Source organism: Phragmites australis, chromosome 2 (genome assembly GCF_958298935.1).
Source record: "Phragmites australis chromosome 2, lpPhrAust1.1, whole genome shotgun sequence".
Classification (NCBI taxonomy): Eukaryota; Viridiplantae; Streptophyta; class Magnoliopsida; order Poales; family Poaceae; genus Phragmites; species Phragmites australis.
Genome location: NC_084922.1, coordinates 7,492,195 through 7,547,046, shown reverse-complemented (window position 1 = coordinate 7,547,046; position 54,852 = coordinate 7,492,195). Strand labels below are relative to the sequence as shown.

General features: G+C 43.6%; 6 protein-coding genes and 1 pseudogene across 14 annotated transcripts; 3 read left to right on the top strand and 4 right to left on the bottom strand.

Moving 5' to 3' along the window:
• Positions 1-5,066: 5,066 nt before the first annotated feature.
• Positions 5,067-9,243, top strand: LOC133897279 (uncharacterized). 9 transcript variants are annotated; one of them, XR_009905894.1, is made up of 10 exons: positions 5,067-5,262; positions 5,378-5,595; positions 5,980-6,349; positions 6,498-6,531; positions 6,770-6,994; positions 7,146-7,235; positions 7,698-7,763; positions 7,845-7,936; positions 8,013-8,173; positions 8,798-9,243. XR_009905894.1 is itself a non-coding variant. In XM_062337995.1 (10 exons), exons 3-10 carry the CDS (start codon positions 6,012-6,014, stop codon positions 8,907-8,909), a joined length of 1,005 nt encoding a protein of 334 aa, XP_062193979.1. In that variant the 5' UTR covers positions 5,070-5,262; positions 5,385-5,486; positions 5,980-6,011; the 3' UTR covers positions 8,910-9,243. The 9 variants fall into 9 exon arrangements, 8 of the variants coding, with proteins under 8 accessions (XP_062193979.1, XP_062193970.1, XP_062193950.1 ...); XM_062337995.1 differs by having other exon boundaries at positions 5,070-5,262; positions 5,385-5,486; positions 8,013-8,060; XM_062337986.1 differs by having other exon boundaries at positions 5,070-5,262; positions 5,385-5,491; positions 8,013-8,060.
• A 15,530-nt stretch (positions 9,244-24,773) lies between these two features.
• LOC133897270 (protein NSP-INTERACTING KINASE 3-like) lies at positions 24,774-29,929 on the top strand. Its single transcript, XM_062337934.1, has 11 exons — positions 24,774-25,276; positions 25,636-25,768; positions 25,860-25,931; positions 26,035-26,178; positions 26,274-26,345; positions 26,439-26,498; positions 26,636-26,733; positions 26,857-27,006; positions 27,745-28,086; positions 28,719-29,110; positions 29,296-29,929. Exons 1-11 carry the CDS (start codon positions 25,171-25,173, stop codon positions 29,614-29,616), a joined length of 1,890 nt encoding a protein of 629 aa, XP_062193918.1. The 5' UTR covers positions 24,774-25,170; the 3' UTR covers positions 29,617-29,929.
• A 1,362-nt stretch (positions 29,930-31,291) lies between these two features.
• Positions 31,292-31,904, top strand: LOC133909814 (uncharacterized). Its single transcript, XM_062352363.1, has one exon. It carries the CDS (start codon positions 31,418-31,420, stop codon positions 31,751-31,753), a length of 336 nt encoding a protein of 111 aa, XP_062208347.1. The 5' UTR covers positions 31,292-31,417; the 3' UTR covers positions 31,754-31,904.
• Positions 31,905-33,323: 1,419 nt separating this feature from the next.
• Positions 33,324-34,042, bottom strand: LOC133897262 (putative cytochrome c oxidase subunit 5C-4). Its single transcript, XM_062337921.1, has 2 exons — positions 33,881-34,042; positions 33,324-33,769 (listed from the first exon to the last, which is right to left on the bottom strand). Exon 2 carries the CDS (start codon positions 33,716-33,718, stop codon positions 33,482-33,484), a length of 237 nt encoding a protein of 78 aa, XP_062193905.1. The 5' UTR covers positions 33,719-33,769; positions 33,881-34,042; the 3' UTR covers positions 33,324-33,481.
• Positions 34,043-34,184: 142 nt separating this feature from the next.
• Positions 34,185-36,377, bottom strand: LOC133897246 (pentatricopeptide repeat-containing protein At1g66345, mitochondrial). Its single transcript, XM_062337898.1, has 2 exons — positions 34,417-36,377; positions 34,185-34,269 (listed from the first exon to the last, which is right to left on the bottom strand). The coding sequence occupies exon 1, from the start codon at positions 36,233-36,235 to the stop codon at positions 34,478-34,480; it is 1,758 nt and encodes a 585-aa protein (XP_062193882.1). The 5' UTR covers positions 36,236-36,377; the 3' UTR covers positions 34,185-34,269; positions 34,417-34,477.
• Positions 36,378-36,845: 468 nt separating this feature from the next.
• On the bottom strand, positions 36,846-43,000 carry LOC133897254 (universal stress protein PHOS32-like). The gene is made up of 4 exons (XM_062337909.1): positions 42,731-43,000; positions 42,403-42,512; positions 42,164-42,282; positions 36,846-37,192 (listed from the first exon to the last, which is right to left on the bottom strand). Exons 1-4 carry the CDS (start codon positions 42,903-42,905, stop codon positions 37,114-37,116), a joined length of 483 nt encoding a protein of 160 aa, XP_062193893.1. The 5' UTR covers positions 42,906-43,000; the 3' UTR covers positions 36,846-37,113.
• An 883-nt stretch (positions 43,001-43,883) lies between these two features.
• On the bottom strand, positions 43,884-48,704 carry LOC133897236 (uncharacterized; annotated as a pseudogene).
• Positions 48,705-54,852: the final 6,148 nt, after the last annotated feature.

Below are 54,852 nucleotides of genomic sequence, written 5' to 3'. Positions count from 1 at the left end.
TTCCGGTGTCCCCAGCGACTGAACCAGGCCGAGCAGCTCGTCGGTCTCGAGGCTGCACTGCGGCCCCATGTCGTCGGCATCAAGCGGTGGCGGTGTATGGAAGAAGCTCTTGGCAGGGTTGCTCGCGGCAGGGCGCTTGCCTAGAACTGACGAGGAGGTCGGGCCGGTCCTTGCAGTGTCGTTGCTGCTGCTGCTCGTGTTCTGTGAGCTCAAGTACAATGGCGGCTGATGCTCTCTTCCTGGTTGGTTGCAGTGGTACTGAGGCAGTCGTTGGTGCTGGAAGTGGTTCCAGTTGTTACCATTTGTTTGAGGTGCAACAGGGTAAAACTGCAACAATCATATAAGCAAAGGGTTCGTAACTTCATATATATATATTTTACAAAACAAACTGAATAATTTTAGGTGTTTCTCAAGTATCTTACACTGGATAACCGGTGAGGTAGCTGGTAGTCTGCTGTCCTTGAATTTGATCCACCTGACTTACTTCCTCCAAGTGACGACCTCAAGTTCTTAGAGGGGCTGCCATTGGCCCTAGGAGTCCCTAATCAATTGAAACCAATACAAATACTTCTATATATTTAACGAGAAGGTCTAATATACAAACAGAACCTGCAAGTCATTGAGCAATGTGCATATGACACTTGATTTTGGTAGAATATAACACATGAATCGATTGCAAACAAAAACTACTCTTTCTGAAAAAAAAAAGGAAACATAATTGGTTACTGAAGTTAAAGAGTACCTTGCTTATAAGTTGAACTCAAAGAACCTGAAGTTTTTAGGGTAGTTGATGAAAGCATTGGTAAGTACATGTACCCCTGAGTTTGTCCCTCTTCAGCCACAATTCCAGTATATATGCTATGGTTTTGAGGCAGGGAACTTGAGCCACCAATGGATATAGGGCGAAAGGCAAAATGATCATAGTTTTCATCACTTGTCTTTGTGTCATTTATGCTAGAATTACCAATTGGATGGCTTGAGGAAGCTGACTCTTTCATGTTGAGATGCTTTCTGTTGTGTTGGTTTGACAAGTGCGGTGGTGTCCTCCGGATCATTGCTTCAACATTTCTTGTCTGTAAAAAGTATAACACATCTATCGTGTTTAGATGGAAATGCTTGGAAATCCCATAAATAGCATAAATGTCACTTACGGTTGGCATTGGATGAAAATAATTCAGTAATGTTAACTTTGTGCTTATGCCAGTGTGATTTTGCCGCTTCATTCGCATATCATCCCAAACTTGCTTTTTGTGTGTATGCTACTGGCATTTGTGCATTTGTTTGTGTGCCAGTGTGCCACTGACTATTGGCATACACATAACTTCAAGTGCATACACATAAATAACGAGTTTATGATAACAGATGGGCAAAACAACAAACACGAATGTCATACACACGTACAATAAGACCTAAAGCACACATTGAATAACTGACTGATCTATATCGTATCAAGTTCAGTCATCACAATGTACTTCGAACAAAGTTTGAGGTTGCCAACTTGGCGTGCTACAAAAACGTCCATATGATTGCTGCTAAATTGTTAAGATCCGATGAGGGAACATGGCCATCTCCTAAGCGCAAAGGGAAATAAGATGATAGATGATCTTTTTGGGGAAATCGTAAAAAAAAAAACCTACAACCCAGTGGAATTTCATTAATTCCCATACATATATTTTTGGGTTTTCGCATCCCAGCCAAGAACTTAGGCTATGTTTGTTTTTTCCGTAGATTGTCACAGTATAAATTCTGTAGAGAAGCTTCTTCTCACTAAATTATGGATTATATTATTTCGTAGTATAACTTGGCTTGTGGATTAGTATAGTTTATTTTTTCTTTTATTTTTTGAAGCTAGAATACATAATCAGAATAAAAACAAACAGCGCCTTAGCCCCAAATCTCCAAAATGAGAACTCTAATACAAGGCGAAAATCCAAACAAAACACTCACAAATCCCTAATCCGCCTCCACACCCTCCGCCTCTGCCCCAGCGCGACACCATTTGCCGGCGCAAATCCAAGAGCAGCCCGAAAGCCACGCAAGAAAAGAATGGAAGAACCGTAAAACACAAGGTTCGTAACTTTCTTTAATCTCCCACAAACAAGCTTGCACTGTGCAACTAGGAATTTCTAAGCGTATAAGTACTCATTGTCTATAAAAATAAATTCTTTTGTTAGTATTACGAGTGAAAGAACGAAATATAATATGAATACAACCGCGAAATGATAGCCATAGATCATAGAAAACGAAAAAGGCTTTGTAAATGAGTACCTGCGAACGCTTCAAGTGATTCCTCTATCACCATGTTGTCAATACCACTCTTCTCGAGGAAAAATGTGCTTTCACGCTCCCAATATATGGTCCAACTTGGTGCCAATAGGTGTTTTTATTCTTTGTGGACAGGGTGAGCATAGAGAACCTCAAGTCCTCAACCTCATGCAAAATTTAGCAGATGGTTATGCTTGCAATGGAAATATGTTGGATGCCGAGTTTTGGAATGGTACAATGACTCTATTTGATGGGTATTCTGGTGTTTCCATTGCTATTCTGACAATGCCAAGAAATATAGAAACAATTTATTTGCGTCCAACAAAGCGGCATTCTATTTCACATTTCGTGATGGATAGCAGTACCTTTGAACCTTTTGGTTTGTGATGGGAAAATATCAGAAATGCTAGATTTTTAACGACAGATTTAGGGGTGGACATCTGTCAGACTTTTTACCATAGGATTTGCTCCAAGATTGGTGCGGCCTTCTTCTCCGGCAATGTTTAGAGTTAGGGTTTAGGATTTTAGGAATTTGGTGCCACCCAACTATAGATGGATGGCCGGGGAGGTTACCAGCTCGACAGTGGTGGCGAGTGGCTGGTGGGACAGCGAGGCAGCGGGGGGTGCCGCCCACTGCAGTGGTGAAGGACGGCTGATTGGGAGGGGCTGGTGGCAGTGGCGTCGAGCTTTGTAGGGGTTATAGAAGCGGTAGTACGAACCGCTAGAGCCGGTCAGAGTGGCTGCGGAGCGAGGCACAGGATGGCCAATGCCAGGGAGGACTACGTGGAGGCCAAGAAGAGAGAGTCAACAGTGAAGGTGGTCATTGGCGGGGAGCACCAGCACCGAGAACAGTGATGGCGAGGCGAGGAGGAGGGGGTACATTAGGAGGGGGTGGCGGCGGGCATGGATAGATGGGAGTGGGTGGCAGAGAAGTGACGGCAGCATATAATGGGTCGGGGTCAAGAAGGAGGGGTGGGTTAGGGTTATTTGTGGAGGGGAAGATCTGGATCGTTGTATATCATCTAGTAGTGGAAAAATTCGATAGATTTTGAGGGTTTAAATCTGTTCAGACAACTAGAAGAACCTGAAAAATATTTGGCGTGGAAATAATTAAAGGTATTATAATTTTTACCATATATATGGGACAGGAAATAGGAAAAGTGTAGTAGTTTTTTTTTAATTGGGAAAGTGTAGTAAATTTTGCCATACTAGGTTATATGAGATTTTAAGGTTCGAATCCAAAAGAATGTGACGATTAGTAGTATAAATCTAGTGTATATGATTGTCTTACCTGTATACGAATTCCTAGGGGTCTCTAGATACTCGGATTGTATTTAGGAAAGGAATCACTGTACATATAAAATCTCTTGCAGGTGTCAGATATCTCTTAAATAAGAAAGTTTAGAATCCTATTTGGAGAGGAGTCCTGATACTATACAGCAACCTCCTCCCTATATATGGAGATGGGGGGATACTACCGAGAGGGATCCAAGACATACGCACAAAAGGCCAAGTGAATCGACATCGGCAACTCGCCAAACAACATGCAAGGAGCATTCGATTAGTTGTGGATTCTATCTAGACTAGCCACGATCCTCTTATAATCTGTCTCAAGAAACAATACAAGAACATAATAAGGTTATTATCTTTCAGAAGACCTGAAACTATATAATCTTTATCTTTGATATTTGATTGGTAAGAGGGAGCATCCCCTATTTTCATCACGTATTCATAAGATTGAAGGTTAAGATTGAAGGTTTACTGATCATTACATAATCCAAGTGTGGAATGGAAGGTTCAGATAGACATTATCTTGATCCAACTAGCATTCACAATAGCATTTTATTTGTAAATTTTGTAGTAACATTATACATCTCTTTTGATGGGTAGATAAGACATGGCTATATACTTCTAAGTCAACTCTCCTGCAGTCTGCAGATAAGAAATGGTACAGACATTCTCAAACTCATGACAAAATCATAGGTGGATTGGATGCATATTTTCGATCCGACGACTGCAAGCGTTCGAGACACGCGTCCGGCAGATAAAACGGACGTTCGCGAGGTGGCAAATGTGAGGAAAAGCACTCAGATTTGCTTGCTCGTCTGTTTTGTTTATCTATAATTAAGGCTGTCCACGTTTTGTGTATTTGCCATTGATTCATGGAAAAGGCCTATGATTTGTTCGAACAGAGCGTCCTAATTTCCAGCGTGGACCGTGGACGGCTCCCCGTAGAGAATTGCAGTAGTCAAGCAGATACAAGGTGCCAGTTTGGTGTTTACCTGAGGTTGCAAAGGCAAATCGGTACAAGCAAATGAGAACAAGGCATGACTTGGGAGGCCGAGTGGTTAGTGGAGGGGTTATATCTTCTTTACGTAAGATTAAAAACTCAGTTTTACTCTTATTCTCTTATCAAGTTAAAAAAAAAATTAATAGGAGATGATATACGTGTCGTGAGCAAGATATGTGTGATGATTTTGTTAATTTTTAAGTTTAATATTTTCGATCTTCTTGTAAATGTGTGAGTGGGTATGATAATATGGATGTGTATGTTCATCTATTATATTAAATTTCTTAAAAATAATCGATACAGGCAAATGAATTTTAATTTTTTTTAAAGCAAATGACCGCATGAGCAGCGAATTATCCATCAAGCATTCGAGCGGTCCAAGTCGGAGCATTGGAATTGGATCCATCTCATTTTCGTCACGTTTGACGTCCCCATGCCACCTGTCCCGTGGGGCACCGGCAATCGAGCAGAGCAACCTGTGGCTCCCGCCCCACTCGTGGTTGGTGTCTCGTTTTGTTCACTTCTTCGCTTCCTCACCCGCGTTCTCCTGTGGCTGCGCGAGAGCGAGAGAGTGTGGCGGGGAGGGAGGGAGGGAGGCGAGAGACGCGAGGCTTCCCGAGCGATCCGGATAAGCAGCCGGCACGAGTCCGTCGGCGCCTTGACTCGGAGAATCTTGCGAGGAACAGGCAGAGATCTGTCCGCATATTGTAATTCACGATCTACCCGCCCCCGATTCTGCCCAACATTTTCTGATTCTGCGTCCTTGTTTACTGCGAAATATACTGATGCGCACATGTCTCCTCCTCCGATCTCAATCTCGAGGCTGTAGCTTCAGTATAATCGGCGGAGGAAGAGATATATCATAAACGAGGTGGAAGGAACCGGGAGGAAGCTTGGAGAAGGGAGAAGAGCACGGCAAGCAGGCCAAAGGGTGTGGTTCGTGGCTTCTTTTTGCTTGGTTAAGTTTCTCTTCCTATCCGGCCGGGACGCCCCGCACCCGCCGTGCTTGAGTTGATCCTGTCGCGACGAATCAGTCGCTGGTAAATTAGCTTCGTTGCGCTCTTCATCTGCGCTGGAGATATGTTTCTTGATGCCCTCTGCTTTGATTGTTCTTTCCTTTTGTGTGTGCGTGTGGATGCATAGAAGAACAAAGGTCGTGTCTTCACCTTTTGTATGGGGTACCAGTTGCAGGATAGAGTCTGATTAGTGTATTAGTTTCTCTCGCTTTCTTTCCCTGATTCTTTTGCCTTTTCTTGCTCTATTTGGCAATTAAGGTATTCTGTATTGATCTCTCTCTTTGCCGGCAAGGAAAGGAGAAATTGCTTCCTTTTGTTCTAGCATGGACACTCGCAAGTATGGTATCCAATTTACAGAGGGGGAACCAGTGGTTGAACTAATATAATGTGTTGCCGATATTGCTGTAGGGTCGACCAATTCAGCATTGCAATAATCAGCCATGGCCGTAGGCACGACTGATCCGGAGTACTGGCTCAGCTGGAGGTTCTTGCTGTGCTCGGTCTGGGTCTACTCCTGCATGGCCATGGCGTGCTTCTTGATTTGGAAGTATGAGCGGCCCAGTTCACCGAGCGGCAACGACGATGGAGACAGAGAGGAGGCGCGGCCCCGGGTCGGGCCTGGAGTTGTGTTTCTTGAAGATTGCTGGAAGCCGTGCGTTGAGGAGATCCACCCTGGTTGGCTCCTGGCTTTTCGCCTTGTGGCATTCTTCGTTCTGGCTTCACTGCTTGTGGTCGATATCGCCACTGATGGATGGAGTATCTTCCTATACTACACGCAGTAAGCAGTCTTCATCCTTGTTGATCACGATTCCTGATTTTACCTATCACAATTCAGAGAATTTATCATTTTTGCCCTACTGAATAATTCTTACTGAAGTAATGTTCAGAATATTGTTTGATTTTTTATTGTTCTGTACATTTGACAGGTGGACTTTCTCGCTTGTCACCTTGTATTTTGGGGTATGTAGTTTGCTAATGGAGAATTTATTTGTACCCTTTTTGGTATTTGTCACTTTATAATTTAGTAGCTGAGACTAACATCACATTTTATTGCACGCTTGCCATCATTGGTAAAAAGGCTAATATGAATTTTCTTTTGAGGAATAATCTGAAACACACTGTAGTGTAGATATGCATGCTCACGCCTTTTCACAAGTACTTACCAGTGAATGTCTCTTAACACCTTCTTCATCTTTAGCTTGGCTCGTTGCTTTCAATTTACGGTTGCTATCAGCATGCTTACAAGACCGGTGGGGATAGATACGATCTGATAAGATCTGGTGCAGATCATGGAACTTATGTCATAGCTCCAACAGGGGAAAGTGCATATGACCGAACAATCAAAAGTCCTGGTTACAGTAAAACACATGGTGACCAAGAAATTGCTGGATTTTGGGGTTACCTTTTCCAGATCATGTTTCAGGTAACTCATCATAAGCATGTATCATCGCTTCATATTTTAGCACAGAGTAGACATGGTTTTGATGAGTCAAAAGTAATAAGGAATTAGGAAAGTTGACTGACAGCAGGGCTCTATTTGTTAATCCACTCAAATTCTTTATTCTTATTTTCAGACAAATGCAGGTGCTGTGATGATTACGGATATGGTGTTCTGGTTTATTTTGTACCCTTTTCTTGCCCATAATGAGTATGATATGAATTTTGTGAGTATCCCCTTTCGAGATTTCGGGCACCGTATTTTGATCTAAGATCAAAAAAGTTATTGTATAAATCAGAAGAAAAGATAGTATAACCTTTATTAGGGAAATAAAACTACTTTGAGACTTCAGAAGAAAATTGAAAACAATATGTTCGTGCCGCTTGTTTGGTGACCCATATTGCGCAGACATATCATTAACTTTTATTGTACACTTCACTGTTATATTGTATCATTATCTTTTGTAGAGGAGTAGTGTAGGAGTGATTAGGTACTGCTTTCAGCATTCACATCAGTTGTGGTCTGGTTCTTTTGAAGAATGGCAAAATCAATTATTTAAGTACTTGCTACTCATACTTATCTAGCCATACTACACCCAAAAGAAACATTTCTTTGCTGAGGCTAGTTATTTGTGTTCTTGGCTATTTTTATGTTTCTTTCTTAAAGTTCTTAACAATGCAAACCACAGATTCTGATTGGGACACATTCAATCAACGTTGTCTTCATAATTGGTGATGCTGCTCTAAATAGCTTGGTAAATATCTCGTGCCAGAATATTGATCCGTACCATGATCAACTGATCTATATATTGACAATTTAATAATCTACAATGCAGCATTTCCCCTGGTTTAGGATAGCATATTTCCTGCTGTGGACAGGCATTTTTGTTAATGTTCAGTGGATCATCCATGCTAACGTGTCGATTTGGTAATGCTTATTACCTTCTTTTTCTTGCTAATGAAGTGGAATCTTTTGATGTGTTTATGTGGTTCGTTTTATTCAGGTGGCCTTACCCATTTCTAGATTTGACATTCCCTGGAGCACCTGTATGGTAAAGCTCTTTTTGATGAAGTACTTTTGTTGTGCTAAATATTATTCTTCTGTGTGCAGCTACTGCAATAGCCAGTACGATATAGAATCCAGACACTAGATGAAAGTAGAACCGTGAGATACACTTAGCTCTGCAAATCTTATCACCACATTTCTTCATGCCGTCCGTTTCAGATCCAATGAAAAAATACACATAATGAAAGGCACTTGATAAATTATACATTTCATGCACGAACATACCCCCACAACAACCACTAGCACCTGTTTCATATAATTTCCATAACCATTCATAACATTAATCGGATGGTAAATTTAAAGAGAATTTCCGCAACACAGCGTGGCTTCAGTGCTAGTCGTTGGTGATGTGGATGCACACGCATTGTTTAAGAACGTCTGGAATGAACTATCTCTGAAGTCAGATTGTTATCTGTTGCTGGATTTTCTTTTACGTTTGCCTTAGCCCTTAGTCATTTATAGGGTTTAGGACTGCTTTTCAGGGCAATGTAGGCCTAAATCGTAAGGGTACATGAACATATGAGAAGATAGTGTAAAAGAAACATCAGCAGAGCAATTTGAATATTTGATGCTTAATCTGGTGATCTGGTGAGCAGTTTAGGTTGTTGCACGCATTGGCACTTGAGTTGTCGAGGAACTAAGTGCTTGATTATATCATTCCAGTATTGTTTCAAGTTGTTCTGCTGCAAACTGCGATTTTGATAAACTACACACTCGTGGCAGGTATTTGGTGGTGGCATTGCTGCACTTCCCTTGTTATGCTTTATTCACCCTGGTCCTGAGGCTCAAACAATTTGTGTTGGAAAGTTGGTTTCCTCTCACTTATGTCAAGTAAACAAGATCTCAAGAAGACAATAGTGGTAATCCATTTTCCCTATACCACATACTGCAAGATTGAGTGGAGAACTGCAGATATATATGACTCTGTACACCTGGGAACATATTACTCAGTACATCTGGGAGTCGCATCATTCAGAAGTAGACTACACCTGTCTCTTGCTGGGTTTCCATCAAGATGAACATGTAAATTGCCAGAGCATATTCCAAATTTTTTTAGATCAACAGCTTCTTTAAACCAGCTGTTGTCTCTAGCATCATTCATTTTCTCCTTGGAGAAATGTGTACAGCCCATTGTATTATTATTCTCCAGCCATTTCCTGCCTGTTGCATGATTTGCCGCCTGTTGTCAGTCTCAGTCTGTGTGTCATCAAGTGATGAGCATCAGCAGAATTTGTCAGTCTCAGTCTGTGTGTGTCATCAAGTGATGAGCATCAGCAGAATGGGCTCGATAATTCTGGGCCTCTTCAGTGTAGGTGCTGGTCCAGCCTCCAATGGAGCCGCCCACAGTAAGAACCGAAGGCCCCACTCAGGAATCCAGGTGGGCCATGGTCCAGCCTCGTGCGGGCCCACCAAAAGCGTGTCGGTGGGAGAAGAAACATTAAGAAATGGAGAGGTACGAAAACGCTGAGCACCTTTGTACTGCGGACTGGCAGGCTGCAGAGTCACGTGCGCACAGCGAGGCAGTCGCCAAGGCAGCCGCAGCTCTCCCCTCCCCTCCCCTCCCGACGAACGCGGTGCGTGCCACGGTCTCCGAAGCGAAGCCGGTGAGAGTGGCGAGCAAACAGCGACGTCACTCACTCACTCGTCGCTAGCGCTGGAGCCTTGCGCCCTGCTCCTGTCCTGTCTTGAGAAAGACTCACAAAAGCGTTTGGATTTTAAAAATCGCTCACCGACTGTTACTGAAAACTCACGGTTATTACAATAATCGGGACAACAAGAATTCGCTTAAAATTTACTCGATCAAATTTAAAATTTTGTAAGAATTCGAATCGAATCAACCGAACAGTAAACAGTCGGTTTGCTAAGTTACTAACCGTATTTAGCGATTTATCGAGCGGTTTTTTACATTTTGCGAATTATTGGTAACCGTTCGGTTTTAGCGATTTATTAAACGGTTTTCTAATTTTAATAAAGTTTAATAAAAAAACAAAAAATGACTTAATCTTGTAAAATAATAACTAATTCATCTGAACTTCAAATCAAGTGAAACAAATTTTGTTGGTTTCTTTGTAACATGATCTACATGATAAAAGTATTTATACTCATAAAAAGTTGAATATTTTCTGTGAGAAAATGTATTTTCTAAACCTAGTTAAATGTATAGTTTATTCTTTGCTAATACAAAAATCATGAAACCAATTTTTTTAGTCTTCTTATATAATTCTATGTCTTTTAAAAATACATTAACTCATTAAATAGTTATTGTTACATGCAGGATTGTGTAAATATGTTGTAACTAGATTAATTCATAACTAACCCATCACACCTACAAAATTAGTGAAACCACTTTTATTAGTTTACTATACTATATTTTATGTAGAAAAAATAATAGTAGATATGAAAAAGTTAATTACAGTACTGTTTCTTAACATATTAACTTTATGCTTGTGAACTTTGTAAAAATCATAGAGAAATTAATAAAATTCTAAATGAAGTGAAACTAATTTTAAAGATCCTCTTAAGATACTCTCTATACAAGAAAAATATATTTTTATATATTAATATTTTTCTTAACATAAGTTAATAAATGAGCTATATGCTTCGATTTTTTTTTCAAACTTCCTCCTTATAGAATATGATGCAAACGTCATTAGCTTTGAATTTATTTTTCACATAAGGTCTTAAAACTATCTCTAGTTTTTTTAGGATTTTTTATTTTTTATTTGAATATTTTGAATTTAAATTCGAAAACAGATCTTTTTTCTATTATTGATGCGGAGTGGTAAGCTTTACTGCGATTTTTGAATGGTAACCATCAATAAGTGAACTCTGCTCTTGAGCCGTAGAGGAGATCATCATATCTAGTGGCGAACCTTGGAAAAAATAATCCTGTGCCCTATTTATTAAGTTAGGGATCTAAGTATTTTACTTATTGAGCTAAGAGGTATTATATAGACGGTTGCATATGATAAATTACTAGAAAATAAATATTTAACCGGTGCTATATATGTCTGTAGTTATATAGCCTCCCTCTTAGAAGTTGATGAGTTTGTTAATCTCTACTGGTACGTGATACATGCATGTCATTGTTGCGTACATGTTGTGCCTCGGTGACCGTTCGTTCGTCTGTGCTGGCTGGCCTGGAATCCGCCGGGACCGAGGAGGATTACTGTTTGGTGCGCTCACATTCCCTCTCGGCATCCGCGTCGGCGTAGAATAATCGCGTGGTTTGGAGGCGAGCTCGCGGGGTTTTTTCACGCAACAATAGCGAGGTGACAAAAATGCTCGTCGGAGTTTGGGCCGTGGCATGCCGGTGCTGGGTGGATGCGCGAGATAGCTTCACCAGTTCCTTCACCGAGTTCGGACTTCGGAGTCCAGGCAGCTCTCTCTCTCTCTCTCTCTCTCTCTCGTGCTGCTGTAAAAACAGTCTTCTCAGATCCCATAAAATACTCGTCCTCCATGGCTCCCAGTCGTCAGTTCCGGATTTCAAATCCTGCAGAGCATGCCTTGTTGCTAGGTGTACGACGATCCTACTGCTTCGTTTTCAAACTGTCGTTAGAAACTTAGAATGATGATACGTTGATCAGTACCACCCTTCACCACGCATGCCACGGAAACGATGGCATGTATCCCCTGATCTGGATGGAGTACGTACGGCAGGCGGACCAGGCGTTGGCTGGCCTGTTTGGTTTGGAGAGAGCTCGAGAAAAAGAACAGTGGAACACGGATTAGTTTGGCAAAATTCGCCACAGGACACTAAACTTAACTGGCATTCGCTACTTCACACCAAACTTTTCACTAGTTTGCTGTTGAATTCCACGTTACCATAACGAATTTATTTACAATAGTCTGACGAGAAAAATCATTGCATAAATGATGGATCCCAAATCAGTGCCCGATCAGGGCCTAAACAAAATATTATTCAGTTGTTGTGTTTGTTATGCCACTTCCAGTCCAAATGTCTTAAAGTGATATTTATTTGTTTATTTGTTTGTTTATTTTTACCTCATATAGACACTAGTGAATAAATTATATCTCCAATGTAAAGTTTCTTTCACCTCTTAAAATATGTGCCCACATCCAAGTTTCAATTGATCCACATTTATTTGTTTGTTCATACCACACATGAACATGGTCACTGAGCACCTCAATATATTTAGTAGCTTATTTCTTATGTGGGATATTGTGTCTAGTTGATGTCTTGTAGAAGACATTGGTAGGGATGGTAATGGAGCGGATCGGGTTGAGCAAAAACCCACCCACAAGCAAACCTAAAATAGAAAATCCAACCCGCACCCGGGATGCTTATCGGGTGAAAATTTGCACCCGCGTCAGAGCCTGATAGGCACCCAAAACCTAGCGGGCGCCCACTGGGTCAGGCCATGGCAGTAAAGAAACACGAGGAAACTGACATGGAGGAAATAGGTTGAAGGGATCGGTGATGTGCTAAAATAGAGAGTGAATTAGAATATTTAAAACTATTCAGCTCTAAAAACTTCACAAGATAAATCTATATTAATTTCTATCTAAAAATACTCTAATTTTATCTACTTTGTCTACTCTAACATTTAAAAGGGATTGCAATCTATTTAGAAAAGTAAATTACAAGTAAATGTGGAAACGTAAATAAGGTAGAGAGAACAAACTCGGCATAAGAGAGTTTTATCTTGTGATATCAATGGTATAAATATCACCCCTAGTCTACGTTAGAGCTCCACCAAGGATATACTCCTGGTCGCTAAGACTCTTCTGATCACGGCTCTTGAGCCACCAAGGCAAGGCCTTAAGTAGATTGAGCCACCAAGGCAAGCCCTCAAGTAGATTGAGCTATCAAGCCACGAAGGCAAGGCATCACCATAAGCTTCTCTTCTGGTCATTTATCGTCGTCTTCACTTCGGTAACCGTTCACCACCAAGGCAAGGGTCTCCGCATTTCTGTACAAGCTAACGAACTAGCTGTTACCTAAACGGCTCAACTTTTTTGTATATACCGGATGATCCGGTGTAAACAGATTGTACTCACCGGACCATCCAACGTGTACATCCTCCACAAAATTATCATTGGAACCCCACTTAAAACCATTCTGAACATCGGATATTCCAGCGTTGCCATCAACTCTATCGCCGGACCATCCGACGTGTACACTCGAGCCAAACCATGCCACTTCTCTCTGTGCAAAATACTCTGGCATAGCTAATCTTCATCGCCGGACCATCTAGCGTGTTTAACCATGCCAAACAAACTGTTGACACATTCTCTGGAACAAATACTCCAACGTGTACCACTATGAGAACTGGACCATTCGGCGTGTAGCATCTTAAATCCCTTTCTCTGAAAATGCCCTAGCGTGCACCATCTTTATATCACTGGACCATCCGGTATGTTAAAACACATGGGGAAAAAGCTCTGGCGAGTACAAACTCATCTACGTCGGACCATCCAGTGTTAACAATTTTCCTAGGACTTCTCCAATTCAATCAATATTTGTCCTGGCTGCGGTGACTTCTTCATGTATTGCATTCACAAATTCTTGATAGAGGAGAGAGGAACACTTAAAGGTGGAACACCAAGTTATAACACCTCTCACAAGTACCACAAAGGCAGCCAAGTAACCCGTCCCACACAAGAAAGCCAAGGGATATTTATACCCTAACTCTAAAAAGCTAGCCGTTGGACACAAACTGTACATATTGGAACTTTCGATCCCCAAATCGGAACTTCCAATCCCATGAATCTCAACTGTTGAATCTAGACGAAACTAACTCTCAGATCTACTAAAAACCACACATTGAAACTTCTAATTAAATCAAAATCAAGAACCCGAGAACCTCAATGTCACATCCCAAATTCCATAATCGTGTGATTAAGCTTAATCATGTGTCATTAGTGTCATAATTACATTCAAGGGGAATTATTTTTGGCACATTAGAGCAATTCGTTTGGGTCAATTGGATGAGAGAAACTAATTTGAGAGAGAAAAGAATAGAAATCACATTGAAAATACCTCATTTCTCTAACATGTGGGCCCCACAAGTAGCCCCACCATCCCAACCACTCAAATGGGCAGTCCCACCTGCCCCCTCTCTCTCTCCTCCCTCACTCCCCATGCCCTACCCAGTAGCACAGCTGCAGCTGCAGCTCACCCCCTCTCACTCTCCCACTCAAGCTCTCTCACTCTCCCTTAGATTTCTCTCTCTAGGAGCAAGATCAAAGTATACATATGATATCTATGCATTCTCTAGCTCATGAGCTACTCATCTATCCATTTCATTTTTATTTTCATAGAAGAATCGAGTAGTTCTTAAAGTTCTTGAGTTTTTTGGAGCAAAAATAGAGTTTTGGACAAATTTGAGCTATAGAGTCGTGTTGCTAGTTGATGAGTGAGTTCTAGGACCCTTGACTATTCCTAACATATTCCCTTTAGGCTTGGAGAAGATCGCAACTCTAATCGATCAAAAATCAAATCGAGAACAGCTTTTCTGGGCTGATTCAGATACTCCGGCCTCACCCGGATACTCCGAGTTCAGCAGAAATCATCCGCCGAATTGTGTTAAGAATTTGTTAGGGTTTAGGGTGCAAGATAGGTTTAGAATCCTTTGGATAGGGTATATACATGTTTGTGTAGCACAAATTTGTAAAGTGAGTCGAATCGACTAAGGGAAAAGTTGTGGAAGAACCTAAATCTGCCTCACCTGGATAATCCTGGTAAACCCGAAGACTCCAGGTAATTACGTTAACAATTAACTGAGAGCCTCTCCCAGAGCCTCACCTGGAGTGTCCGGCACAACTCGGATAGTCCGGATCAACCCGAAGGTTCTGGGTTATGTTAGAAAAGTAGTTAACCGAGCACCTTCACCGGAGGATGGCTTGGAGGTTTCGGAACCCGGATACTCCAGACCAGTCAAATAAAAAGGCAGTAATCGAGCGTCTTTTCTGGAGGTTCACCCGGAGGGTCCGTGAAAGTGCATCTAGCACATATGTGTGGTTTTGGTAATTAATGACAATACCTATGAACTAACAATGGTGTTGAGTTTGTTAGTAGGTTGTTCCATAGGTGATGCATGGATGAAAGATATGCATGAGCTCTAGGTGAATGGGGAGAATGAAAATGCATCGAGATGAATGAGCTCTAGGTGATGCTCGGATAAGTGATGACAATGCCTATGGACTAACAATCATATTGAGAATTACTATTAGGTTATTCCATAGGAGATGCATAAATGATGAAGCGTGGATTCTTTGAGAAATGCCATGAGCTCAAAGAATTGCATCAAAAGTCATTGAGATTTTAGTGATGCTCATAAGAAGAAGAAGCTCAATAAGACTGGCAATAAGCTTGAAGGCTAAGTTACTTGTGGAGATCAAGTAACTTAAGGTATGACCTGTCAATAGAGTTTTATGGACTAACCCGTGTGCTATGTGTTTAAGAATGAGTTGGGTTAGGTTCTATATGAAGATTGACAATATGCATGAAGGCTAATAAGTTACTTGTGGAGATCAAGTAACTTAAGGTATAAATATTATCATTTAGTTTTTATGGACTAACTCATGCGCTTTGTGCTTGAGAGTGAGTTGGGGTTAGGATCCATAAGAAGGCATAAGTTGAATTGAAATTATATATGCCAAGAGTGAAGAACAAGAGTGGACTCCATTTATGAAAAAGTGAATTCTCTGAAGATGTCGAATACAAAATGGTTTTCTATGGCAAGACGGTGAAGGGCAAGCAAGACTCGGCTGCGATAGATCATCCGGTGGTGAAGGGCAAGTAAATGGCTTGGCGCCGAAGGACCAAGGTGATGGTGAAGAGCAAGTGAAGCTTTGCGCCAATGGACCGTGCAAGGCCATGAGAAGCTATGAGTGATTCGCATCAATCACATGAGGAATCAAGAATAGATGGAGCGAATATTTTATGGAAGTTAGCAACCCTCAAAGGTTTGAAAGTAAGAAGCGGTACTTGAAAGTATTTAAAAGGCTCAAATTGGTTCAAATGTGTTTTATCTTTGAATTTGAGTATAAGTATGTCGCACTATTAAGAGGGATTGAACGTGAGCTAATTGTCGTGTCTCAGTACTCAAGAGTTTCTAACCAAACCCAAAGTGAGAGTTTCTTGTTAAGAGTCCGGAGCGGAAAGTGTGGAAGTGTCCAAAATGGGTTTTAGAGTGTTTCTAATTTGATCCTATATGTTTTAGGTCATGAATTCAGTTGGGATGTGTAGCCCTCTGAATAAGCTTTCTATAGAGTCCAAAATCGTCGAAATCGGACTCCGGAATCAAAAGTTATCGCCTTTTTTCGGAGGTCAGCTGTGCTGTGGCCGGAGACTCCGGTGTAGGCCGGATACTCCGGTACCTGAAAAGGCCGAAGACTCCGGTGAAGTCCGGATACTCCAGTACCTGGAGTGGTCGGAGACTCCGGGAAGTCTCCGGGGCTGTTTTATGTGTTAAGTGCCGACCGGACACTCCGGTGTAGGCCGGATACTCTGGTAAAAGTCGAGAAAAGAGCCTAACGGCTAGTTCTGACACATTCTGTGACCGTTCTGACGCCGTATTTGGATTTAGGGCCGGATACTCCGGTGTTCACCGGATACTCCAGTCAGTTCTGACAAAAACAGTAACAGCTAGTTGTTTGGAGTGGGCTATTTATACCCCACTCACCCCATCCTTTGGGGCTACTGCAAGGGGCACGAAAGAACATATTTTTAGAGCCAAAAGAACCTCTCCCACTCCATTCTAGTGTGTGATTTGAGAAGAAAAGTGAGTTGGGTTGAGAGATTGGAAGATTGAGTGCAAGTGAGCCAAATCCATTCTTGAGCACTCGAGTTCATCTGCAAGAAGTTCGATTGCGTTTGTTACTCTTGGAGGTGAAGCCTCCTAGCCGGCTAGGTGTTGCCCGGTGAGCTCCCGCACGTGTGGTGAGCCGCGGAAAAGTTTGTGAATGTCGATCTCGCCTCCGAAAGGGAAGAGATAAAGCTAGTGGATCGAGTAAAGCGGTTGAAAGAGACCCGGCTCGTTGGAGCTTCCTCAACGGAGACGTAGGATTCACGGTGGTGAATCCGAACTTCGGGAAACAAATCTTTGTGTCTCCTCTCTTGTTTCCTTACTTTTAAGTTCTTGCTCAATCTTTGTACATATTACTCGATCTACTTGTTTGTGTGTATTTGAGTGTAGGTTCTTCGTGAATCTACTTGGAATCATCTCCGGGAACACACGATATCACCTGGTTTGAGCTAGAACTCTCCACTCATTAATTTTATTCAGTTTCAGGCTCTGTTCTTTACAGAAACCGGAGAATCCGGACTTTACCGGAGTTTCCGGACCTGTACACACCGGAGTATCCGGACTACACCGGAGACTCCGGAGGAACAGTAATTTTAGGCATATGAACAGTGTTTTCAGCCTTTTTTAATTTAAGTTTTATTGCATATCTCTTGCTAGAATTGAGTAATTTTTGTCACCTTAGGATTGTAATTTCCACACTTTTTTAGGGTGATTATGCACTAGTTGAGCTTAGCATATTTAGGTTTTTCTCTTGTGAAAAATTCGTTAGTTTATATTCCGCTGCAAGTTTAGACCAACGGTACAAAGGGTTGAATTTTTGTAAAAACGCCTATTCACCCCCCCTCTAGGCGATATCATTATCCTTTCAGTCCGGACCCGGATACTCCGGACCAACCCGGATACTCCGGACCAACCCGGATACTCCGGCTGGCTGTTAGTTTTCAGATTTCGTTTAGATCATTTAGTATTACATTGATTCGCATGTCTTGTACTTCTAGCATGCTGTTAAGCATTATGGCATAGCTTGTTGTATTCACTCATACTCATCATTACATGTGCTCTTCTTTAGTGAACAAGGAGCTAGAGCGGGAGACGCACGTGGTTGAAAACGACGCCAACCTACCGGTTTTTTGCAAGTGTTGTTTCGGTAATTATAGGGAGTCACCGGAGCAGCAAGGAAAGCAACTAAGCATATTGCACCTGTGTTTAATTGAATGAAGTCTAAAATTGATAAACTATACTTATGTATGTTTGCATGTGTCGAGTCAAAATCGGGTACAAGTGGGTAGATCCTATATTGAATGCATTACTTCTACCTTCAATTGTTGTTCATCTTTTCCTTATCGCCTTGTGTATGTTGTTAGTGTCTAGATTACAAATTAACTCGAAATGCTTAGCAATACATAGGTCATTCGGTACAAGTCGAGTGGTGAATTGTTTCATCGTTCGTGAGCATAGGCGTTATTTACTTTCGTAATGATCATAATGTTGGTATGAGTTGATGATGGTTGGATGACTGATGAGTATGAGACGAGATGTGGACGGTGCTAGGAGGTGTTTATCCTGCCTGGATGTGAAGTTCTCTTGGGTAGGTCGGAAGAGGAAACTGGACACCATAGACCGCTAGCGTCGTTTAAGCACCGATTGTCGATGTAGTCGGTTTTAGCACGTACCGTACTTATCACATGCCTATCTAATGGTAAGGTGAGCCGAATACCTTTGTAGTTGTGGTCATTTGGGGCCTGAACATCGACGGTGTGAGCAGGCGGTCTTGTAGTGGTACTAGTTTGCTCCGAGAGTAGTTCTACTATCGTTGCGCTGAGCGATGCATGTTTCAAATGATCGGGGCTTTTTGGGGAAGGTTGACACGAATACCCCCTTGTGTGCACTTTAGCGGGTGGCACAAGCCGTATGGTCATCATATCGTGTGGGCAAAGGAGTATCCCCTGCAGGGTGTAAAAATATTTTAAAATACCGCGCTCTCGGTCATGAGCATGCTTTTGTCCATCTGCATCGGTCGTAGAGTTTTCACTTGTGGTTGATGGTTAGATATGTGGGAGATGGTTGAGTTTGTCTTTGTTACATGTATGTTCATAATGGTTCCACTTTTTTTATATTTAGTTGGTTATGACAGGGTAGAGTTATATTGTTGTTGGTTAAATTAGTTACTCACACATATGTGTCCAGGTTGCTTACTACTTATGTTTAACTTAATCATGTGGTTTTTTCTTGCTAATGGCTCGATGCATAATACTTAGAGTCGAGCTATGTATATGTGCTCTATATGGTTTAAGTCTTACGAGTACCTTCGTACTCATGCCTACATTTTTAAGTGCTACTGGTGAGGAAGAGTCGGTGTTTGGCTACTTCGTGCCTACCGATCAGGGTGGCGGGCAAAAGTAGTGCATCGTACTCTTAGAGGTCGTGCTTTTGGGGTGGAGCCTAAGGGCATGTAGCTCCACTCTCTTTGTTGTATAGGTTTATGTTTTCGCTGTGTAGATATTGTTACCTTTTGATGTAAATTGTTGAAAATAGTTGCATGTTAAAGACTTGTAATATAAATGTTAATTACTTGTTTTTCTTAAGCTATGTTGTGATGCTAAATGTTGGAAGACATGTGTTCCGATCTTAGGCACAAAACACGTATCGAGACTACTGGGATGATATTTAGGTTAATCATTGATGTTGTGATTATGAATAATGATCCTCCTGGTAATTAATTAGAATATTATTTAGACGGTTCTCCACAGCATGGTATCAAAGTCTGGTTTAAATAAGTAGCCTGAACAATGATTATAACGTTATTTATTAGGTGGCTAACTTCACTAAGCAACTCACTAAATTTTTTTTTGCATCTTCTTGCCAATATGTATGAACCTGCTATATTATACCCCTAAGTATAACGTATGTAGTTATGATGCCTGATGGGGCGAGATGCATTTGAGAAAGACACGTGTAGTTCAGAAGCGAGCATACTTTCATGTTTCATTTCTCATTTTGCATCATGCCATTGAACATGCATTTTCATTAGTATATAGAATACGGATCCAAGTAAGCGAGATCTGACATAGTAAAGTAGCATTTGTTGGAGTTTGATTTTTCATCTATGTCGGAGTTTCACCTTTTGCCTCTATTTCTTTTCATTGTCACAACAAGATGAGAACTCGTGGCAGTTTGGTGATCTTCCTAAGGGTTCTAATGAGAATAACCTGCCTCCACCGCTGAACATGGCGGAGGTGCTTATGCAAATCGAGCAAAACCGTCAAGCTTAGACGGTGCTTCTCGAAGCTCTCATGCGTAACACGACCCTCAAGGAGGAGGTGGGGTTGGGTGCCGAGATGACTTCTCAGATTTCCTTAGGACTCAGCTGCCTCGCCTACCTTCACGCGGGCTGAGGATACTCTCGATGCCGACCATTGGCTTCGCACCATCGAGCAGAAACTCGCTCTCCTTCGGTGCGAGGACCACGAGAGGGCGCTCTTCGCTACTCATCAGCTTCAAGGCCCGGCGGGTACGTGGTGGTCCAACTACTTAGCTGTGCACCCCACCAATCATCGGGTGTCTTGGGCGGAGTTCCGGCTGGCATTCTGAGATTTCCATATGCCTAAGTGTCTTATAGAGATCAAAAGAAGGGAATTCATGGACCTCAAGCAAGGAGGTAAATCAGTGATGAAGTATGTGCAGGTGTTCAACCACCCTGCACCGTATGCTCATGAAGAGGTCAACATCGACGAGAAGAAACAATACCGCTTTGTCAATGGCCCCAACTAAAAAATGCAAGAACGACTATCCGCACATGAGTTCACTGACTTCAACAAATTGGTGAGCACATCTCTCACGGTAGAGTTCAAGCTCAAGAACCACCAGGAAGAGAAGAAGCACAAGAGGGGTATGTCACCTTCCATGGGTGGGAGCTCTCAACGCGCTCGCACTGAGAGTCAGCCTCCACCATCTCACGTGTTGGCACCGACCGCTCCACGACCGATGTGGATGGTGCGGTGCCCGTCTTTCTTTGCTCCACAAGGGCAGCCTGCAAGACCCATTGGTTCTTAAGTGAGCGTGACAGGTGGCCCTGGTAGCCCGTGCTATAACTGCGACCGTGTCGGCCACTATGTTCAGAATTGCCCATATCCGAAGCCGAGAGCCGTGGTGACCGCTCCAAGGCCACCACCTGCTCAATCTGCACTGCAGTTTTCTCAGGCTACCCACGTCCCCAAGCATGGCTGTGCGCACCACACCACCGCTAAAGAAGTTCACGAGGGTGACAATGTACTGATGGGTATGTTGAATATGAGTTTTAATTTTGTCATCATTCCCGCAGTCGTTCTTTTCGATTTTGGGGCTTCTCACTGTTTCATAGCGACGAGTTATACACGGCGTCAAGGGTTGAATGTTAGCGCCACTCCTACGCCTTATCTCATAGATACACCTAGAGCCAAGGTTCTTATTAATCAGTGTATTCCCAGAGCATCGTTGGTTACCAATGAGATACCCTTCAGTGCAAATCTGTTGGTAATAAACTCCAAAGGGATAGATGTCATCCTGAGAATGAATTGGCTTACCAAGAACATGACTGTCATAGATTGAGCTCGACGGATCGTCACTCTTAATGGGCTATCCAGCACTCAAGTTCATTTGAAGCTTAAGGGTGTCAATCCTTGTCTTTATACCCTTAAGGTTGTCCCCACCATGGATCTGTTAAGCATTTATGTGGTGTGTGAATTCCCAGATGTCTTTCCGGATGAGTTGCCAGGGATACCACCCGACCGCGCCGTGGAGTTTTCTATTGATCTTGTGCCTGGAACGGCCCAGTATCAAAAATGTCTTATAGGATGTCGCTAAATGAATTGGTGTAACTGAAGAAGCAGTTGAAGGAGTTGCTAGAGAAGGGGTTCATTCGTCCGAACTCCTCACCTTGGGATGCTCGACACTCTTTGTGAAGAAGAAAGACGGATTTCTTCAGATGTGTGTTGATTGCCGCTCGCTGAATAAGGTCACTGTCAAGAACAAGTATCCACTCCCGATGATTAATATTCTATTTGATCAGTTGATCGATGTCTGGATTTTTTTTCAGATTAACTTGAGACTGAACTATCATCTACTATTTTTAAAGTGAGGGAGTAAGTCAAATAAAACATTGGGAGTGGACTTAGCCTGCTGGTGTTGCGTGATTGGACGAATGCTCAAAGGAGAAAGACGTCGTCGTCGATTGAGATCCATGCGAGCTGCCAACTCGGAGATCTTCTGGTGAACGCTAACGCGCAGAATTGAATGAGCGGGTGGAACTAATCGAGGCGCGGGGAGGAAATCATGGTGGATGATTAGCTATAATTGAGGCGTCCCCCTCGTCTGTCTCGGTTGATTGCGCCTACGCTCATAGAAGGCGGCAGAAAGGAAGCCCGCATCCATGTGCAAAGCTTGCCTAGGAATTGACATTTGAGAAGCTACTTATCTCAAAATTACCGTTCTGTGTTGCAACGGATGATTCTTACGAGTAGTTGCGGATTTGAATTGTTCCTGCCTCATGGAAGATGCATGAAGTGTTGTTATGAAATTATCCATGCTCTTATTTTGGACGCTGAAATCTCACAAGGGTCTTTTCATCTTTCCATGGATGAGTCTATGAACATGCGTGTTTTTACCCAAAAAATAGACTTCGACGTGAGGCATACTGAGAGTCGACCATATCGTGACTCGCATGCGAACATGATGCAGTTAAAGCAAAGACAGAAATGGTTTATCACACTCGATCAGATTCAGGTTGCTCGTACCAATCGATTGCAGTGTGGTTAAAGCAAGACACGCGCTATCAGCAGCACCAGCAGGCAGGTGGTAGCTAGTGGCAGTGGCCAGTGGGGTGGCGATATGGCAGCTTTACCTGCGCCGGCGGCCCGGCACTCCGGCACCGCTGCTCCCAGTCCGCTCGCACTGCTGCCGCGCTGCGTCCCCACCTCAACGCCATGGCCGCTCCAGTCGAGACTCGAGACCATTCGATGGCACGCCCGGCCCAGCGTGGAAGCAGCTGCATCCCTCGGGATGCCCGCCGGGCTCCGCATGCATGCATGCGCCATCCTCACAGGCCGCTGTTGCGACTCACAGTCATTCTGCAGTAACTGAGACTCTGAGAGCCGTTCTATTCTGGTCTGGTGATCTGGTCTCGAGTATTCAGTAACATTTAATTTTTCAAGAAAAAGTAATCTTGAGTAACTTTTTTTTTACACATCACTTGTGTACTCCGATCAATTTTATTAGGTTGCGTATGACTGGAGAATAAGGTTAGATCTGATATAGCTTTAATATTTTGGATGGACGATCTAATTTTTTATTTGGTAGTGTGGATAGTGCGATTAAATTTAATGTTTGGTTGGACAGATAGAATTTAGATGGGATTAGTCAAAATTTTGTGGAATCGCTTATCTATATTTAGTTTTTCATCAAAATATAATCACGTAAGATCTTGTTTTATTGATTTAATTGCAACTAATATAATGATATAATCGGATCATAAATTAGATAAACCATTTATAAGATAATGTTATTGAAATCATACTCTAACCAATCAGACCACATCAACAATGACAGAGATCGTCTAGAATATAGATGATTCTGTTCAGTAATTTTTTACGGATAAACTCATCTAGCATCTAAAAAAATATTACTCTAAGTGGTCATCCTATCCATACACGCCTTTGAACCAAATACCTTAAAAAATTGAATGGATATATCTCATCTAGTATATCTCTCGAACCAAACACACACTTTACTCTAATGGTTTGATAATGCCTTCCTTTAATATTCCCATTAGCAAACGAATGGTATGTTTATTCAATTTTTACTGCTGGCTTTTGCTACTTAAAAGCAGAAAGATGAACTAAACAGTCTGTTTCTGAAAATAGTTTCTGAGAAGTAAAAGTTGTCATTATTATTAGAAACCAGAAACTTATCAGTATGAACTTTTGTAACTTCTAGAGGATCATATTATGATAAGTATTGCAAATGTTATATATTTTATCTGCATTGGAAGATAATTTTAAAATATTTTTTCTATAAATAACTTTTCCATCGTAACTTTTAAAACCAGCTTTAAAAAAACTCTAGCCCAACCAAACATGCTACGATCCTCTAGAGACCTGGGTTACCAATCTGAACAAGCACCAGCTATAGGAGCACTAGATTCTACTTTTTTTTTTAGGTAAGCACTAGATTCTACTATGACACTGATGGGTATGAGAGAGATGATGAGGATGAGAGAGACAAGAAAGGACGGGACAAAATAAAATGTGAGCATGTGACTCGGCAGTGCCCCGCAATCTTTTTAACCTCCTCTTCTTGCTCGCTCCTTGTCCTTTTTATATCCCCATCATTCCGTTCTTTGTTACAGTATTACGCTACAGTTACAGCGTAGGTAGTAGTGCAGCTTGGCTTTGTAGATAGTTTATGACAAACATGTGTACTCTGATTAGCACTGTCTTTAGCAAGATGACAACAAGAACACTCCAAGCTTATGCTAACAGGCAGGCGAATGAGTTGGTTTCTCTATACAGAATTGCCGGAACTCCTAGTACCAGTAGAATACTAGTATTTTACTCCTACATTATGCTTTCCGAGATGAAAAAGGCACTGCCACTACGGTTAGCTTCTCAAATTGCATTGGACTGATTGGAGCATCTGCCGTCTTTTCTGAACAAGGCTATCCACACACTCACTAAGATGAATTCTCTTTCCCATAAATCACAAGTTAACATTTCTTTATCCAAACAAAAAGATTCCGAATTAGCAAACCCAGCAAGAACATTTCCTCTTCTTTCTGTAAATCTTTTTCAAAGAATCTACGAGAATAAAAAGCGAAAAATGAAAAGGATGGGGGTATGTACGTAGGCATGCGCACCCGTGTTTGGTCAGTGGTCGGGGAAAAACGTTTGGCGGTTTGCAGCGGCGTGGAGCGGGTGGCATCAGCAGCGACCGCGGCAGCAGCATGATTTGATTAGGGAAGGGAGTGGCAGGCGCAGGCCGCTGCTTGCTCTGCTCGCTGGCGTTGGCGTTTCCCCCCTGCCCTGCCCCCACTCCCCACTCCCCAGTCCCCACCCCACCCTCTTCCTCTCGCTCGCGTGAACCCCCTCGCTTTTGCTGCGTCTGCGCAAAGCATCACTGGATATTTGGATTGAACTGGGTTGGATAGAGGGGTTGCTCGCCTTCTTGGCTGGTGGTTCCGTGAGCTCTGCTGCTGCCGCAGTCGCGCGGCAGAATTGTGCCCTTCAGCTGTGGACTGGTCTGTTCCTCTTCTTCTGCTTGTTCGGCGGATTGAATCTACGGGCTCTGGCGATGTGGGTGATGTGGATGGGGTGGTGGCTGGTGGTTGCCGGCCTGCTCGCCGTGATCCTGCCGCCGTCCACCGCCACGCTCTCCCCGGCCGGCATCAACTACGAAGGTACCCACCCTGCTCTCCTCATCATCTTCTTCTCCAAGATCGAAATAAAGGTCCGACCTTTTCAGACCCATGCGAAAAATGGATTTTGGCACAATCAGATAATCTTTTGGCGAGTTTTTAAAAATGGGGCCTTTTGGCACGCACAGGAGGAATTTTGACATTTATAAAAAGATTACTTTTTTTGCAATCGCCGGTTTGAAGTTCATGTTAAAGATCTCACTTTGGAGAACAACACCAAAATGCAACTGCTGTGCTTGTGCTTCCTCATCAATCATCATACTTGTCGAGTTTTAGCTGTTTCTTTGGTAAGTATTACAATTTGGTGAAGCTGAACCTGCCTGCCTGTGGCTGTACCGCAGTGGTGGCTCTGATGGCCATCAAGACGGAGCTGCAGGACCCCTACAACGTGCTCGACAACTGGGACATCAACTCCGTCGACCCCTGCAGCTGGAAGATGGTCACCTGCTCCTCTGACGGCTACGTCTCCGCGCTGTACGTTACGCTCATTTGTTCACGCCGATTTCATAGAGCACTAACTGTGGCTGCTTTCGGGTTGATCTTATCATATGGGCTGTGTTTGCAGGGGGCTACCCAGCCAGAGCTTGTCTGGGAAATTGTCACCCGGCATCGGCAATCTCACCAGGCTGCAATCTGTGTAAGTTCATCGATCCCCTGTTGACATTTCAAATTTGAGGTTTCTTGAAAAAGATAAATATTGTTGAATGAAAGACTAAAGTGCTTGACTTTCTGATCGACAGGCTATTACAGAACAATGTGATTTCTGGCCCTATTCCTGGCACCATAGGAAGGTTGGGGATGCTAAAGACGCTTGACATGTCAGATAACCAGCTCACTGGGAGTATCCCAATTTTGCTTGGAAATCTCAAGAACCTCAACTATTTGTAAGATTTCATTACTTGGATCTTGATTTCCAGCAGCGCTCTCGAAGTCGGTGATTTCGTTTTAGCTCATTTTCTAGTTCTCTTGTTGCTGCCAGGAAATTGAACAACAATAGCTTGTCTGGAGTTCTACCTGATTCACTTGCCACCATTAATGGTCTTGCTCTCGTGTATGCTCTGCAATCCCTCTATTGTTCTTCTTTCACTTCCCCTGTTTGGCTGTTTCAGTACTAAAATTTCGTTTGAATTGGTTTGTTTTGTAGAGATCTTTCGTTTAACAATCTGAGTGGTCCATTACCCAAGATTTCTGCAAGAACTTTCAAGTAAGTAGTTTTGTGTATCCCCTTTCACCTCGGCTGATTGAAATCTACCCGAACACTATCTGTTCATGCCATGACCTAGTGTTCACGTACTCATGCTTTCATTTTAATCTCTGTTGTATCGTTGCTTGTTCGAACAGCATCGCTGGAAATCCCATGATTTGTGGTGTCAAGTCTGGAGATAATTGCTCATCTGTTTCACTGGACCCACTCTCTTATCCACCAGATGATTTGAAGAGTGAGATTATTTCACATTGTTCAGTTTTTTTTTTTGTGTGTGCAGAAATATGCTTTCATTACAGATAAATTGTTAATACCTTTTCTTCTACTGCTGTACTCACATTTGTCTCCTTTTCCTCAGCTCAGCCACAGCAAGGCATGGCAAGAAGCCACCGAATTGCTATAATATGTGGAGCAACTGTTGGTTCAGTAGTTTTTATTGCTCTTGTAGTCAGTATGCTTCTCTTGTGGCGGCATAGGCGTAATCAGCAGATCTTTTTTGATGTAAACGGTAATATTCTGTTCCATTCCATGCTTATGCAATCATAATAACCAACACTTGGCGTTGAATTGCAATAGATGAATGTCTTAATCGCAGCATTTGCTAACAGTTCATGGTTTTGTGATCTTGGAGCTACATTCGCCTTGTAATCTTTACAATACTAACTTTACTTGGATACAAAGATATACCGGTGCTGTATAAATGCTGTTAGTCTATTTGAGCTACTAACTTTTGACAAACTGGCTAATTAGGACTTTAACATATTTTCCCAATGACAGTTGAGAATGCTCTAATATTCTGCCATGTGATCTCCACTATGTGGTCTTAATTCTCTCGTGAATTTGAACATAAACAGATGCACCCCACAACATGGGCTAGTACCAGTAACATTGTGAGTAAACTGCATAAACCTTATTTTACTTACTTATGTAAATGAGTAAGTGGCTATATTACAACACGGACAGATTAATGATTGAAATCACTACTCTTGGGTTGAAAGAGGCATGAAATTCCCTACATAAGGCAATAATTTTGAATATATTGAATGATAGCTTACTATCCACCTTAGTCGGGAAAACCTTCGGTTAAGTTCCTAACCCATGACGTTGAGATGTTTTATTTTTCCCTTCTAGTGATTGCTTTGATCTTTCTAGCATGCTCACTGCATGAATACATACATCTTTTCTGTGCCATGTTTTACTTTACAACAGTATGGTAGTTGAACCTGATATATGCTTCAATATGCAGATCAATATGACCCAGAAGTATGTTTGGGCCATCTGAAGCAATATGCCTTCAAGGAGCTCCGAGTGGCTACTAACAATTTCAACTCAAAGAACATTTTAGGTGAAGGTGGGTATGGCATTGTATACAAGGGCTACTTGCGAGATGGCTCTGTTGTTGCTGTTAAAAGACTTAAGGATTATAATGCTGTTGGTGGGGAAGTTCAGTTCCAAACTGAAGTTGAAGTCATAAGCTTGGCTGTTCATCGGAATCTCCTTCGGCTCATTGGATTCTGCACTACAGAGAGTGAGAGATTACTTGTTTATCCTTACATGCCGAATGGAAGTGTTGCTTCCCAATTGCGGGGTTAGTCTCTATCTTCGTGCTTGTGACTTCCATGCATATAAATATCTACATATGCTGTTTTCTGTCCCGAAATCTTTATAATACACAAGTTTGGGAAATAAAGATAATCTGCTTGTCACTAAAGAGAAAAATATCTATGGAAGTTGGATGACAATTCTGTATGTGTAAATTCTAGACACTCTTGTTACTGTCAAGCAAATAAATCATTCAATACAAAATGGTTCCCCGATTTTTGGATGTATCGTAGTTGATGTGAGACGTGTTGGCTTTCCAAACAAGCAACCTGCATTTGTCAGGGCCATGTCTTTTATTTAAAGCACACTTCTGGAAGTAAGTTATGCTGATTAACTTAAATCCTACTCATGTTTCCCTTGAATGGACTTTGTGCAAAATCTGGTCATATGATATTTTGCACACAAGTCGAGTTTTGGAATATGAACGGAGCCAATCCACAACATCACATGTCTAGCTAATTTCACCACTGATGGGATGGGGTGTTAATTACTATTCAATAATAACAAACATTGAGCGAACATCTAAGTACTTTTGTTCACTGTGCAAGCAAATTAACCGATCTTATTCTTCATTTGATATTTTACAGGACGACTAACTTTCTTTCTTTTTTTTGTCAGAACTTGTAAATGGCCGGCCAGCTCTAGATTGGTCGAGGAGAAAGAGGATAGCACTAGGCACAGCACGTGGTCTTCTCTATTTGCATGAGCAGTGTGATCCAAAAATAATCCATCGTGATGTAAAAGCTTCCAATGTGCTCCTTGATGAATATTTTGAAGCAATTGTGGGAGATTTTGGATTGGCAAAACTTTTGGACCACAGGGAATCCCATGTTACAACTGCAGTACGCGGGACAGTAGGACATATAGCTCCAGAATATCTGTCAACTGGCCAGTCATCAGAGAAGACTGATGTTTTTGGATTTGGAGTCTTATTGGTTGAGTTGATCACTGGTCAGAAGGCATTGGATTTTGGAAGAGTCGCAAGTCAGAAGGGTGGAGTGCTCGATTGGGTATGTGTCTTGTGTTTTGGATGTGCAAGTTCGCTTTAATACTTCAAAATATAAAGACTGCTATCTCCTTTGCTTCCAACCCTGTTGAGCTCCACTCTTCAGTCTAGTCTCTTTAGAAATTTTTTGTTACCTAGGTTCTTTTTTGTGTTTCCATGAACATCTCACGTACTCTTGTCTGGTTCCAGGTTAGAAAGCTTCATCAAGAAAAGCAGCTAAGCGTGATGGTGGATAAAGACCTAGGTACCAACTATGACAGGGTTGAACTAGAAGAAATGGTTCAGGTGGCTTTGCTGTGCACACAGTACTATACATCTCACCGCCCCAGAATGTCTGAGGTAATCAGGATGCTAGAAGGTGACGGGCTGGCAGAGAAATGGGAAGCGTCGCAAAATGTGGACACACCGGAATCTGTATCATCGGAGCTTCTACCTCCAAAGTACATGGATTTTGCCGCGGACGAATCTTCACTCGGCCTAGAAGCCATGGAGCTCTCTGGACCAAGGTGACCGATCGGTCATCGCATAGACGCGTAGATGTCTGTCATATGTGCCTGCTGTGTTACATTTGATTTGATTAGGCACAAGGCAAGGTGAAATTTTCCGGGTTTATGTAGTGTGTAATCTGTCTGTCTATAGCTGCGGTGGCATTCATTTGTAGATTGAGAAGCATTGTGTGAGCTGAGCCCATCCTTGTTGCGTATGTACTGGTGGCAAAGAGATGAGATGAATGAGTAAATATAGAAAGAAAAAAAAATCCAGTGCAGTTTGTGCCTGTTCTGCCTGCTGAGCATGTACAGCTGATAAATGCTGATACCTTCATTTATGTTTCACACACATCAGTTTGTGTTCATCGGCTACTGGCAGGTATACTCCTCAGGCAAACACTATGCACCATCACACCACAAAGAATATGTTATAGTATGCTGTAACCAAGTATGCACACTTGTGTATGCGCATTGCATCTCTACTGCCTACTGGCATGCACTAGTACAGTAGATATCTGTACAGGATGTGCAATGCAACTGTCGAGAGCGGCAGCCATCAGCTGCAGAGCTAGGCAGCTGCTTCGGCTCTATGGAAAAGATGTTCATGGCGAGCATCAAAGGCTGATGCGATGGAACCGATCTATGGAGGGTTGCTACTGCTGGATACTAGCTAGTAGCAGTAGATCGCCACCATCGCATTGCATCAACTGTTTTGCAGCGACCGTTTGCTGCTGCTACGTCTCTTCCCATGCAAAGGCCTCTCTTCCCTTACTCTTTCCTCCCCTGTTCTGCCTCGTTGGGACGATGGCGGCCAGAAACAGTTGCTTGCAATCATCAGAGCGGATTCAGCGTCGAGGCTGCGACCAATTCTTTGAGAGGATCGATCAAGACTTGGTAGAAATTAACAGATCTTTTAGCGATCCCCATACGGCACGTCCTGGACAGACTAAAAGCTCATCGTGTTTCAGAGAACGTCTGAGGCGTTGTCTAAGACTTGTCTTTCCTTGAAAACTGACAGTGTGGGCTACGTAGGTTCAGCGAGACGTCCGTCAGATATGACAAAGTCCTGCGTGCGCGTCACATGCATGCCATGGGGGCATGGATGCGACACGGATCGCACACGAAGCCTTGCGATGGATGGATCACACACGATGCCAGGCAGCCTCCCCTGCCTGCCGGCGTGGGCAGCCAGCGGCTGGAGCCGGTCGGCGGCAGCATCATGTCGTGGGCGCGCACCGGGGCGGCGGGCCCCGACGTCGCTGAGGTTGCGACCGCGCGCGGCGCTGTTCGGCAGGCAAGCGAACAACAAACAAACGAGGAAGCAAACGGGGCAGAGGCAGCCACAGACGCAGGCAGTCAGCCAGGCAGGCGATCGGCTCGTCGGCTCAATCACTCATGGCGCATTTGTCCGGCGCCCAAGTCAAATCAAGTCACCCTCCTCGCCTCGCCTCTCCTCTCTCCTCTTCTTTGTTCGCGTCGTTCGCTCACATCATTGCCGATTATTACGCACCACCACATGCCAATGCTACGCCATTCTTCTCTCCGAAGAGAAAATTTACTAGCCGTTGAAAAGGTAGATGAAAAATTCATAAAATAAATAAGAGAATTAATAGACGAATAGATATCAGATAAAAGAGATGAACCAAGAAGATAACCCGAATATCTACCCTCGCACGTGGAGTTGCCTTTCCCTTCATCTCCCACTACCGCTCTTCTACTCCTACCTCCTGCTGCTGCTGCTTCTCTCCCCCGCGCGCGCGTTTCTTGTTAGTCAGTTGTCACTGCGCCCGCGCGGCCTTTTCCGGAGCCAATCGGACTCGAACATGAGAGCCAAGTGCCTCAAGATTCTGTTGCTGGTGTCTCTGATCCCTCTGGCGCTCAGGGCGAGCTCGCCTCTCCTCGGCCATGGCGTGCCATCATCGTCTCATCACCAATCCTGGACCAGGAGAAGGAGCACTACCGCTACTGCTACCGGCGTGAGCGTCTCCACTTCGGTGCACAAGGGGTACCATCACCAGACGAGGCACCGGAGGAGGATGGGGAGCAGCCTCGCCGCCTTCGACACGAGGCGGCTCCGGCAGGACGACGGCGACGGCTGGTTTGACGACGAGAAGCGGCTGGCGCCGGTGGGGTCCAACCCGCTGCACAACTTACGATGACGGCGTCGGTGCCGCTGCCTTGCCGGCCGGCTCGTCTCGGTGCATGTAAGTTTGCAAGTCAACAAGAATGCGATGGGATATGATGAGGTTTTGCTGCTCCGGTAACAATAACATATCTCTGCCCTCAACATATGATTTCTTTATATGATTTATGATGAGGTCCGTGTACATACAAATTGAATACTTGAATTGTTCGTCCCATACGTGCGAAGAAACTTATGCATCAGACGCATGCCAGCATTTCCTTCTTCAAGTAGTGATCCATATGCTTTAAACAGTTAAACCATTGCATATTTGCATCTCTGAAGAAACTATAGCAGTTGTCAGATCCTCGTGGAGCTAGAACTTCAGATAGCAGCTTGCACATTCATCACTTTATCAGAAATTGCTAAATTTCCAGTTGCCTGTGTAATCGCGCTTAGGCTATGATTTCAGAAGGCGTGATTTTGCAGAAGACAACATGCTTCTTAGGCTAACTTGCGAAACATAAACATTTTTACTTTTCGGAAATATCTATATCTTAATATTTAAAGGGAAAAAGAGCCACCATATTAACTCTTAAGGTCACGAAATTACTATATTAATTAAAAAAATGATATATATCACTAATTATTATAAACATTTAACGGTCAAGGTTAAACTAAATAGTTTAAACTAAATAGTTGAAACCAAATATGACTAATAAATAGTTAAAATCGAAATTAAAAATTATAAAAAAATAGTGGTTCGATTTTATATGATTTAAAAAGCAAACTATCTAAATAAAAGTCCAAATAAAATAAAATAAATAATAAAATTAGAGTTAGAATAGAAAAAACAAACATCTATATCAAATATAGTCTTAGAAAAAATTAAATATTATTGTGGTAAAATAATTATAAATATAATTAATTAAATATTATCATGACAAGATATTACAGCTAAACTAGTCATGTTATTAACATGAGCTACTTAATTTGTTTAAAAGAAAACTCAGGCGCTCACGTTTGAATGTCAGCAGTACATGCCATGATCACAGACTGGAAAGTACACAGTAGACTTTGCTATTCAGTTTTACTCTGGCACAGAGACGTACATATAGACTGGATGGACTATCTTGGTGAGAATGCATCTCACTGTTCTCTTTTCTCGATTTAATGGATAAACATATGAGACCAATTCCCTAGGTAAATACAGTATGAATTGCACAGCAACTCTTCAGCTTTGCCTAAACTGACGCTGTTAGCGTTTGTTCTTCTTCTACTCAGAAACCCAAAAAGAAAAAAAAAACAGAGAAAAAACATATCAGTGAAGAATTAACATCTCTGTCTTGCCGAGATTCTCCAAATTAAGCTTCTCTTGCAATCATGCTGCCGTCGAATTATCTTGGCATGTCTAAGACAATTGATGTGAAGGGAGGGAACCTAATCGCTGCAACTAAAGACAAGCACTGCAGTACGACACTAGTTACAGTACCAAGTGCCAACCAATACGAAGCCAACAAGGAATCCAAGCTCTCTCTCTGATACTAACATGACAGGTAAAAGTAGCAAGACAGGTAACACATCACACTGTGCCATGACGAACAGAATGACAAAGCAAACCACTATTGATTATCAGAGCACGAGTTAATGACGACATTGTAGCAACAGCCGAACGCTAAACTGGATTGACGCAAAAAGAAAAAAGATACGCATGGTGATTCGCTACGGCTACGAGCTAGCAGCAATGAAGTGTATGCTAGTACCATCAGTCCTCGGCTCCGGGCGGCGGCTCGTCGACGACGACGGTGATCTTGCCCTGGTCGAGAAGGCTGTAGAACTCGCGGGTGCGGCGCTGGTTGCTCCAGTGGTGCAGCTTCCACAGGTATCCGGCGAAGATGCCCAGGCTCAAGCCGTACACGATCTCCCTCAGCACGCTCGGCGGCCGCCTCCCCGTCGCCTTCCTCGCCGCTTGCGTCGCCACCTTGTGCGCAGTCGTCGACATGGCTGGTTCTTGTTCTTGTTGGTAGCCTGTGCGCAGTCGTCAACTCGTGCCCTGACAAGCAAACATCGTCACAAACGTCAGTTTGTTGCGCCCATACTCAGGCGCCAGATTGCAAGCTGCATCGGACGAAGAAGATGTCAGATGACCGGTCGTTCTGATTACCCGCCCGAGCTGCAGGATGTGATGGGAGAACGGATCAGAATATCAGACGACGGCCAAATGTGAGAGCTGCGTTTGGCATTCCGAAGGGGGAAGAAGCTGGAGCCTGGAGCAAACAATACACGGGGAGCGGCATGCAGTGGAGCGCCGTGTCAGCTGAGACGGCGAGCACGTGTCAGAACTGTGCCACGCGTTGCCCGCTCCGCTCCATGTGGCGCTGTTGCGACAACGCGCGGCTGGCCACGCACCCGAGCAACGGTTTACGTGGTGGTTTCAGTCCAAACCAAGCCCAGAACAAGAATTTGAATGAGTTTCAACTTCTAGCTCATACATTAAACATGGAGTACCGAGCCTCTAACACGTTAACGGCATGGAAACTTTTCCTTCTATACCTGTGTGCGCAGCACATACAAATTCAGCTTACAAATGTTAGATGCCTGGACTCTAGACTTTGCAAAGTATATTGTACAGTGAATCTCTTGTCTAAACCTGAAAAGGAATGATAAAGGGTAAGAAGAGAGATGATGTTGAGTAATAACCTTCTTTTTGTTTCCCTTTGCTCCTATACTGTCTAGCTTTTCTGTCCATCAGTTCCCCTCGTCAACAAGGATCATGATCACATGGTGAGCTATTAGGAGAACAAGCATTCTTGACTTTGATCACTCTTCTCACCAACATCATAAAAGTGTCAGCAGAGGGGACAAACTTCTCATTCCCCGTCATCATCTTATCGTACAACCAAAGTGCCCTCTCAGTGTTACCCTTCTCACAGTAACTACTGATCAACATATCGTACAATTCGCTAGTTGGAGCCACTGCTTTCTTCTCCATCACTGTCAAAAACTTCTCAGCTTCCCTTGGATTTCCACACTGGCAAAGGGTCCTGACCAGGGTGGTAAAACCTTCAACACCAGGATTAAGCCCTCTGTGCTCCATCTCATGGTAGATCTTGACAACACCTTGTGCATCACCAACCTTGCCGTATCCATCCATCAGACTCCGGTATGTATCCTGAACAGGAACAATTCCATTGGCCATCACTACCGTCAGCAGGTCGTTCGCCTTGCCGGCCTCTCCTGCATCGCAGAGCGCCTCTAACATCTCATTGCAAGTGTCGATATCGGTCACAAAACCTTCATGGATCATGCTTTCAAAGTACGCCAAGCCCTCCTCCACCTTCCCTTGTCTGAAACACCCAGCAATGAGATGACTGTACGTAGCATCATATGGCTTCAATCCCATGGATATCATTTCTTGGAGCAACTGCACGGCCTTGTCAACACTGCCTTCGTGACAATGAGCTCTGATGAGGCAAGTGTACACGAATGCGTTAAGGCGACAGCCTCGACGAACCATGTCGTCACGCTGCTCGGATGCCGACTTCAGATCACCAATTCGGCAATAGGCGTGCACGATCAGTGAGTAAGCGATGTCGTCGAGCAGAATGTTCCTCTGCAGCATCCTCTTCAGCAGCAAGATCGTCTGCTCCACCCTCGCTTCCTCGATCATCCTCAGCGTGAGTGCCACGTGCGCGACCACGCCTGGGGCGCACTTTGTGCCGTGGATCCTCCCCACGAGCGCCGCCATCCTGGCGAGCTTGCCTTCCCGGCTCAGGACGCCGACGACAAGCTCGACGGTGCTCTGGTTGGCATACACCCGCTTCAGCGTCATAAGCTCGAACACCTCCCAGGCGACACGGAACTCCCCGGCGCGCCGCGCCGCGTGCAGCACGGCGTTGAAGGCGGAGAGGGAGGGAAGCACGCCGCGCTGCGCGAGGTAGCAGCAGGCCTCGAGGGCCTCCTCCGGGAGTCGCAGCCGCGCGTATGCGTGCACCAGGAGGTGGAGGCCGCGGGTCGTCGCGGCCGTACCGCTGTCCTCGTAGGCAGCGAAGAAGGCGCCGAGGAAGCAAGAAGCGGGGGACGAGGAGTGCTTGGAGATGGCGGACTCGAGGATGACGGAGGCGTCGCGGAAGAGCGCGGCGCGGGAGAGGAGGTGGACGAGGAGGCAGTAGGAGCGGAGAGAGTGGGAGGACGACGACGGCGAGGGGCCGGAGGAGGAGGCGGAGGCGGCGGACCAGTGAAAGAAGGTGAGGGCGTTCTTGGCGACGGGCTCGGGGGAAGCGTGTGGGTGCCTGGCGAGGGAGAGGAGAACGGCGTCGACGTGGCCGTGGGGCGCCGCGGCGGCGGAGGCGGGGAAGGCGGCGGAGAGCGCCTCCCAGGTCGCCCTCGGATGGTGTGCGAGGTAGTGGGAGATGTGCTGAGGCGTCGTGGCCGCCGTGCACAGCGCGGAGGCGGGAGCACGGCCGAGGAGGCCGCCGCCGCACCGCGCGACCACGCGGCCGCCGGCGTTCATGGCCATCAAAAGACGGACCACCTCAGCTACGAGGAGTCATCTATTTGGGCCCGAAGGTTCGTGCCAACCGTCCGATCAGATAACGGACGACTCAGAAATGACAGCACATATTACAGTCGTCCCCCTGCCAAATTCAACATCTCAGCGATCTCACCGTCTGCACTCGAGGCCATGGATTTTACCTGATTTTACTTCAAAATTCCTAATTACCAGGCGCCTGGAAATGAGATCAGTGTCTCATGTGATGAACAACGACGTCCGCCAGTGGGGTTAAGGGAGGAGGATGATTTCGGGGGCTTCATTTGTCACCATGCTTATAAGAGCTTCTGTGTGAGAGAGATCAGCTCGATGAAGAAGGCAGGTGCAAGGGCGCCGCCAGCCACAGACGGCAAAAGACGGCCGGTGGGCTACGACAGGGAAGCTTCAAAATGGAGATATTGGCATGGTACGATAGTGGGCGCGGATCCAGTAGCGAGGACACCACCGGAGATGGCTGGAGGCGAGGTAGAGAGGTAAGGCTTGTGAGGAAACTATCACGTGAGAGAGAAGGTGAGCGGGAGATAGAAGATGATACTGATGCCATTGGATTCTCATCTGATGGTCTACGCCAGTCGACTGAACTGAAATATAGCAACTGCTATTTTACTTATTAGCATCGATTTCATAGTTACTAATGGTTTTACAATTACATCAGGCATACAATTTCTTCATATAACAGTGTCAAGACCTGTGCTGTTCAGTCCTGGTTAAGCTGGCCAGCCAGTAACAGCATTGCAGCAGCAAGAGCCACCACATCAGTGCATGTCAAGCACACTTTATTTACCGCATATATACGTATTGTTCTTGCAGTGACTGCTTGTAGACAGTAATAGTGTTCATCAGCTCTACATGTTCTCCTTCACAACTGTGACGGGGCAAGATGCATGGTTCACGATATAGGTGCTCACACTCCCCATCAGAGCCCTGAAGTAACAATAATGGAGGCAGAAAGGGTTAAGCGAGTCAGTTATATAGATATGCGATGTTTAGTCGCACGAGCAACATCAAAGAAAACATCAGAATGAAAATGTGAAGATAAGAGGCTTAAAACACATATCTTTAGATTTGAGAATTGGATCTTTTATAACATCAGAATGAAAACTTGAGGCTTTCCAAGGATGAGATCTTTTATACCCTCTTACTTTTTGTAATTCTTTATTGAGAATTGGATTTGATTATAATCCAATTATTGACACTTGTGAAGATAAGAGTCTTAAAAGACATATTTTTAGATTTGAATCGGCATGGCTGACTCAAGAAGGTTACAAGGGATTTTTGATGAGCAAATTGCTCGAAAGAAAGAACCTCAAGTATAGGACTATTGGAAATAGACGAAAATGTCTCTTAAGCTAAGGGTGAGGAGCTAACTTTGGAAGCCAGATGAAGATGCAGAAAACAAGAGTTGATACAACAAATATAGGTTGTTGAACAAAAAGCTGATATGATCGAACTTAGTCCATATAAATGGAGGGTCATATATCAATTAGAGGTTGAATATAGAATATTTACCATTTTGAGAAAATTCTTTAGCAAGAGAGATTTGGTGAAAAATAGATTTTAAAGGGAGACTCCAATACTGGATTTTTTTCATGGTGTTGCCAATGGCAGTAAAAGAAAGTGTACCATCTTCTCTCTTAAAGATGGTGATAGAATTATTTTTGGGGCAACTAACTTAAAGAAACATATAGATGACTATTATAAACAGTTATTTGGAAGAGATAAGAGAGATGGTTTGACTTTAGCTACAGATATTTGGTATGAATCTGGTGCTTTAACATCTGAGGAAGCAGTTGGTCTGGTACAACCTTTTTCTGCTGATGAGATTGAGAAGGCTATTAAAGAGATGAAATCAAGTTCAACTCCTAGCCCTAATGGCTTCTTAACGGATTTCTACAAATAGTTTCAGGAGCAATTGAAACATGTCTTGATAGAGATGTTTGATTTGTTCTATAGAGGAGAGTTTAACCTTCATGGATTGAACTATGGTCTGATCACTTTGATTTCAAAATTAAAAGAGGCTAACAATATCAGACAATGCAGACATATCTACCTATTGGATGTAGATTATAAGATTTTCACTAAGGTGTGACTGTGAGGCTGTCGGTGTATCGGGAACCAGGGGTCCCTGAGTCCCGAGACCGAGCCGGCCGTCCGCCACGTGTCACCATCCCGCGAGGGGCCAAACAGCCAAGTGCTTGGGAGAGAGTGCTCGGGGCTGCACGTGGTAGCCCCCGAGGACTCGGTTCCCCGAAGGATCTGCTCAAGTGCTCGGGAGAGAGTGCTCGGGGCTGCACGTGGCAGCCCCCGAGGACTCGGTTCCCCGAAGGATCTGCCCAAGTGCTCGGGAGAGAGTGCTCGGGGCTGCACGTGGCAGCCCCTGAGGACTCGGTTCCCCGAAGGGTCCTACAGGAGTGCTCGGGAGAGAGTGCTCGGGGCTGCACGTGGCAGCCCCCGAGCACTTGGTTCCCCGAAGGTTCGCGCAAGATCGCCCGACGACCCGAAGGGTCCCATCGGCGGGGTGTCAGCCAGTCAAATGTCCAATGCCGCATTTAATAGGCACGCGCGGCCTGACATCCTGACATCCTGACATTCTCAGCTGCCCACGCCATAGTGTCGGTCCCTGCCATGCTTTGGCAGGGGGGCGTGGGTCCATTAATTGCACGGGTCCCGTCCCGTATCATCCGGGTACCTCGGGATAACGTTGCCAGGATCAAAGTGTTCCGCCTGCCACCCTGCCCTGACAGAAGAACAAGACAGGGTGGGCGCGCCGGGTGCCTCTGTGGCCGCCCGATGGGCCCTCTCAATGGCGCCGGAGGACGTCCACAGTGGCGGGTGGTCGGATGCGCGCCGCATTTTTCCACCGCCCCTGTCACTTCGCCGAGACGGAATGATGACTCCTTTCTCCATGGCGCCTTGGCACTCGCGCCCCCTCTTTCCCATTCGGGGTAAGCCGAGGTCGGCGTATGTATAAAAGGAAAGGATGGAGAACACATGAAGGCAGACAACAAGGCGACGAAGAAGACACTGAAGACCTGAGACAAAAAACCTGAGACGAAGAACATCACAAGAAAGCTCGAGCAGAGCTAGAGTACGGGAGTCTCAAGCTCTCTGTTAGGCAATACACCCTTGTAACCAGACACATCCTTGAAGAATTTCCTTCAAGGAAGGATATTGCACTCCCACAGGAGTAGGGTGTTACGCCCCCGTGCGGCCCGAACCTGTCTAAACCCCGGTGCATCTATCTCTTTTTTGCACTAGATCGATCATCCCCCACCACCAGCCGTTGCATTTATTTCCGTTTCCATTTATTTCCCCGACGAGCTCGTTCAGGATCATCCCCCCGGCCGAATCTTTAAAAATGGGTCTCTCGGGATCCCTGCGACAGGAGTTCATCCTCCGACAGAGGCTGACTCCACTAACTGACAGAATTATTAGCAAGTCTCAAGCTGCTTTCATCCTTAGGAGGCAGATTTTAGATGGTATTGTCATCTTGCATAAAGTTCTTCATGAGCTGAAAGTTACCCAAAAAACCTAGGATTATTCTGAAACTAAACTTTGAAAAAGCCTATGATAAGGTGATTGGAGCTTTTTAGATGAGATACTAAGAAGGGAAAACTTCTCGGATAAGTGGATTGAATGGACCAAACATGCTGTTGAGGGTGATAGAGTTGGAATTAATATCAATGGTTCTCTTGGATCTTATTTTAGAACTTTCAAAGGGTTAAGACAGGGTAATCCTCTCTCTCCTTTGCTTTTTAACCTACTCGGAGATGCTTTGGATGCAATTCTCAACAATGCTAAAAAGATAGGCTGATAAAAGGCTTAGTGCCTCACTTGTTTCCTACGGGGATTACTCATCTGCAATATGCAGATAATACTATTATTTTTTTTAGAGTTGGATGACCAATCAATCACCTATACAAAATTTTGGTTGTACTGCTTTGAGAGTTTGTCTAGGCTGAAAATCAATTGTGAGAATAGTGAGGTGATTGTGCAGGGTGCACCTGGTCAGGAACAAAAAGGATTTGCTAACATGTTGAACTATAAAGTGGGTGCATTGTCTACAAAGTACTTAGGGATCCTTGTGAGTGATAATCATCTTAGAGTTAGAAAGTTGATGTTTGTAGGGTAGAAGGTTGAAAAGAGAATGAGTATATGGTAGTGTATGTATCTTTTCTCTAGTAGTAAAACTGTTCTGATTGAGTCTTGTTTGAGCTCTATTCCTAATTACACTATGGGGATATATATCTTTTACCTGATGTTGTGCATAAAATATGGATTCTTCGAGATCAAATTTCTTCTGGCATGGTCAGGGTCGGAAGAAGAGGTACCATATAATCAAGTGGGAGGTGTTAACTAGTCTAAAAGAGTTTGATGGACTGGACCTAACTGATACTAAAGTGATGAATATTTGCCTTCTTTCTAAATGGATTGTGAAATTAGAAAGAGGGGATAGTGCTCCAGTTTGTGACCTTTTGAGAAAGAAATATTTAGGAGATGGAGGGTTTTATAGTAGCAGCAAGATTGGAGGTTCCCGGTTCTAGAAAGGTTTGCATTCTATTAAAAGTTTTACAACTTTGGAGCTGATATACATCTTGGGGAATGGAAAAAAATTTAGATTCTGGTTAGATGTTTGGTTGGATTCTTGTCCTTTAAAGATCAAATTCGAGAAGCTATACAAGATCTGTTTTTGACAAGAAGCAACGGTGCACCAAGTGCTTGTACAGGGCTTCACTAATCTCACTTTTAGAAGATCTTTTGGTCCTCGGGAGGTGAAAGAGTGGGAAACCATGATTCCAATCACAAATGGTATATGTTTGTCTGATGAGCCAGTTTCAGTTGTTTGGGCTTTTGAAAATTCTGCGAAGTTCAGTACTTCATCTCTTTATAAGCATCTTACTTTCTCAGGTTGTTAGAGATATGGGTATGTTGGAGATCTGGGAATGTAAGTTTCCCTTGAAGATTAGAATTTTTCTATGGTCTTTACACAAAAATAAGATTCCTCAGCTGATCAGTTGATTAACAAAGGGTGGAAGAGCAGTGAATGGTGCAAACTTTGTGATCTTAGAGAGGCTCAGACCACAATATGTTTCAATGCCTAATTACAAAATTCATTTGGTGTGTCTGCATAGATGTTTTCCATTAGTTTTCTGTGCCAAATTCTCTTGGGACTTTTAGAGAATTGTTTCTTGATTGTAGAAGTTCTAGATAGAATGTTCTTCTTGTTTTTCTTTTAGGTATTATTTGTTGGACTCTCGTTAACGCGTAATGATTTTGTTTTTCAAAATAAAATTTGTCCCTCCCCACAGACAATCATTTATAGGGCAATTTCGTTCATGATGAGGTGGAAGTTACTTGCTAAAGCATCTGATCACGTGAAGATGGAAGCTATTGTTCAGAGAATCAAGATGGAGGTGAATGTACATCAACAACAACACCTAACCGTGAGCCTGCCAGCAGGAATTGGATAATACTGATGCTTCTTGTCTTATTGTCTTTTGGTGATCTTCGGAGGAGAGTTTTGTAGTTTCGTATGTTGACTTTTAGTTCTTATATCTTTTGATGTTACTTAGAGTTACCTAGTATCGGTTTGGGTTAGTTCAAGTTTTCTTGATAGATGATACTCTGGTCATACTATATTGTCGCTATACCTGTACGTTAGGTCTTCCAATGTGGACTATTGTACTTTTATTGTTTTCTATAAAGTAGGGTCATACCTTTGGTCTAAAAGAAGACATCAGAATCAAAGTGCAGAATGATCAAAAGAAGAAAAGATTAGTAGGGTACACAATAGGATCGTAAATATGTCGATGCGATGTTAGGGCAAAGTTCGAACACAATCTCGAGTGCAGGAAGGTTTGAGATCATAAAATTCAGAAATTTGAAGCTGTTTACCTCTTAAGCGTGCTTAGCCCTCTACTTCCGAGGACCAAGCAGTTGAGGGGAACCAGGTCCACTGATTCATGCAGCTTCTTTGCAGGGTCACCATAGAATATTTTTGCGAGGACTTCAATCTGTGATCATGTAGTTTCAATAGCTAAAACAATCAGCTGGCAAACAGCAACCTCAGGAACAGAAAAAGGAACGAGAATTGAGTACTGAAAAGTGCAAATGAAATGGGGAATGACCCGTACCCCTCTCTGATTTGCCACTTGGGTAAGGATCTCAATTGTCTCCTTGTCCGGCGATACACCGTATGTCTTGGTGACATGGGGATCTGAGAACTCTGTCAGGGGGATGAGTGCTGAAATCCAGAAGAACAGTTTCAGAAGCATGACCATGATAGGTTCATATCACCGATGGAAAAATATTCAGGCCCAGCATTCATACTTCATTAGGCTCATCAGTTCAAACTAACCAAGAAGACTAGAGCTAGAATTAGTGTGCTCTATGAATCTTGTGCAGATTAAGTACTCCCAGGGAATTCAAGATGCAGCAAACAATGGAGGAGACGTTACTCACGTGAGCCACTCTGTTCCCAGAGATGAACTGCTCCTTGCTCCTTCTGGTAGGAATTGTTGACATGGATAAGTATGAGTTTATCACCATTTCTGGTAAGGTTCGTTGAAACCCATCTCAGAGCTGCTTTGCTGCATGATGAGAAGTCCACAGCGACTCCAATGTTCCTCCCACCCATGTCGCTCCAAGCAATCGGAAAACAGCTTTCAGTTTCGAAACCAGTATGTCTACGAAAAGGCAATGTTAAGTTGCAGGTATGGTATTGCTCCTGTTGGCCAGGTCCTTAAGTAGATAATTACAGCATGGAAATACAGAACAAAAGCGGGGAGAGAGAATACTGAGGCTACCTTTCCTTTCTTTTTTCAAAATTCCTTTCCCTAGTTGAACGAATGATCTTTCTACCTTTGTTTGCTTTACCGGATTCCTTATCATCACTTCAACACCCCAGGAAACACGTCACACCAACTTGCTGCTACGAATGAAGCTGATGAGTACAAGGACATGCATAGTAAAGATTCATGATGCAAAGCAAAAGGTTGCAAACAGAACAAAGAACATTATTCCAGTTTTTTTCATCCTAATGTCACTGAAATTCCAGATTCTAGTACGTCGATTTACTGAAGAAACATCACCTGCAAGGGGGAGTAGTGATCAAGAGAACAATTCAGTCAGGAATATATTGATTTTGACCAAAAGGGGGAGTATATTGATTTTGACCAAAAGGGGGAGCATCTCAAAAGCCAGTTCAGTCAGGAATAAATCCAAAATGAATTACTGCCTAATCAGATGAAAAGAGAGGCAAGGACTTCAACTAATTGTTCTTTGCAATAATAACATCAATCACAGTTTTCTGTTTCAGGTGGATAATATAGTAATATGCTAGTTCACAACCCTTCGCATGCCACATAAAGAAAAAATGGAGGCACCATGTCTTGTTCATCGTAACAGAAGATATTTTAAATGAACTTATAGCCTTGTGCTTTTTACAGACAAGATGAAGTTCAAGAGAAGCAAATGTGGTAAAACAGAACACAGTTTGATGTTGTTTCACTTGGCCATTGGCAATGTACTGCAAATACACCCAGGTTTGCAGTATACTGCATGACAAGAAGAACCAGACCTTCAAAGTGACCTTGCCTTGCAAAAGTACACCACGTTGAGAAATAGCACTGGATTGCATTATATTATTGAATAATACATTTTTACATCACGGAGCATCAGTACTTTAAAACATTTGGCAGTATAGTTCACCTAGCGAAAATGTCAATATTCTAAGTAGCTACTGTCAGTTAGAAATGATTTAAAATATCTATTGTTCAGCACCAGCTGGTTAACTCGCTGTTCAGAATGACAATATATTGCTACACCCTCTCTTTTCACTTGGCATATGCCACACGATATATCCACCGGCCACCCAGCATTCCGATGAGATGCAGCACTTTTTCGTCCGCTAATTCAACAGTTCCAATAGAAAAGAACTTGTAATCTTCAGTGCCAACTTTTCTTGTATGCACAAACTGCAGAGAAAATACACGAGGTTTAGTTCAGATAACTAGGCAAGTAAAGGAGCATACTTAAAGAGGGAAGAGAATAGAAAGCTGAACAATGCTGTGCATGTGTGTCACTCACTATACACATTACTTTTCACCAATAAAATCCATTTACAAAATTCATGTCTGCAATTAGTATGTTGTACTTCAAACATTGATTCCAAAAAATGGACTCACTAAAATGTAAAACTCAATAAAAGCTTAAAGTTGAAATGCACCTTTACTGTTTTGAAAAAGGTGCAAATGCACTGCTCCAGAAAGCATGGAAAAGAACTGCAAGCATACGTCCCAAAGGAAAACAAAGGAACATAGCACATGAGCCTTAGTCTAATGGTTCTGTCAGTGTAGGGTATGTGTTCGTTGATGTGTCATTTGAGATGGTGTAATTGCAGTGAAACAGCGTGTGGACATTTTATGAAATCATCATTACTACTCAAAATACAGGTGGTCTCAATAGTCACAAACATCCAAAGAATGGGAAAGATCACTCACCATCTCTAGTCCTGAAGTAAATGGAGCAGTTCATGTTTCAACCCAAATATAAACTACACAGGGGCAACATAAAGCATATCCCAGAAATAAAAACTTCGTGATTATCCATCAGGGACAGAACAAGGAGCTTCAAGCTTTCCACATTTCTGCCTAAACTACAGTAAGGACACTGCCTCAAAGACTTATTTACAGAGGTCGGTCCCAAAGGACCCAAAACTTAAAACTGAAAAGCATGAATCCCCAAACTCCCTTTATCCAGCGTCGGGATATAATTAATTGGGGTTCTGGATTGAGAGAGAATCTAAATAGGACCGAAATTTGTCAGGATTGTGATCCTAGGTAGGATTTTTTTTTTGTGTTGATAGGTCAGAATCTTAGAGATATGGGAGGATCACCCCTCAAAAAAATCTTTATTGTAAAGATCATAGGATCTGGAATAGTTTGTAACCATGATCCTGTGTAGGATCAGGAATGGAATGGTCCAACAAGATCCTAAGACAACAATACGGATGGTGATCTTGACAAACTTGATGGGGGTGACCTTACTAGTTAGTTTTTGAGAGAGTGTATCACAAAGTAAAATGAATTTTCTTAATTTCCAGAGTTCATAGTATATTTCAGGGTCATATAAGCGGTGCAAATAAGGTTATGTGAGTGAAAGTTACCATATGAAAAGCGTTTCAGAATCTGAATGAGATGAGACCGACGTAGAACTACTGTGAATCCAATATAAATTGCAGGCATCAACTACACCCCTAAGACCCAAGGGGAAAAAAAAGAGTAAGCATGAAAACTCACCTCCTCCTTCCACACCGCATGATTTTGAACCATCTCCCTATGACGAAGCTGGAACAATGAAACAAATAATGGTATAATAGTTTAAAAGAAAAAACATAGAGTACCCTCCCATGTTGAGCAACACAAATCTGTAGTTGCAAACATATTGACCCATAAGCTAACATAAACATTTGACTAACCTCCTGAAGAAACAAGTATATTGAATAGCGGTTAGGCCTCGAGCAGTAGATGAGAAGCAAAATATTGATGACAAGACCTAACGGGTTCTGCCAACCGGACATAATCAGAAAAACAATCCAACAGGCAGCTGAAGTTTCCTGGCCAAAGGCCACAAGGCGCTAAGCTCATTTTTCACATATCCCAAGGGTGGCCCAGTAATGTCTTTTGATGGTTGTTCTGTGATGCCAAAATTAGAAAAAGAAACACCATGCATTAGGGAAAAATCAAGGGAACATTAACATTTGGGTTCTATCAATGCTCCATAGAAAAAAGCTTTGCAGGTCTTAAGGATAGTTATCAGTGGTAAGCCGGTAACTAGAGAGAAACACATACAACACAAATAAACTAGTATTATGAAACTAGGTAATTGGGATAACTAGATCGCTCAAAACATAATATGCCTCTCTTTATATAGAGGTCCAAAAGTCCTAACTAGGTAAGCTTATAGATAGAAAAGGACTCTAATCAATCCTGAAATCTAATTATTCCAAAACGTAAAAGGAAACTAATTATTCTGAAACCTAAAAGGAAACAAATTCTTTTCTTCCCTAATTATTTTTCTACGCCCATATCATTTTCCCTCCTTGCCATGAAACAGCTCGTCCTCGAGCTGAATTTCTTGTGCCTAAGAATCAACCATTATCATTGTATTGCTATGCAGCCATATCTTCTTCTAATTCCAGAAAATAAATTCCCTTCATTGAACATTGACATAGGTGATCTTTAGAAAATGGCTCTGGACAATTGAAGCATATAACTCTTTTTGCGCAACGATCAACCATCTCATGCGTAGTTAGGCGACGCATGCGTTGTCCAACAGCGGGGGTTGGAGAAGGAACTGGAGGAATTGGAGAGGATTGACAACCTTGTTGACCTTCCAGATGGACTACTGGAGTTAACCTCAAACTTGTTGCTGTTGCGGCTGTTGTTGCTTGTGCCACTGCTGTTGGACGAGATGAGGGCTTAACGAGAGAATCATCGGGCTCTTTAGACAATCGTTGTTAGCATGTGCCAAACTCATGTCTGTTTGCAGATTGGAAGGGAATTGGAGTTCCACATCAGTGCTAAGGGGTTTACCGAGGCCTGAAGTGAACAATTGAATCTGTTGTTCTAGAAGAAGCGGCGTGGTCCGGGTCAAGAAAGACAAAAATTGCTTTTAGTAATCTGCCACAGAACCGGTTCGACGAAGACGAGCTAATTCACCCAAAAAGTTGGTGCGGGTCGACTGTCCAAAGCGCATGTTAACCGATTCTGAAATTTTGCGCCAAGATATTGTTCCTTCATCATGTTTCAGCTGCATGTACCACTGTTGGCCATCACCCGTTAAGTGGTAAGATGTGAACCAAACCTTCTCTTCCTCAATAGTGCGCTGATCCTGAAAAAATTGCTCACATCGGTTGAGCCATGGCAATAGATCTTCTTCGCCGTCGTAGGTCGGGAAGGATAGCTTATGATAGCAAGGAACTCCCCGTTTGTCTTCGCTGTGATCCATGTTAAAGAGGCCAGAATTTCCCTTGTAGCTGTCATCACCGGCCTTGAAGCCTTCACCCATGTTGGGCTTCCCGAAAGAGAGGCGCCCTTCAAAGTTGTCTTGACGGAGCTTGATGGTGGTGAGGTATGTCTTGATGGCGGCCATGTCAGTAGAGAGCTAGCGCAGTATGTCTTCAAGAGTCTTCCGGCGGCAGTTGCAGTGTGGAGCAAAAAAAAAAAAAAAAAACTGCCGGCGGGCAATAAGGCGGCGGCGTGGTGCAACTAGCTGGTGGAGCGGTGGCAGTGGGGGCTAGGATCGGTGTCTTTGATGCCAAGTATTATAAAACTAGATAACTGGGATAACTTAGATCGCCCCCCCCCCCCCCCCCCTTGCGGGCTCTAATCTTTACTTTGATTATTTCTTGCTCGCCGATTACATAATAGGCCTCTCTTTATATAGCAGTCCAAAATCCTAACTAGGAAAGCTTATAGATAGAAGAAGGACTCTAATCAATCCTGAAATCTAACTTGTTCAAAACTTAAAAGGAAACTAATTATTCTGAAACCTAAAAGGAAACTAATTTTTCTTCTTCCCTAATTATTCTAAAACCCGTATCAACTAGATTATAGGACGAGTCAACATGAATAAACTGATATTAAGAATTGAAGTAAATTTTAGTTTGAACCAGGTTTTATGGCAGCTGGTGCACCTTGAACTATGTTTAAGAAACCAGTAAATTTGCACAAATGTTGCAATTTTGCACCATGTTTAAGTCCTAGCCAAATGACCAAGAGTTCCAAAAATATGCTGTTGATGGATTCCATGAACCTTTTTGTATGATGTTCTCACTGAGCTATATTTACATTTTTCCTGTGGAGCTCTGAAAAGGAAACCTTAATTTTAAATTTTCCAATGTATCTGAAGGCAGAATCTCACCTTTTGTAGCAGCAGTAACATTTCCCTGATGAAGCGTCATCGCTAGAATAGTGCTGGCCCCAACTCCTTTGAGCAGATTAAGACCTAAAAGAATACACAAAATCAGTAAGAGTGAGACTGGGTAATTGGTACTCTACGCTAGAACCTCACTCTTCACATGATACTTGAGTTAAAAGCAAGTTAAAATCGGTAGAATAATTTACTCAACGGAAAGGTAAACCACGCTGTTATGTTTCTATCCTGATTGATTCCTGAACGATGATAAACGGCACACTGGAGAGGAGATAAACATAGCACATGGTCGCTGGTCGTAGGGGTTACCTGACAACTGCGGGCGGAGTCCAAGGGCCACTCTCGCTGCGAGGGAAGCCCCTAATTCGGCAGCGCGAGGTTGGAACGCGGGGCTCGAACAGCGCGCGAGAAAACCACGAGCAGGGCTGGAGATGGGAGCGCGGGAGGAGCAGGAGGCAGCGGCGGAGGAGAAGGCCGGGGTGGCGGCGCTAACAGGGCCTCACGCGCCAGCCGCCTCAAGGCCATCGTCGCCTTTCTCTTCTCTTCTCTTCTCTCGGCTAGCGGTGGGCTCGTTTCGTCTTCACGTGCGGGGAGAGGAGGGGAGGAGAAGCAGAGCGGCTCGGGGCAGACGGAGAGTAGACGAAGGCGAAGATGAGGTCGGGTTGGGTTGGGCCGTGCTGACGAGTTCGTTTCGTTCTCGGGTGGATATGGGCCTTTAGGGCCGGCGTGTTGTGCGGGGCCCCGCTGATTTTGGGCCGGCGTATTCTTTCCGGGATTTGATGGGCCGAGATGTTTTCGGATAGGAGATTGGTCTTCGATCTGAGCTGGGCTGGGCTGGGCTGATCTGAGAGCAGGTTCTACCCTCTTGCAGTGGACACGCGACTCGACTTCCCTTTAAATAAAGGGAGATTCTACTGCCTACTATTAAATAAATTGTCTATTTTTACGATATATTATCAGTGTGTTAATGATATGTGAATCCAGGTCTTACATGTCATTCTCACAATATATGATATATCGTAGAATAGACACTTATTTAATGACAAATCGTAAATCGTTCCTTAAATAAACGAGACTCGACTCGACCGGGTGTTCGTGTGGGCTGTGGGGTGTGTTTGTTTCCGGGAGATAGTTTCGCGAGGCTATATTGTACAAGTAAGATAAGATAAAGTAGTTTAAGTGAAGAAAAATAAAAATGTTTGGTTAGTTTATATATATCTAAATAGTTTGAACTGAGTATCTGTTTAATTGACTGAATATAGGCTATATGAGTGGATATATGTATGAAGATTATTTATAATACTAACAAATGAGTCTATCTGTACGAGCGGATGTAGAGCACGTATGTGTTAGGCCAAACTGTGGAGTGAAGCTGTAATTGAGTTTCACTTTTGGGCTAAGGTGAGACAGTATATTTGCACATATTATATCAAACTCTAACAATAGATATAAAAAAATAAATAGATTTTTTTCAAAATTTTATGAGTCCACTAAATCAAAATAGAGAAGATATAGATAACCAGACACACTATGACCGTAGGTGGTGGCCGTCGGCGTACTCGGCGCGCCCGCTGCCACAATTCACCTACCACCAGGTCTTCGCATTATGGCCGTATTCCTCCTCGCGGTCGGGAACGGCCTGCGCCGAAGGCTTGCCGCTGGCTAGACTTTTCCAGGTAAAGTCTATCGCTTTGATTAAGGGTACGGCATGTTGAATCTGCAGCCATAAGAATCCTTGCGAATCGATCGACAAAATGTCATCATATTTATGCTCCTATGATTCTTAATCCCTGTATATCATTTGGTGTTTTATAAGCTCGTACCAAACATATATTTTCAACGTGATTTGCAGAAAGCCTGTAAGTGCCTCGGCATTTTTCAGAAATCTGAATTTTGCTTTCACCATAATGACAGTCTAAGGCCAACTCCAGCAGGCACCGTATCCAGCGCTACAGGAACATATGCCAATTGGATATGGACCATAACGCGCTCTAGCAGAGTTGGCTTCAAGCTCTACAGTGATGCGGCGAGCCCTCAAGGAGGAGGGAGGAGGAGCAAATTTGTCGAAGGAAATGCTCGACCACAACACTATGCAGGTTCCACTCGGCAACGACTCGATGCTCCTGTGAGTTCACAAAATCGGTCATGGCAGAGGCAAAGGTGGCAGCGTGGATCGACGGCAGCTCGCACAGATTCGAGGAGGGGTGCTTGTGTGGAGGGAGGGGGTGCAGCGACGGAGGGAGAGAGGAGAGCACGGAAGGTGGAGGAGGGCATGGGGGTTTGGCGCGGGCAAAAGGTGGAGGAGGGCGTGGGGGTTTGGCGCGGGCAAAAGGTGGAGGAGGGCGTGGGGGTGCTCATCGTGGCATCGCCCAGGCAAGAGAAGCTCCGAGGAGGTGGTGCGTCGATCGACCAGGAGCACTCGTCAGACTTTTTGCCGATGTGGGAGGAAGGCGAAGCATAGCAAGGGCGCAAGCGAGATGATTGGTGGGGCATATCGGAGGTGGGAGGCGGCGGTGAGGTCCAGGGCGTCGGATCTAGTGTTCATGGCGGTGCAAGGCGTCAGATCTGATTGTGGCGGAGGAGGGAGGCGACGAAGGGGAACGGCGGGCCAGAACCTAGGAGCGAGGTGGTGGCGAGGTGAGGATGGGGCGGCTAGGGGAGGGCGACAGCGGAGCAGAGCATCGGGCCAGAGCGAAGGAGGAAGGTGATAGTTATAGGAGATGTGTGACGTGTGCGGGGACGGAGCAGTTATAACTAATTATAAGAGAGAAGATAGGAAGTGTGTATGAAGTAAGCATTGAAGATAGTTAAAAATGTAGTATTGTAATAGTATTAGTATGAGATTTTAAAGTAACCGGAGATGCCTAAACCAGTAGCCACATTACCTTTAAAAACCTCCGTTGGTTTGGTTGTTGACCGTCAATCACTTCTGCAATAGCGACACGTTCTGAAAATCCGGGTGGAGGTGTAGCGATGATGCAGTCCTGCCCATCGGATGTTAGCGCGAATGTTGACGATGATGATGCTGTCCCCATTGAATTGATCTACACCTTTCAGCACTGACGTCTCCACGGTGCGATTCCATCGTAGCTGTTGGAAAAAAGAGATTGGTGAGTTTATGATACTTTTCACTGTTCATCTTCCAAGCAGCGCTGTAGTTCTTCGCTGTACAACTAACTAAAGGCCTCTCTTTTCTCCTATCTTTGGCAAGGCATGAAGGAAGAGCAGAGCCTGCAAGACTCACTGGTGTTTCACCTTTCATGACAAAAATGCAGTTGGCGTCAGATGAAAGAGGGCTGTATTGTACTGAACTGATTAGATACCCGGATTTATGTCTCAGGTCTTGCACAGGCCGTGGAACAATGCAGTGTACGACACTCAAAATCACCACGTCAAATCTCACTGTTTGGCTACTGGATCCTGGTTCGAATTTGAACTTTACCGCTCAATCAAAGTAAACCGGGAAATTCGCCTGCATCGACTTCGTGGAGGTAAGCGGGTTTCTCGTTCCTTTAAACAACTGTATTATCTAGTCAAGATTCAGTTCAAGAGTTTACCGATCTTGTTATATCTCTGCTCCCATCTTGCACCAGAGAATGTGACTGCACGTTCATGCTGGCTAATCAATTTCACTTGGTGCAGCAAGCCGTGCTATGCGCCTACGTATCCGGCACAACCACCTTAAGTTGACAGTCTCTTGACAAGGCTTAACCATGCATTGTTTACCATCACAGTCAGCATGTTCCACAAGGAATAGAAAGTGAAGCTATAAAGATGAACAGAATGATCAGCTCGCGGTCCTAGTCTCTAGTGAGTACCACCAGTAATCAGACATATTAAACCTAGTAAGTGATGTGCGTGAAAATGGTAGTAGGCAAGGGAACACGCATGCCACCCTCCATCAGAAAAAGATGAGTCATGAGAGCACGCCAATCTGCCACGAAAGAGCTCTGGTGCTGCCATTTTGTGAACCGTGATCATCAAAAGAAGTGTAGTCGTTGTAAAAGCACAAGGATTAGATTAGACAATAGGATGGCACTAGAATCTAAACCATTATTTCCCCAGATTTCATCTTGTGCAGAATCAAATCAATCCACTGGTGCATGCAAGCAGCCCCACAGCACTGTCAACAGCAACACCCATTGCTCCCACTGAGATACTCCAACTATCTTACTCTTTCCCCCACACCCTGCAGAGCAAAAGGCAGCAGCGGGCAGTGCTCCTCATCACTCTCTTGTGGCCATGGAGCCTCCCTCACTTTATGAGCACACTGCATGCACCCCTGTGTGTTAGGTGCAAGAGAGATGCCAAAGGATTAGGATGCTTGGGTGTTGGTGGCAACTGGCCTGGCAAGCAGCATGAATGGTGAGAGTACTGAAGGAATTAAGGCAAGCTTGACTATTTCTGGAGCTCTCTCGACTTGCAGTGGTGGACCTGCTGCTTCACTCATACCACCTGCCTTTCATTTTCGCAGTGGAACTCATTCAAGATCATCAAATGCAGGCCATGGTACTGCTGGTACTCGATCTCTAGGTTGTGAGACATGGAGTTATGATCCTTGTGGCAGTACTGACTACTGAGCAGTACAGGCAGTCGGCCAATGAACCCAACAACCAGGGGAGATGAGATGAATTCATGAATCTTTTGTGGAGGTTGCCATTGCTTTTCATAATGGCACGGCTGCCTTTGTTAAGGAAAGGTGGAAAAGTGAGACTAACAGAAGGCCTAAAATGAAGTTGGTCAGCATGTGCAGATTGTACTAGCTGCGTACAAGGTACATCTACAGCTTCTAGATGCCAGTAGTACGTGTATACCAGCTCAACAAACTGCAGAATAGGCTGTAAGTTGACTGCCAAATGCAACGCCCCAGATATCAAGCTTACCGATTAACACCTATTTATAGCCAAAACAAAAGTTCAATGACACATTTCGGCAGAGTTTCCCTATATCTGTTCATTTTTCTAAACAAATAAAACACACTACATTCACAGATATGATATTTATAACAGAAAGTAAATATCACAACCTAAGTTTAGGAGCCGATAAATTGACACAAACAAAACCTAAACTATTTAGCTAACCAAACTAGCTAAAGTATTATTGAGACAACTATGTATTGACACAAGGTTACTAACGTGTGCTGCCATGTAATATTACATCCTTTTTAAACATGCTACGATCATTGGTATCTAAAAACCAAATAAAATATAAGAGTGAATAAAAATAATCAGCAAGTATGATTCAGAACCTGAAAGAATAACACATCACCAAAGTCAACGAAGAAGGAAATAACAAAGTTTTTCTTTTCTAGAAAACAACAATAAGATAGTAGTTTCCGTCTAAAATAGACAGACATAAAAGCATTTATCAGTAGAGTCGAGAAAGTGAGGCCAACACTCACTCACAGGATCTGAACATAAGAACCAAATTGTATCAGTAAAGGAATAACTTAAAACTTGATCATTTTAAATAAACACAATCATGAATTTGAAACATGTGAACACAAGAAAATACGAATATGGAGCGAGCACAATTCAAAGGGATTAGTAAAACATTCAATGAGCGAGTCATGCCATAACCCCATAACACGGGTTCGCCGTGCACTTGTCTTAACTATGGTGAGGCTCTGGCTTCGCACCATTAGCACCAACACTTTCTAAACCTGAGAAACATATTATATTTATAATTTATTTGAAAAAGTCCATATGACTATACATCAGGTGTCCGAGTTACGCTCTCTATCCGAATCTCAAAATTTCTGATTCTATCATTTTTCGAGAATTGGACCAACAATCTGAGTTGCTCTTAATCACATGGTCTAATTTGATCTCAATTAACCTTGGATTTCATATCAAACTGTTACATATAAACCGGTTCACTAATCCTAATTTTGGTGTTGAGTCCAGTCATAAAAAATCTATCTACGAACAATTAGGAATTACAAAGATGTTATCTTAAGCGAGAAGATCACGAGTTGGCAACGTTCCGAAAAATCTCTTCTTCCTCTTTTCTCTCTTTCTTTTTTCTTTTTACCTCTTTTCCTTTTATTTCTTTCCTTTTTCTTTATTTCCCCTTTTTCGTTTTCTTTTATTTCCACTTCTTCCCTCTTTTTGTTTTTCCTCCTCCTTTCTTTCTCTTTCTCCTTTTCCCTTCCTTGCTTCTCTTCCTTTCTCCTCTTCCTGGCTATAGGTTCAACACCGTAGCCACAGTTAGTGGCTGCTAGCAGCTCTTGTGGTCGGCGGTGGCTAGTGGCGGCGTCAGCTAGGGATGCGGCCGGGCAGCCGAATGATGAGAGCGACGCCTTGCGTTGGGTGGATGGTGTCGGTAGGCTGCGACGTAGCTAGCCGAGGCCGAGTGGCGGGTTACGGCGGTAGCAGGCTCGGCGATGGTGAGGGGTGGTGCCGACTGGCTGGGCAGATGATGTTGGTGGCGACAACAGCCGGTACAGAGCAAGGCGGCAGCGGTTTCCAGTGAAGGCAGCGACGGCGGTGAGTAAAGGGTTAGGATTGTGGTGGCTATGGCTTGGTCGGTCCCTGGTTAGGACTAATAAAGCGTGGGGAGGGGGGGCTTCCCGTATGTTGGTTGGGGACTTTTGATTGTTTTTTTTATTTTGTGCGCTATAAGATTTGGTGTTACACTGCCAACTA

Excerpts from the sequence above, each read along its gene's own strand:
- LOC133897246 (XM_062337898.1), bottom strand. The coding sequence starts at position 36,235 with ATGGCCATGAACGCCGGCGGCCGCGTGGTCGCGCGGTGCGGCGGCGGC.
- LOC133897262 (XM_062337921.1), bottom strand. The coding sequence starts at position 33,718 with ATGTCGACGACTGCGCACAAGGTGGCGACGCAAGCGGCGAGGAAGGCG.
- LOC133897254 (XM_062337909.1), bottom strand. The coding sequence starts at position 42,905 with ATGGGTGGGAGGAACATTGGAGTCGCTGTGGACTTCTCATCATGCAGC. Across the intron at positions 42,513-42,730 it reads CTGGGAACAGAGTGGCTCAC|CACTCATCCCCCTGACAGAG; the intron begins GTGAGTAACGTC and ends TCTGGATTTCAG. Across the intron at positions 42,283-42,402 it reads AAGTGGCAAATCAGAGAGGG|ATTGAAGTCCTCGCAAAAAT; the intron begins GTACGGGTCATT and ends ACATGATCACAG.
- LOC133897279 (XM_062337995.1), top strand. The coding sequence starts at position 6,012 with ATGGCCGTAGGCACGACTGATCCGGAGTACTGGCTCAGCTGGAGGTTC. Across the intron at positions 6,995-7,145 it reads TTTTCCAGATCATGTTTCAG|ACAAATGCAGGTGCTGTGAT; the intron begins GTAACTCATCAT and ends TCTTATTTTCAG. Across the intron at positions 8,061-8,797 it reads TTCCCTGGAGCACCTGTATG|GTATTTGGTGGTGGCATTGC; the intron begins GTAAAGCTCTTT and ends CACTCGTGGCAG.
- LOC133897270 (XM_062337934.1), top strand. The coding sequence starts at position 25,171 with ATGTGGGTGATGTGGATGGGGTGGTGGCTGGTGGTTGCCGGCCTGCTC. Across the intron at positions 26,179-26,273 it reads CTCAAGAACCTCAACTATTT|GAAATTGAACAACAATAGCT; the intron begins GTAAGATTTCAT and ends TGTTGCTGCCAG. Across the intron at positions 26,346-26,438 it reads ATTAATGGTCTTGCTCTCGT|AGATCTTTCGTTTAACAATC; the intron begins GTATGCTCTGCA and ends TTTGTTTTGTAG.
- LOC133909814 (XM_062352363.1), top strand. The coding sequence starts at position 31,418 with ATGAGAGCCAAGTGCCTCAAGATTCTGTTGCTGGTGTCTCTGATCCCT.